The sequence below is a fragment of the Hyperoodon ampullatus genome, assembly GCF_949752795.1.
Source record: "Hyperoodon ampullatus genome assembly, chromosome: 19".
NCBI lineage: Eukaryota > Metazoa > Chordata > Mammalia > Artiodactyla > Ziphiidae > Hyperoodon > Hyperoodon ampullatus.
Genome location: NC_136932.1, coordinates 55,607,771 through 55,678,945, shown reverse-complemented (window position 1 = coordinate 55,678,945; position 71,175 = coordinate 55,607,771). Strand labels below are relative to the sequence as shown.

The window sequence follows — 71,175 nt, the reverse complement described above, 5'->3', positions numbered from 1 at the left end:
GCAGCTGTTAGGTTTAAAGCAGCCATTCATTAAAAAGAAAAAAAAAATTATCATTTTGACAATATGAATAGCCCTTGAGGGCATTGTGCTAAGTGAAATGTCAGACTGAGAAAAACAAATACTTAATGAGCTCACTTAGGTGTGGAATCTAAAAACACTGGACTCATGGAAACAGTGAGTAGGATGAAGTGGCCAGGGGCTTGGGGGGTGGGGGAAATGGGGAGATGTTGGTCAGAGGGTACAAACTTCCAATTATAAGATGAGTACGTTCTGGGGGTCTAAGGTACAGCTTAGTGACTACAGTTGACAACACTGTGTTGTATACTTGGAAGTTGCTATGACGGTAAAGCTTTAATGTTCTCACCATAACAACAACAACAACAAACTTGTAACTATGAGAGGCGGAGGACGTGGTAACTAAACTTACTGTGGTAAAGGTTTCACGTTTTCATAAAACGTGTCAAACCATCACATTGTGCACCTTAAACTCACATAATGTTATGTGTCAATTATATCTCAGTAAAGCTGGGGAAAAAGTGAACAATGAAAACACAAAGTGAAAAATTATTCTAGTGAGTTCTTGTACCCCCATAAACACTCGAGTTAAAAATGCACTGGGGTAGGGGATGAGGAGCAGACTCAGAAGCTCGGGACCTCATCTTTCGGTCTGCCCCTCAGCAGTTGTGTGTACTTGGGCAGACAACCTTGCTGAGCCTCAGTTTCCTCATCTGCAAAACAGAAATAGTAATACATACTCTTCACGGTTCCTATGAGGATTAAAATAAACGAAAGAGTGCCTGTGAAAGTGCTTAACCACTTATCAAGATCAATAGAAATAGCTTACAAACATTATTCTTAGGGGCAGGGCTCAATGTGCTTCGAAGTCACCTTGTGACTTTGCCAGGCCCCTTGTGACAGCCTCAGTTTTTCCATCTGTAAAGTGGGGATAAAAACTATTGCCTTATGGAGTAAGGGATGATGTGGGCAAAAGCACTTCATCTACTAATGCAGCAGATGTTTGGTGAGAACCTGCTTTGTGCCAGGCACATAGTTTTCTTTCTGTTTCTCTCTGGCCTTCATTTTATATCTAGAAATTGTAGTTTTGGACGGAATACTCTCTGGTCCTGCTACAGTAGCTCAGCCTTTGGTTTTCTATCTGCAGTTACAACTCAGTCAATCAATCAGTCAATCAGTCAATCAATACTTACTGATCATCAATCAAATGCCCTATGCTATGAAGGCCACAAAGATGGGGAAATCAAATCAACATTTACTAAGCATCTACTTCTTCCTTTTATCATCTCTGAGCATTAGGGGACCTGGTTTTTAAAAGAAGGGTTGTAAAGTAGCTGGCAAAGTACCTGGCACGTTCCGGTAATATTTAGTTTCTTTCCAGAAAAGTCCCAATTCCCTTCTAATTTCGAATTGTCCTTGGTGCTTGTGATTCGAGTGTTCTGGAAAGGAAGGGACACACCGTTACCCTCTGCACTCGCTCTGTGCCCAGCTCGGTTTGTGCACGTAATAAATGCGGTTGAACGCACACGGAGAAGCAACACCACCTTCTGGCCTAAGGTGGTAGTGCTGCACTAGGGCTGGTGAGGGAGAGCTAGTTCTACGTGCAAGAAACCTTTGGAGAGAGGCTCAATAAGAGGCTCTGCGTGCGCGCGTGCGCGTGTGCGTGTGCGTGTGTGTGTGTGTGTGTGTGTGCATTCCAACTGTGGTAGATACCACTCTGCTTTTCCAACTCTGCCATCCGTCACATCAGAATATTAGCCAAAGTATGACTGAGGCATCCTGGCTTCTGGAATGAGAGGGTTGCTTTGAGGAATCACCTCCTCCCCCTATCACAGGTGGGTGAATCAGGATCAGAGGGGTGAATGCTGGCTCAAGGTCACCTTGAAAGATAGTGGCAGTACCCAGACTGGAACTAGCACTCCTAACTCTTCATTCAGGACTTTCCCCAGGACCCCAGCCAGAGAACACTTTCCTTCTGAAGCCTGGAGTATTTGGGTTTTAAAAGCCATAATTTCTTTGAAGTACATGTGCAGTTTGGGAAAAAACATTTGGTTGCTCGTGGTTGCAGGCAGGGAGTGAGGGTGAGGAGTTAAGAGAAATAGCATTTATTGAACATGCCAGCACTTTATATGTGTTATCTTAGACTTTACCATCTGTACAATGGGGATAAAAACCTATTTGAAAGGGTTTTAATAAATAAAGTAATAGCAATGTAGTAATAGATGTAAAATGTTTACGTATATGTAAAGTTGCTGGAACATAATAAACACTCCTTAAGTTTTAGGTTTCGTATCAGTTAGATTTTCTGAGATGCAGTGAAGTTACTTAGACACAGCCTGATCATTTGAGATCTTGTTTTTATTAGGCAGGTCTGGAGGAGTGTTCTGTTTAGGACTAGTTATCCCCCCACTACTGAAGCATGACCTTCCTGAGTATTCCACCCAATGCCCTGTAGATTGAGTTTTTACAGTCTGGCTGGAGAAGCAGTCCCCATTTCTGGCTCTGGGTGAGTGTGGGGCACTGTTCTCTCATCCTTTCAAATGGGTCTTTCCCTGGCCTCAGGTAGTTTACTGACACGCATGTGCTAAGTGCCCTGCTGAATACTCAAGGCGGGGACTTGCAGGTCTCCAGGGTTCTCTCTGGGAGCAGCTCTCTCGTCTCCAGCACTCTGTCCTGAGAACACCACCCACCTTGGTCTCCCCAGGCTCTCAGCTATGTCTTCTCAGCTCAGACTCCATCTGGGTCCCCTCATCTGCACTGAAGCCTGGACAGTAAGCTGGGCTGATCTTAGGGCTCACATCATTTGTTTTCCTGTCTTTTGGGGATCACCATCCTTCAGTACCCACCCAATGTCCAGAGTCTTGCTTGAGTATTTTGGTTTTTTTCAGGCAGGAAGATAAATCTGATCCCTGTTACTTCATCTTGGGCAGGAGCACAAGTCTATCAATTAGATTTTACTGCATAACAAACCACCCAAGACATAGTGGCTTAAAACAAGCATTTATTTGCTCATGATTTGGCAGCTTGGCAATTTGGGTTGGGCAGTTCTGCTGTCTTGGCTGGGCTAACCCATGGGCCTGCAGTCAGCTGTGAGTCAGCCACATGACTCTCCTTCCTGGGCATTTGCTGGCTGTTGACTGGAGTGATGGGGTCAACTGGGCCTCGTGTCTCATCATCCAGCAGGCTAGCCTGGCCTTCTTCACACGGTCTCTCGGTTCTAAGGGCATGAGAAAGCAAGACTCCATGATTCAAGTCTATTCTAGCGTCACTTTTGCTATTGTCCCTTTGGCCAAAGCAAGTCACGAACTCAGATTCACGGGCTTAAGAAATAGACTCCACCTCTTGTTGAGAGGAGCTACGAGGTCACACTGCAAGGGCATAAATACAGGAGGGCAAGAATGTGTACGATTTTTTAGAATTAGTCTATCAATAGCCATTATTACTTCACTTTAATCCTCACAGCAAGCCAGGAGGTAGATCTTACCATTGTCGTTTTACAGATGAGAAGAAAACTGAGGCCCAGAGACATTTAGAGAGTTGCATACGATCTCACAGCTAGCAAAAGGCAGAGCCAGGACTCGAACCAGGGTCTGCTTGACTCTGAGCTCTGCCTGTAGTCACTGCCTCATATGCTTGGTGTGGCGTATGTGCACGCGTGTGTGATTCTGATTAGGTACGTCTGTGTTCACCACCATCAGTTGTTCATCCCCTACCCTGGTCCCTGCTGCCCTGTGGAGCTGCCCATGCTCTGGATCTTTCCTGATACTCCCACCCTCCCTCCCCAGACAGAAGGCCCTGGCCTGGGACCCTCCTCTCAGGCCCTCTGGGCTGATGGATGCTTGGAAGGGACAGCTGTGTGTCGGTGTCTGTGTGCAGGAGCTCTCAGGTGCTGTTGACCTCTCTTCCCACGCAGCTTGCTTCTCAGTTGGTTGGTCCTTTCTCTCCGTGCTGCTTCAAAAGCATCCTTACCTCCATGGTCTCCTTTGTCCCCATCTTTCCCTCAGGCCAAAGACAGATGGGCCCATGTCTGATCCCATCACTGTACTGTCATCAGACCTTCAGTGTCTTCTGATTTGTTTTCCTAGATGAAAGCTATATTTATTTTCCTGGCATCCAGGCCCTCCATGATCTCATCCTAACCTATTTTCCCAGCCTGTTTCTCACTGCTCATGTTCACTGCCTCCATAATTTAGCCAAGGGCACTGTGGCTTTGCCCCCTCTGGGTCTGGCCCCTGGATTGTCCTCCATGTCTGCATGGCCAACGCCTACTCCCTTGTAACACCTCCTTGCTCTAGTTTATGTGTCATGTCTGATCATTCCATTCAGGCTGTAACTTCCTGAGGGAACAGACCTTGTCTCATTTGTGTTTGACTAGTCGCAGAGCTTTCTGTGGTGCGTGGGACCGAACTGGTGTTCAGTGAAGTGCCCCAGAGAAAGACAATCTGAGAGACACACTGCCTTACTCTCCACCCCTGGGAGGCTCCGCTGTCGAGTTCTGTGAGATGGACCTGTGTCCTTACAGTAAATTTCCCTTCTCTGCCCAAAACAGTTTAGATGAGTTCCTGTTACTGGAAATCGAGAATCTTGGTCAGGATAGGAAGAACGTGTGGTGTTTTAGCTTTCCTGGATAATATTTATTGGAATCTTGCAAGCCTTAAACACAAAGATGCTCTTTAGTGGTGGAAACCTCAGGAAGTGGAGGCAGTTAAGAAGAGAAGATATTGTATTTGGGGATTAGGAGGGTGTGCTTTGCTGTTCCTCAGAGCCTAGTCCTCAGGGGACAGCTTCTCTGACTGTATGTATAGCTGGATCAGGGACAGGAGAGGGGAGGTGTCTCCGAGGGACAGTTGTGACAGAGGCCTCAGGAGACCACCAGTTGGCTCCCCATTTGGTAGGTTCCTGGCTCTTCCTTGAATTACACTCTGAGGGACATTGCTTCTGTGACCACTTGTCTACAGCCTTGGTTTCCAGTTTGGACCTAAGCTCTGCCTTATTGTGATAAAAGCAGCTAGTGCTGCAGGAGAAAGCCCAGGCCCTGGGAGGGGATTGGGAAAATTCTCTGTCTTTGTGTGGTGCTTTCAGCCCAGAGACAGGCACAGAGAGCCTTTCCCAGGAACCCCTGCAATTCCAGCCCAAGACTGAGGCCCTGACAAAGCAAGTGGAGCTCCAGTGGCTGAATAAAATCTTGTGGACTCTAGAGCAAGGTCAAGTGCCCCTCATGGCCTTGGGGGAGGGGAAGAGAGTACAAACAATGCTGTGTGAATGCACCAGTGGGCTGGCAGAGAAGTGGGCAGTCTAGGGGGGCAGTGCCTCTGGCTGGGATACCCACAGTGCTGGCCATCAGACACTTCTCTTCTCCCCTCAGGCACACTTTGAGGTATGTAGACCATGAGACTTGCTGTGGCTAATGAAATATGAGTGAAAGTGACATATGTCCCTTCCAGGTGGCAGCTATTTTTAAAAAATCACATTGAGTATTTATTTATTTATTTTGGGCTGCGTTGGGTCTTGGTTGCTGCGCGCGGGCTTTCTCTAGTTGCGGCAAGTGGGGGTTACTCTTCGTTGTGGTGCGCGGGCTTCTCATTGCGGTGGCTTCTCTTGTTGCGGAGCACGGGCTCTAGGCACTCGGGCTTCAGTAGTTGTGGCTTGCGGGCTCTAGAGCGCAGGCTCAGTAGTTGTGGCGCACAGGCTTAGTTGCTCCAGGGCATGTGGGATCTTCCCGGACCAGGGCTCGAACCAGTGTCCCCTGCATTGACAGGTGGATTCTTAAGCACCGTACCACCAGTTAAGTCCCAAGGTGGAAGCTTTAAAAGCCAGTGTTTGAGTTGCCACATCCGCTTGCCCATGGGCTGTGGTCAAGATGGATGAAGTCTCATTAGCCTGGTTTCCTGAGTAACGATGATGAGCAGATCTGCCCACCCTCCCATGCTGACCATGAGATTTGGGGTTTATTTGTTACAGCAGCATAACCTAAACTGTCCTGAAGATACAACAGAGGAGCGAGGATTTTAGATGTTTAAGGAAGGTGGAGAGACAGCTTCAGTTTGTTTCCTGGCATGTGTGTCAGCCTCAGAGAAGTCCTGCCGGGGAGGGGTCTGAGAAGACAGAGACCACTTTTAGGGGCTCTTCCTCTCTCCAGCTGAGCCTGGTTCCCTGGATTTTGGGGACGGTGACACACTGACTATTCCCCTGCTCTATCTCCACAGACCTGGATTAGAACCTTGGCTCAGGTACTCACTAGCTTTGGCCTTTGGCAACTCACTTTACCTCTTGTGAATTTCAGTTTCTTTATTTGTAAAATGGAGTGAAGAGTACCTACCTTGAGGATTAAGGTAACACACATAAAGCACACCTCTTGTCATGTAGTAGACAGTCATTTAATGGCTGCTGATTTTTTTTTTCTTTTCCTCCATCTTCTATCCCTGGAGGTGGTGGATGGGTAGGGGAGAGGATGGGCCACTACCATTTCAGACTACCCTCCTTATCCACCTCAAAATTCTATTTCGCTTTGCTCAGCTGCCTCTGCTAGTGATGTTGGCCAAATGCAATCATGAAATATGGGCCATCTCAGACAGATGTTGTATTGTAATAAAGATCCCTAGAGCTGCCTGAGTGTGTGTGCGTGTGCATGCATGCATACACATGCATGCGCAGGAAGGAGAGATCAGAGGAAGTGATAACCTGAAATCAGCAAAAAAACAATTGTTTCTAGAAAAACTTGCACCGGCTGCTGGGGAGCCTGAAGGCAAAGGGAGGCACAGGCCAATGCAGAGAACAACAGGCCTAAATCAGGTGATAGTAATGACAGTGATGGTGGTGATGATGGTGATGAGGATGGTGGTGGTGGTGGTGATGATGGTGACAGGGATGGTGATGATGATGATGGGGAGGATGATAACAGCTACATTTTTTTTTTTTTTTTTTTTTTTTTTTTATTTTAGCACCAGCAGATGGATGTAATGGTTCAGAACAGGGCTCTGATGTTAGGAAACCCTGAGTTTGAATCCTGTTGAATCCTGAGTTGAGGGGCATATTGGTTAACCTCTCTGTTATTCTTTCGTAAATGTGGAAACAGTGGCCTCTACCTTTTAGGGTTGATATGAGGATAGAAAGAGATAATATGTGAATTCTTAGCAGAGTGTAGTTCATATTAAGTACTCAATACTTGGTGACTATTGTTAGTATTATTATTCTCTTGGGCCAGGTATTGTGTTAAGCACTTTACATACATTTTCTCCTTTGACCCTTCCCAAAAGGATGTCATGACAGTATTATTATCTTCATTTTGCAGGTGAGGAAAGAGAGGCACAGGGAGCCCAAATAGCTGGCGCAAAGTCACTTAGCCTGTAAATAAAAGCATAATTTAAACCTTGGTTGAACTTGCTCTGAGCCGTGGCCTTATGTCTAGAGGCTGTGATGGTTTTTATTACATCAAAAGATTGAAAATATAAACATCCACTGGTTGGAAATTGGTTAAACAAGTTACAGGACAGCCTCTCAATATATGTAGCCATAAGCAAAGTATTTAGGAAGATTTTCAGATATAAAATTAAGGGAACAGGGCACAGTAAAGAACACCGTATAGCACATTACCGTTTCTGTAACAGGAGGAAATTATTATATGAGTGTATGCATTTACTTATATATGCACAGGATATGCAAGAAACCAATGACATTAGTTTCCTATTAGGAAGGGAACTGAGTGACTGGAGGACATGGATGAGGAAGACTTGGCTGTATATACCTTTTTATACTCTTTGCATTTTTCCATGTGGTTCAGAGCTGGTCTATAAATTAACATGTAACTAATCAACATGGCTTCACTGACTTAATTTCCTAGCATGCTCTTCCACTCTCAGCTGCCACAGCTACACTGAGCTCTTGTTGTTCCTCAAATACTTACTATATGATATCTTGCTCAGGAGAGTCTTCTAAGCCTGACTTGGAAGAAGAGCATGAATTTGACCTGCTTGGAAGAAGAGCATGAATTTGACCTGCTAAGAGCATGAATTTGACCCATTGCCAGCCCTGACTGGTCTCCTTGGAGGAACTTGCAGGGTGAGGGTTGGAAGCTTGTTTGGGCGTCTGTGGCTGCATGTTACTGTCCGTGGTTCTGAATCGTTGCTCTTTAGGATGTGACTGATTCTTCTCACCCAGGGACACTAATGGACACTGATTCTTCTAACCCAGGGACTCCTGTGGAACATCTCTCAGAGATCTGGAAATGGGTAAGGAATAAGAAGGTGGAGGAAAATAGAAGAAGTCGAGGGAGAGAGCAAGATCGAGTGAGAGAAAATATAGAGGCTGTTAGAAAGGCACAGTCCCAAAAGAGTGCCCAAGAGTTTTGGTTTTGAAATATTTGTTTCCACCATGAAAGAAATCACCTTAGACTTGCACAATGTCCAAAATACTGAAAAGCTGAAGACTATGGAGAAATTCATACACCAGCTTAAGCAAATGTGGGTGAGTATGGATGAGATTGGGAGAGCAATATCAAGATGGTTCAAGTGAAATGATATCAGTTATTATACTAAAGAGCCCATAGAGCGCAACTTGTGGGATCTTAGTTCCCCGACCAGGGATTGAACCCGGACCCTTGTCAGTGAAATCATGGAGTCCTAACCACTGGACCACCAGGGAATTCCCATGGACCTTTTAAAAAATTTATTGATTTATGGCTGCGTTGGGTCTCTTGCTGCGCGCGGGCTTCCTCTAGCTGTGGAGAGAGGGGGCTGCTCTTCGTCGCGGTTCGCGGGCTTCTCTCATTGTGGTGGCTTCTCTTGTTGCGGAGCACGGGCTCTAGGCGCATGGGCTTCAGTAGTTGCGGCACATGGGTTCAGTAGTTGTGGCTCACGGGCTCTAGAGCGCAGGCTCAGTAGTTGTGGCACACGGGCTTAGTTGCTCTGCGGCATGTCGGATCTTCCCGGACCAGGGCTTGAACCCACGTCCCCTGCACCGGCAGGCAGACTCTTAACCACTGCGCCACCAGGGAAGTCCCCCAAGTATCATTTTTTGGTACTCCTCTGTATGACAACTTTATTTACAGTAATAATCATGAAACAAAACAAATAATAATAAGGGCTTGAGAAGAAACAGAGTAAAAATTTTCTTTTATTGAACTTTGTATGTATGTATAATGCCAGTAAAAAAAAATTTAAGTACAAAAAAGAAAAAATAATCACTTGAATCTTTTTTTAAAATAAATTTATTTATTTTATTTTTGGTTGTGTTGTGTCTTCGTTGCGCGCAGGCTTTTCTCTGGTTGTGGCGAGCAGGGGCTACTCTTCGTTGGGGTGCACAGGCTTCTCATTGCGGTGGCTTCTCTTGTTGTGGAGCACGGGCTCTAGGCACGCAGGCTTCCATAGTTGTTGCACGTGGGCTCAGTAGTTGTGGCTCGTGGGCTCTAGAGCGCAGGCTCAGTAGTTGTGGCGCACGGGCTTAGTTGCTCCGCAGCATGTGGGATCTTCCTGGTCCAGGGATCGAACCTGTGTCCCCTGCATTGGTAGGCAGATTCTCAACCACTGTGCCACCAGGGAAGCCCCATCACTTGAATCTTGTGTTGTTTCTGGTATAGGTGCTATGGATACACTAACTTGTACTTCTTAAGATTTTTAAAATTAACTTTATGCAATGTTGAAGGTTTATATATTTCAAAATAGACCCATACATTGCTCTTTTATATTTTCCTTATTAAACTCCACTGGATTAACATTGTTTCATGTTAGTATGGGTACCACACTTCAAGTATCTTTATGAAATTAAAAATAATTACAAACTGAATCAGTTGCTGGTTTCACAACAGTACTACAAATGACTGCAAGTTCTTCCAAGTTCCTGCAGGACAAAAAACCACAACTCTTTATCTAAGAGTTTTTATGTCTACCTAATAGAATTCTTCTTGAAATATAGCTGACAATATTATGTTAGTTTCAAGTGTACTACATCATGATTTGATATTTGCATACATTATGAAATGATCACCATGGTAAGTCTAGTAACCATCTGTTCCCATAAAAAGTCGTTACAATTTTATTGACCATATTCCTTATGCTGTGTATTACATCTCTGTACTTATTTCTTATATACCTGGAAATCTGTGCCTTTTGATCCCCTACATCGATGTCACCCCCATGCCCCTCCTTTCTGGCAACCACCCAGTTTTTCCCTGTATCTCTGAATCTGTTTTTGTTCTGTTTTGTTTGTTTGTTTTGTTTTTCAGATTCCACATATAAGTGAGATCATTTGGTATTTGCCTATCTGGCATCTCACTTAGCATAATACCCTCTAGATCCATCCATGTTGTTACGAATGGCAAATTTTTGGTGGCTGAGTAATATTCCATTGTGTATATATACCACATCTTTATCCATTCATCTATATATGGACACTTAGGTTGCTTCCATGTCTTGGCTATTGTAAATAATGCTGCAGTGAATCCTGGAGTGAATATACCTTTTCTAATTGCTATTTTTGTTTTATTTGACTAAATACCCAGAAGTAAAAGTGTTGGATAATATGGCAATTCTATTTTTAATTGTTTGAGGAACCTCTGCCCTGTTTTCCAGAGTGGCTGCATCAATTTACATTCCCACCCACCATGCACGAGGCACAAGTGTTCCCTTTTCTCTACATCCTCCTCAACACTTGGTTTTTATGTTCTTTTTGATAATAGACATTCTGACAGGTGTGAGGTGGTATCTCATCGTGGTTTTGATTTGCATTTACTTGATGGTTAGTGATGTTTAGTATCTTTTCATGTGTCTGTTGACCATATGTATATCTTTTATGGAAAACTGTCTATTAAGGTCCTCCGTCCATTTTTAATTGGATTGTTTGGGTTGTTTTTTTTTTTTTTTTTTGGTGTTGAGTTGTATGAATTCTTTGTATATTTTGGCTCCTTGTCGGATATATCGTTTGAAAATATCTTTCCTATTCAGTAGGCTGCCTTTTCATTTTGTTGATAGCTTCCTTCACTGTACAAAAGCCTTTTAGTTTGAAGTTGTCCCATTTATTTTTTATTTATTTTTGGCTGCTTTGGGTCTTCGTTGCTGCGTGCGGGCTTTCTCTAGTTACGGTGAGCGGGGGCTACTCTTCGTTGTGCTGCGCGGGCTTCTCATTGCGGTGGCTTCTCTTGTTGCGAAACACGGGTTCTAGGCACTCAGACTTCAGTAGTTGTGGCACATGGGCTCAGTAGTTGTGGCTCGCGGGCTCTAGAGAGCAGGCTCAGTAGTTGCAGCACATGGGCTTAATTGCTCCGTGGCATGTGGGATCTTCCCAGACCAGGGATCGAACCTGTGTCCCCTGCATTGGCAGGCGGATCCTTAACCACTGCACCACCAGGGAAGTCCCCCATTTATTTTTGCTTTTGTTTCCCTTGCCTAAAGAGTCAGATGCAAAAAATATTGCTAAGACCAATGTCAAAAAGCATGCTGCCTGTGTTTTCTTCTAGGAGTTTCATGGTTTTAGCTCTTGCATTTAATTATTTAATCCATTTTGAGTTTGTTTTTGTGTATGATGTGAGAAAGTAGTACAGTTCGATTCCTTTGCATGGAGCTGTCCAGATTTCCCATCCTTTTACTGAAGAGGCTGTATTTTCCCCAAGGTATATTCTTGCCTCCTTTGAACATCTACGTGTGGGTTTCTTATGTTCCCTGCATCATTTTTGTTTTCTTCCCATTAATTTTTCTATTTATTTTGTTTTCACTCTTTCATGAAGAGACTTCCCATTAATTTTTCTATTTTTTCCACTCTTTTATCGAAGACTTTCTTAAATGCCAGTTGATCCTTGATTGTCTATATCCATTTAAGAGTAAGGCACTAAAATGTTGATTGGAATCTCTGTGTATAGGCAGGGCTTTTATACTGATAGATTTTACTTTAGGGAATCGGGCGGCCAAATCAGTACTTCACAGGAGGACTTCCAAGTGCCAGCATGTTAAGGCCAATTTTTCTGAGGCTGTTGTTTCTCCAAAGAATAATCTTGGTTTCTTGTCTTTACATTAGTTGCTAAAGTTTTACACTGGGTTAAGGAAGTAGATGAAACTAAGTCCTCTTTTAGTCAGGGAAGTTCCCACCTACATCCTCTCATTTATATTGCCTACATTTGAGTTTGTGACCCCTGATATTATAAGAATTCTTTTGTACAAGACAGACTTCGTGTCATTCTCAAGATTCTCTTGCTTTTGGCCCATCATGTTCATTCTTGTTGCAAGGTGCTTTACAACAACATGGCAGACACTACAAATTGCCTACCCGGCACTTCCATTCCAAATCCCTCTCTCTTGCCTGCCTCCTACCAAAGCACCTAAAAAAGCCAGGTATTTATGTCCCCAAACCACTTGGTAGCTAGGAGTAGTCATGTGATCAATTTAGTATTGGCCAATAAGAGATAGGGGTGTTCACTGGGGAGTTCTGGGGAAAGACTTCTCTGCCATGATTAAAGGCAAGAGATTCATAAAGAGAAAGATCTTGTCCCACTCCCCTTTCCTTACCTCCAGCTTTTGAATGAGATTGGAAACATGTATGATGATTGAAGCTCTGAAGGCCATCTAGGCTCATGAGGGAGAGGCCAAGGGCACCACAGACTCACTGAATCAGGGTCTTGATATCACTGAGCCATGGGTCCCTGTTGGCTCGTCAGCTTTCACACTCTGATTTTTTTAAATTACCTATTTATCCTCCTCCTTCTTTCCTTAGCTCCCATCTCCTTTTCCCTTTCTCCTTTAGCTCTTCACCCGTCTCACATCTTTAAGAGTTTTGAAGCTGGGATGGGCTGAGTCACAGACACAGGAAAAGTTATAGGCCCTCAACTGCTTTCACCAAGTCTTTTCTGAAACAGGATGGGGTATGAATAAACAAAGGAGCTGCACCCACTATGTCCATCCTCTCAACTCTCCCCTCTCTCCTCCTCCCTGCTGCCAGAGAGACCCTCGTCTGTAGGTCATTCTTCTGTATGACGTCCTCCACTGGCTTCTCATGTCCCACAGGATAAAATCTAAACTCATTAACCTGGTCCCTCAAAGCTCTCCAGAGTCTGGCCCCTGCCTCCTCTCTACACACATCTTCTACCACGTCTCCTGTGCTCCAGCCTTGCTGAGACTCAGGGGGTTCCTGGAGTGTATGCTGTGCCATTACGTCTCTGGACCTCTGTTCTCCCTGCCAGAGACACACTTCTGCCTGCATGGATAAACTTCCCCTTTATTTAAATGTCTCCTCCTCTGGGAAGGCTTCCTCTCTCTCCCAGGCATGGTTAGTTGCTCAGCCATTTAGCCTGTGAGTATTCCCCTAGTAGAACTATTTCCTCTCTGAGGTGCATTTATATATTTCTGGATCTGTTTTCCCCATCAGCCTGTGAGTTCCTTGAGAGCAGAATGTATGTCTTATTTTTGTATCCTCAGCATTGAGCATAGAGGTGTACCCAGAACTGCCTCACACTGCTTTTCAACTCTTCAGGAAATTTAATTTCAAATTATTAATACCTAACTTAACAAAAGTTTGCTGAATGCCTAAATAGACCAGGCATGATTATGCCAAAACAATAAATCACATTGTAATCAATTTGTAAAATAGAAAAAGGAAGAGGATAAACCATCCATAACCCCACAACCCTTAACACATTTGTTGTTAAATCTGGGTATTTACTACAGATATTTTAGAACAAAACTTTTAAAGTGGTTCCAGTGAGCCTTATTAGCTGCAGTGGCCGTGGCTCTCTGCCCGCTGTTTCCATTAAAATTTTATGGGCCCCAGGAGGGGTGGACAAGCCAGCTTAGACCTCCCTTGGGTTCTGACCTTCCTCTGGGGTACAGTAGTGAGTCAGTTTCCAGTGGGGATTGTCAATGAAGTTAATAACCTCTCATCTGAATACTATTTTCTGTTTTCCATATTCTTACAGCAGCATTAGCTCATTCGTTCTCATCTGTAATCCTAATCTTGCCCGTCGTGCAGCTGAGGAGTGGAGACACTCAGTAAGGGGTGATGGAGAGTATTTATGTAACAGTACTGTGTGTAAGACCCAGCTATGCCATTAGCCACTCATGTGACTTGGAGTAGGTTATATCATGTTTCTAGGCCTCAGTTTCTGCACATGTGAAAGTAGAAAGTTTAATTAGATGACCTCTTAAGGTTTCATAGAACTTCAAAATTCCATGACTTTATGTCCTGTTCAAGGTTACAAGGCTTGTTTGTGGAAGAACCATGGCAAGAATCCAGGTTTTTTGGCTCCTGGTCCAACACTTATTTGATCACACCACAAAAAATCTGCGTTCTTCCATGAGAATTTCCTCCAGAATGACTGGATGCTGTGGCTTTTACCTCTTTCTTCCCTGTCCATCACTGGGATAGAAGGACTTGGCTGGAGGGGAGGAAAAGGGATGGGCTGGGCGGGATGGGAGGGTGGGTTAAAAAAAAGAACAGAACTGTAACACTTTGCACTTAAATCTGAGCTGTAAGGAAGCATGATCCAGGGTATAAGTGGTGGAAATCTGGGGAAGAAAGTGGTCAAATCACTTTTTGGGGAAAGGAATGAAACTTGGTCATTGAGTAAGGCAGATTTTAAAAGAGTGAGATAAGAGTAAGTCTGATTTCATGAACAGAGACAATCTCTGAAAGATAATGTATGGCAAGGAGACAGGAGAGGCACCTGTCCAAGGGCAGATGCAAAAGTTTTGTGAATCTGTAAAATAGCCTCAAGGTTAAAGCAGGAATGAGCTAAGCCTTTGGGTAAAGAAAACTAATCCAGGGCAATTGCCCAGGGAAGCTGAGAAACCTCAGAGCTCTTGAGCTCCTGTTAACTTCCATTTTTTCCAGCAATGGGTGACGTTTAAAGCAGAAAAGGGAAGGGAACACACACACACACACACACACACACACACACACACACACACACACAGACACACACACACAAGGAAATGAGACCCTGGAGTGGTGGGAAGGTGGTGAGTCTAGATCATCAGGCCCAGATACATCATCTCCAAGGTGAACTCTGACCACGTGTGAGCTCAACCATGACTGTGATCTTTTGTCTCTCTGTTGTCAGACTGGATAATTTGTATTTCTCTGTCTTCAAGTTCACTGACTCTTCTCTCTGTCATCTCCATTAAATGCTTTCAGAGAATTTTTTTTCCATTGTTGTATTTTTTCAGTTCTAATATTTCCATTTGATTCTTTTTACAACTTTCATGTCTTTGCTGAGAGCTGCTATCTTTCCATGTGTTTCAAGGGTTCAATTTTATTGCAGGAAGCATGGTAACAATAGCTACTTTAAAGTCTTTGATAATTTCAACATTGGCTTCATGTTAGAGTTGATGTTTGTTGTCTTTTCCTTGTAAGTTATTGAAGTTGTCCTTTTTTTTCTTTTAAAGTTGAAAATTTTGGATTGCATCCTGGAAATATTATTTTGTAAGACTTTGAGTCCTGCCATCATCCTCTGGAGAACGTTTATTTTGTTTGTTTTTTTGTCTGTTTTAGCTGTCAGTTAACCCTGTAAGTCTTGACCTGTCTGGTGTGAGGTGTGGTTCCAAGGTCAGTGGCTTTTCAAAGCCTTTGCAGTGCTATTCAGTCCACGCCAGGTGGGTGCCACCTAGTGGCCAGTCTGGGACTTGGCTAGTGGTCTACACTCTACTTCAGCTCTCAAAGCCTTTGCTGTGCTGCATCAAGTCAGTTCCACCCATGCACAGACTTAAGGATTTCTTTCTCTCTGTGATTTATGCCTCCTAGGTCCTAGGGGCCCTTTTCCCCAGTGTTCTGACTACAAAGTCAGGGTTTTAGCCTCCCTGTGTTGTCATGAACTTCCCATGACTGTGTTTGCCTTGGGGCAAAGTGGTGAAACTAAAGAGAGAAAAAATACGAGGATTCCCCTCACTCTATTTGGACTCCAGGAGCCTGTTTAGCCAGGTCCTCTGGCAAAAGAGGATTTTTGTTCAGAATTTTAAGTGCTTGTGCAGCAGGTGCAGGATTGTCACTCCATGACCGGGCTTCAGTTGGGATAGGACCAGGAGAAGAGAAAGAAAGGGAAAAAAATGGGTATTTCCCCACATAATCTCAGTCCTGCAGGGGCCCCCCTTCCCAGTCTTCTGGCCACAAAGAGAAGGCTTTTCTTGGACTTTTTTGTCCATGTCAATGTTTACACTTCTGGGGCTCTAGAGTCTAAACAATAGCTATGGAAGGAAAAAATAATCAGGGGGCGAACCACTACGTCGGTTGTTCTTCAAGGTTTGACTTCCCTCCCCAGACTGCCTGCTGCTGTTCTCTTCTCACAGCCCTCAGATTTCAGTTTTTATTTGCAATGAATGGGAATATTTGGATGAGCCTTAGAATTCCTAGGTTATAGTTTTGACTCGTGTGATGGAAATGTCTTTCTGCTGTGATCTCTTTGTTCTTGAGCTATTATTGTACTCTGCAGTCTTTCATTTCTTATAACAACTTTGTATTGGATTTTCCCTTGATATTTTTCGGTGGCTCATTTTTGTGTGAAAGTAGTTTTGCTGAACTTTCAGAAGGGAACACGATTCATCCATTCCCCTCTTCCGTTCTTTTCATGTAGTATTGAAAAAAAATGTGGTTTCTTGCTTTCTGGGTTTAGTAATTCTGTTAGAGCTAGCTCTATCCCCCTCCCCCCTCCACCAGTTTTGTCTGTATTTTCTATGTTCTTTTTCTCTGTTGTTCCATCTGGATCGGCTTTGATCCCACTCCCAACAGTTTCTCTTCCATATGGGATGTGTGCTGGAAGGAGGCTCTGGCTTGTTGGTTCTGACAGTTTCTGTGACTGAGACCATTCCATCCCTTGGCTTGTGACTCTAGGCTTTTTGCATTCACCATCCACTGATCTCAGTTTCAGCTGCTATTTTTGAATTGTTCTGCCATACTTTCCAGAGAATACCTCTTGGCTATTTTTTATTTTCATTCTTTTCAGGTCCATTAGGTACCTCATTGCTTTCCTCTGCTTCCTCCTTCACAGATGCTGATACCGTGCGTGGAGTTTCTTCACTCACTTGTTGGAGTCCATGGGATACCTCGTTATCTAGTTTTACTGTAAATGTTGTCCATGGATGTTTACTTTGCTATCTAATGCTCTGCTGGGTTTTTTTTTTCTAACTCTTTTATTTTAGAGATTTTGGAATAGAAGTTGAGAAAACTTAAGTGACATTCCAAAGAACATACAGTTGATTTGTAGTCGAGCTGACAGTAGTGCACATGCCCTCTGAATCCTGGTCCAGTGTTGTTTTTGTGTTGTTTTGCTTTTTTGTTAATTGAAATTAATGTAGATTGACATGCAGTTGTTGTAAAAAATAATAAAGAGAAATCTCTTTTACATTTTGTACAATTTCCTCCAATGGTAATCTTTTGTAAAATTATAGTGTAAGATCACCCCCATGATATTGTTGCTCTGCTGTTTTAGTATGGGGATTCTGGGAAAATTAAAAACAGTGCCGCTGCCACCACTGCTTTTTCCTCAAAATCATCCCACGGAAATGTGATGCAGGTGGATCAACAATGAAACAAATCCTAGTAAAGTTATAGAAGTTCAAAGGTAATGACAGACTTTTATGATACGTAGGAGAAAGAATCAAACCATCTGTAAGGAAAAAAATCAGATTGGCTTAGGCTTTTCCAGAACAATACTTAATTTCATGAGACAATGAGGCAATGTCTATGTGGTCCTAAGGAAAAGAGAGTCTGATGCTACACTCATATCCAGATACACCATCATTCAAATATAAAGGAAACAGATGTTTTTGTTTTATTGATTGATTGATGGATTTCAGATTTCAGGTATTTTCTTTTTAAAATTTATTTATTTATTGAGGTATCGTTGATGTACAATGTCATATAAGTTTCAGATGTACAACATAGTCATGTTATAGACCACAAAGAAGTGGAAATAGAAGTGGAAGAGAATAATAGGAAGGAATCTAAGCATACTAGTTTCTTTTTTTCATTGTTTAAAGCTGATAAATCAAGTAATGGACATATGAGTTTAATTCACATTTGATAAAGAATGAATAGTAACACTACACCAACTAAGAAAGATAGTATACACAACTAAAATCGAGAAATAACACAGAAGGGGGGAAGGGACCCGGGAGAGGGGGCTATATCAATTTCCTTATATTTTAATATGAACAGTCAATAGATATTGTCTAAAGTTGGTAAGAATTTTATATGTGTGTGTATCTATTTGTATATAAATAGATAACAAAGAAAAAGAAAAACATATATCATAAAAATAAAATACAAAAGAGTCATTAAAAATAGAGAATTTATCATTAAATAAAGTGATATAACCAAATATGGAGGAGTGGCCAAGATGGCAGATTAGGAAGACCCTGAGCTCACCTCCTCCCATGGGCACACCAAAATTACAACTATTTACAGAGCAACTACTGATGAGAAAGACTGGAAGACTAGCAGAAAAGATCTGCAACTAAAGATATAAAGAAGGAACCACAATGAGATGGATAGGAGGGGTGGAGATGCAGTATTGTCAAGATTCATAACCCCGGGTGGGTGAGGATAGTTGCAATTGTAGAAATTCTCCCCAAGGAGTGAGGGGTCCAAGCCCCACAGTGGGATCCCCAGCCCAGGGGTCCTGCACTGGAAAGACAAACCCCCAGAGCATTTGGCTTTGATGGCCAGCAGGGCTTGCTTTCAGGAGCGCCAGAGGGCTGTGGGAAATAAGAGACTCCACTCTTAAAGGACCCACACAAAATCTCACATGCTCCGAGACCCAGGGCAGAAGCAGTGATTTGGAATGAGTCTGGGTCAGAACTACCTGCTGATCTCGGAGAGCCTCCTGGAGAGTCAGGAAGCAAATGGAGCTCACCCTGGGGACATAAACAATGGCAGAAGCCCATTTTGGGGAACTCTTTCTACCATGAGGACACTGGTGCTGGCAAGCACCATTTTGGAATCCTGCCTCTAGCTTATTAAAGCTGGGATAGCCACACCCACCAGCCTCGTGGCACCAGTACTGGGATGCCTCAGGTCAAGCAGCTAGCTGGGTATGGACACAGTCCTACCCAACAGCAGGCTGGCTTAAGACCTCCTGAGTCCACAACCACCCTGGGACCCAGCTCCACACACCAGTGTGCCTGCACTAGCCCGAGGACAACCAGGGCCCTGCAGTCAGCCAACCAGATCCAGACCAGCCCACCAGTGGGCCAGGACAAATCCTGGGACCAGCCTCACCCACCAGCGGGCAGGCACCAGCTCTGGAATCCCCTAGACCTCAGCCCTCCCCCGCCCACAAGCTGGCAAGCACCAGCTCCAGGACCACTACAGCCCCACGGCCTGTATGTCAGGACCCAGCCCACCCACCATCAGGCCAGCACCAGCCCTGGGAATCCCTGGGCCCTGACCCTTCCCACCAGTAGGCCAACATACCAATTCCAGAATCCCCAGTGTCCTGCAGCTAGAGACCTCAGGACCCAGCACCACCCACCACTAAGCCTGCTAGTCCTGGGACCCCCTGGGCCTTGACCCCCCCACCAGTGGGCTAACACTAGCCCTGGGACCCCACCCAACTAGCCCTGCCCACCAGCAGTCTGACACCAGCTCTGAGAAACTTTGGACCCCTCAGCCAGCCACCCTGGGATCCAGCCCCACTCACCAGCAGGCTGACACCAGCTTTGGGACACCCTGGACCCTGCAGCCAGACATGTCAGGAACTGGACCCACTCACCAGGTTGACACTAAATCTGGTACCCCTGGCCCTGCAACCACCCACCCTGGAATTTGACTCTGCCCACCAGTCGGCCAGCTCTAGCCCAGGGACCCCCCCACCACCACCACCAAGGCTCCACAGCCAGCTCCTTTGTGATCTAGTCCCACCCATCAGGGGCTGGCAGCCTCCACACAAAGCATGGCCTGGCAACCAACTGCATGGGGGTCAGCCATGCCTACTAGACCACCCACAATAGTCAGCCCACCATAACAGAAGGACACACATAGCACACAGAGCATATAGTTCTGGTGACCAGAGAGGAATGAGCTGCTGAGACACATAGGACTTCTCCTGCAAAAGCCCACCTCTCCAAGACTGAGAAATTTAACAAACTTACCAAATACATAGAAATAAAAACAGTGAATAGGGCAAGATGAGGCAACAGAGGAATATGTTTCAAACAAAAAAACGAGATAAAACCCCAGAAGAACTAAGGGAAGTGGAGATAACCAGTCTGCCTGATGAAGAGTTCAAGGTAATGATCATAAACATGCTCAAAGAACTCAGGAGAAGAATAGACAAACACCGTGAGAGGTCTAACAGAGAGTTAGAAAATATAAAGAAGAACCTAATAGAGATGAAGCATACAATAACTGATATAAAAAATACACTAGAAGGAATAAACAGTAGATTAGATGATACATAATAATGGATCAGCAAGCGGGAAGACAGAGTACTGGAAATCACTGACGCTGAACAGCAAAAAGAAAAAAAGAATGAAAAGAAATTAGGACAGTTTAAGAGACCTCTGGGACAACATCAAACATACTAACATTTGCATTGTAGGGGTTCCAGAGGGAGAAGAAAGGGGCAGAGAATATATTTGAAGACATAATAACGGAAAATTTCCCAACCATAATAGTTGAAACCTTCCCTAAGACATCTAGGTCCAGAAAGCCCAGAGAGTCCCAAACAGGATCAACCCCAAAAGGGCCACACTAAGACACATTGTAATTAAAATGGCAAAAATTAAACATAAAGAGAGAATATTAAAAGCAGCAACAAGTTATATACAAGGGAACTCTCACAAGGCTATCAGCTGACTTTTCAGCAGAAACTTTGCAGGTCAGAAGTGGGTGGCCCAATATATTTAAAGTGATAAAAGGGGGGGGGATCTATGGCCAAGAATACTCTAATCAGTAAGACTTTCATTCAGATTTGATGGAGATATCAAAAGTTTTACAGACAAGTAAAAGCTAAAAGAGCTCAGCACCACTGCCAGCTTAATAAGAAATGTAAAATTCAACATCCATTTGTTATTGAAAACTCTCAACTGTACCAACCTTATAGAAATGAAAAGGGTTATAATGGAATAATACAAGCAATTACATACCAACAAATTAGATAATCTAGATTAAATGGACAAATTCCTAGAAAACCACAGATTACCAAAGAAATTACTCAAGAAGTAATAGAAAATCTCAACAGACCCATAGCAAGTAAAAATTGTACTTAGAAGCCTCCCGACAAAGAAAAGTCGAGGGAGGACCAAATGGCTTCGCTGGTGAGTTCTATCATTTAAAGGAGAAGTAACACCAATACTACTCAAATGTTCCCAAGAAATAGAAGCAAAGGGAACACTTTCTAACACATTGTACAAGGTCAACATTACCTGATACCGAAGTGAAACAAAGACACCACAAGGAAAGAAAACTATAGACCAATATTCCTTATAAATATAGATGCAAGAATCAATAAAATACTAGCAAACCAAATCCAAAAGCACATTAAAAGGATTATACACCATGACCAAGTAGGATTTATCCCATACATGCAAATATGATTCAACATAAGAAAAAATCATCAATGTAATACAACATATTAATAAAACAAAGGTAAAACTCACATAATCATCTCAATAGATGCAGAAGGAGCATTTGAAAAAATTCAACACAGTTTCATGATAAATACACTCAGCAAATTAGAAATACAAGGGGGACATTTATGAAAAACCCCCAGCTAACATCATACTCAACGGTGAAAAACTGAAAACTTTCCCCCACTAAGATCAAGAAAAAGAAGACTACTTTCCCCACTGCTATTCAATATTATATTGGAAGTTCTGGCCATAGCATTTAGGTAAGAAAAAGAAATAACAGGCATCTACATCAGACAGGAAGAAGTAAAACTATTTCTATCTTCAGATGACATGATTGTATATATACAGAAAATCCCATAGAATCCACAAAAAACTATTAGAGCTAATGAACAAATTTGGCAAAGCAGGGTCCAAGATCAACATACAAATGTAGGTTGTGTTTCTATAAACTTGTAAACAATCAAAAAAAGAAGTTAAGAAAACAATTCCATTTACAATAGCATCCAAAAGAATAAAATGCCTAGGAAAAAGCTAACCAAAAAGATGAAAGACTTATGTACTGAAAACTATAAAACATTGCTGAAAGAAATTAATGAAGACCTGGGCTTCCCTGGCGGCTCAGTGGTTAAGGATCCACCGGCCAGTGCAGGGGACATGATGGGTTTGAGCCCTGGTCCAGGAAGATCTCACATGCCGCGAAGCAACTAAGCCCATGCACCACAACTACTGAGCCTGTGCCCTAGAGCCTGCGAGGCACAACTACTGAGACCATGCACCACAGCTATTGAAGCCCACGCACCTAGAGCCCATGCTCTGAAACAAAGAGAAGCCACCACAATGAGAAGCCCACACACCACACCGAAGAGTAGCCCCCGCTCACTGCAACTAGAGAAAGCCCACGTTTAGCAACGAAGACCCAAAACAGCCCAAAATAAAATAAATAAATTACAAAAAAAGAAATTAATGAAGACCTAAATAAATGAAAGGACATCCTGTGTTCATAGATTGGAAGGCTTAATGTTGTTAAGATGGCAATACTCCCCAAAGTGATCTAGAGATTCAGTACAATCCCTATCAAAATTTCAAATATCTTTTTTGCAGAAATGGAATAGCCAATCCTCAAATTCATATGCAATTACAAGGGGTCCCAAACAGCCAAAACAACTTGGAAAAGGAAAAACAAAGTTGGAGGACTCACACTTCCTAATTTCAAAACTTACTATAAAGCTACAGTTAATCGAAAGTGTTGTGTCAGAATGAGGATAAACTAACAGACCAGTGGAATAGAATTGAGTGTCCAGAAGTTAACCAAAGCATCTATGGTCAATTGATTTGTTTTATAATGGTGCCAAGACCATTCAATAGAGAAAGAGTAGCCTCTTCAAAAAATGGGACAACTGGACAACCACATGCAAAACCGTAAAGTTGGGCCCCTACTTCACTCTCTATATAAAAATGAATTCAACATGAATCAACTACCTAAATATAAGAGCTAAAAAACTATATAACTCTTAGAAGAAGTAAATCTTCCTGACCTCAAATTTGGCAACAGGTTTTTAAAATTTGACACCAAAAGCATGAGCAAAAAATGAAAAAATAAATATATTAGACTTCATAAAAATAAAAAAGCTTTTGTGCATCAAAGCACTTATCAAGAATGTGAAAAGACAGCCTACAGAGTGGGAGAAAATATCTGTAAATCACACATCTTATAAGAGTTTAATATCCAGAATTTGAAAAGAACTCAAAACTCAACAACAAAAAGACAGCTCAATTTAAAAATGGACAAAGGACTTGAATAGACTTTTCTCCCAAGAAGATATACAAATGGCCAACAACGAAAAGACGTTCAATACCACTGATCATTAAGGAAATGCAAATCAAAACCACAATGAGACACCATTTTACTCCCACAAAGGTGGCTAAAATTAAAAGACAGATTATAAGTGTTGAAAATGATATGGAGAAATCATCACTGCTCATACACTACCAGTGGGAATATAAAATGGTGCAGCCACTGGAAAACAAACTGGCAGTTCTTTAAAAGGTTAAACATAGAGTTACCATGAGCCAGTACTTCTACTCCTAGGTATATACCCAAGATAAGTGAAAACATATGTCCATACCAAAACTTGTGTACAGATGTTATAGCAGCATTATTCATAATAGCCAAAAAGGAGAAACAACCCAAATGTCCAAGAACTGATTACTGGGTAAACAAAAGTGGCTTCCATGCAGTAGAATATTATTTAGTCATAAAAGAGAATGAAGTACATGCTACAATATGGATGAAACTTGAAAACGTTGTGCTAAGTGGAAGAAGCAAGACATAAAAGACAACATATCACATGATTCCATTTATATGCAATGTCCAGAGTAGGTAAATCCATAAGAACAAAAAGTAGATTAGTGGTTGCCCGGGACCGAGGAGAGAACAGAATGGGTAGTGACTGCTAAAGCGTATGAAGTTTCTTTCTTTCTTTTTTTTTTGGCCCGTTGCGGAGCACAGGCTCCGGACGCACAGGCTCAGTGGCCATGGCTCATGGGCCCAGCCGCTCTGCGGCATGCGGGATCTTCCCGGACCGGGGCACGAACCTGTGTCCCCTGCATCGGCAGGCGGACTCTCAACCACTGTGTCACCAGGGAAGCCCCGAAGTTTCTTTTTGGAATGATGAAAATATTTTGGAGTCAATGGTGATGGTTACACAAGTTTGTGAATACACTAAAACCCACTGAACTGTGTATTTTAAAATGATGAATTTTATGGTATGTGAATTCTATCCTGAGAGTAAACTTAGTTGATTTATATTGAGAAATTCACTCTGGCTGAAAGGACAGCAGATCAGAGGCTGGGGTGAGAGATACCTAAACAGTTGTACATGTGAAAAATGCTTCAGAGTTTACTCTCTAGAGGGTGTGACCTGGACCAGGTCCTAGGACGTAGCTCACTTTTTCACTGACTGGTGGTTGGAGGGGGTGGAGGCCTTGCACTGCCCATGGTGCTGACCTCAGGGAATTTGGTTCTTGTAAACCTCCTTGGGAATTTATTTCCTTTAAGCACTCTTATCCTTCTTCATCTTGGTCCTATGATCAGAGCCCCTGAAGTATTTTGTCCCAAGACAGTTTCTCAATGATAATGTACAGCTGATGTAAAAGTTCACATACTTTTTAATAACTCCCATTGCTTTTGCCCTCAGCAGCCTGAGCCCAGCTATATTTCATGAATTAAGCTTGAGTTGTGTCCCCCGAGGAATGTCCCTCCCCTTAAGACAAATCTTATATGTGTTCCGGGTCTGAGAGAGGCCAGGAGAAAAATGGAGCTGCAGGAGAAGGCTGGCCTGGATGATGGGAAGCTCTAAGTCCCCTTGGCCTCTTTGGGCTGGAGGTAGGTGATGGCTCCGGGGTCCTTCCCACGGACAGGTCAGCCTTGAAAAGGTTCTTGCCAAAGCCCATTGTAACACAAGCATGGGGTGGAGGGAAGCTATGGGGGAGTCTTTGGGCAGAATGCTGGGGAATGGGATTTGAGGGACAGTTGATTTTATCTGGAGCTAAGACTTTTGTCTGTACTGGTGTACGTGTTGGGTGGAACTTAGGACAGAGAGTGGGAGGGAGAGCAGTATATAGATGTGAAGGTTTCTCCTTCACCTCCCACACATGTACTACAGCTTCTTCCCACACCTAAGAGAAAACAAACCAGGGCTTTCTCTCTCCCTTCCCACCCTCTAATGTTTCCCTTTTAATCCTCTTTTCTCCCTCTTCCTCCTACTTGCTGCCTCTCCCACTCACTTCAGGTTTTTATTCCTTCTCTGTTGCTATTCCTCCATGTTTTCCTTTCTCTTAAATCTTGTGTTTAATAAAAACTCTTAATGTTTCCAAGATGACCACAGAGTAGATTCACCCCCATTTTTGGAACCACTTAGATCTCCTCCCCTCCTCTCTCTTTGTCCTGTGTAAACTAATTTCCTGAGAGCAAGACAGATGGGAGACAGGACTGAGTAATAACAGAAAAGGGTCTGGAATCCTTGCCTTACCCCACACATGTCCATGCCCCTCCTTCATGTCTCTTTATTTTCTTTCCCATCTAGAATCCCTCTAAATCTATTCTCTAGACATGCAGGTGAAACAATCACTTCCAAAGATTATTTATGAGTCTGTAGAAAGAATTCTGGCCGTGCTAAGATGGTGCTTCTAGGATTGTAAACCTGGTGTTGCTGGGAACCAGGATGCCTGGATGCCCTTCAAGGTCCCTCAAACTGAACCCCTCTGTTCAGTGGCTACTCTCTCTCCTCACCTCTCACAGAGGTCTGCCCATCTCTCCACCCACTATCAAGCAATCAAGCATTCTATTGGGGACCATCTATGAGAAAGGTTTTGTGTGCCTAAGAACTGTATGGCACGCAATATGTCAGACTTGCACTGAAATTACAAACACATGTAAGGTGACAGAACCATCCTTATGGAAAAATACCAGTACATGGCAATGTATGGAAGAGCTAATTACTCTCAGGAATTGAAGGAGAGGTAAAATTCAGATAGGTGAACGGGATGCGAAGGCAATCTAGGTGGGGCACTAGCCTGATGAAAGGCACTGAATCCTGAGGAAACAAGGAGGAGATCAGCTTGTTTGAAGCCAAGGATTCTTAGAGGGGAGCAAAATAAGAAGATAATAGTAGGAGTGCAGATTCTGGGGCTAATCAGACCTGGTTCAGAGTCCCAGCTCTGCTACTCATTTTCTGTGTGACCTGGGGCAAATTATTTAACCCTTTTAAGCCTCAGTTTACTTATCTGTAAAGTGGGGATAATTAATAGTACTTACTATACTTTATAAGCATGAGAATAATATATGAGAATTAAACAGGATAATGCTTATAAAATGCTTAACATAGTGCCTAGCACATAATAAACACACAGTAAATGTTAACAATCATTACCACTACTGCTACAATGAATGTTTACTACTTCTACTACTATTAAGTGGCAGGTGGGTCTGGAAAGAAAGGTAGGAGCCAGTTTGTGTGGAAGCCCCTGAAAATCCATCTGAAAACCCTGAATTTTTTCCTGTAGACAATGAAGAACCATGGAAATTTTTTGAAAAAACTTTGAAGGAGAGGGAAAATATCTTTTAGGAAGTTGACTTATGTATAACGTTCCACAGGGTGCATCTCTGGCTGATAAAAGCATATAAAAGCGTGTAATTGTCAACATAACAGGGGTAAAGAAAAAAAGTAGAGATAATCAAGCTATGCCGTCGGCATTTTAGGAATCAATGATCAGGTGGGAGAGTTGAGAATGAAGGGTTAGGTGTCAGGGGCTTTCTCAGAGAGGCCAAACCATGCTATTGAAGCTGCTGCCTACCCAGTCTGACCTTGACACCGTGTGGAGGAGCGAAGACACAAAGCCAGACTAAAGCGTATTACCCTTTGTAGGGGCTGCTCTGACAATGCCCCAGAAGTGCTGTTGTGCTCTTGCCTGTCTCAGGGCTTCCTGCCCTACTGTGCTAGGATAAACCCATTTTAACCCTGTTTCATCACATCATTTCCCTCCAAAAGTCTTGCGGGGGTCTCAGTGGCCCATGGGGATGCTTTTCCAATGGTACTATTCAGAGAGTAGATGCAGCCTGAATAAACAATAAAGGGCATCTTCCCGGAAAACCATTTTTACACAAATATTTGGGGATAAATGTGAGTTTTATTTTTTATTTTATTTTTTTTATTATTATTATTATTTTTGCAGTACACGGGCCTCTCACTGCTGTGGCCTCTCCCGTTGTGGAACACAGGCTCCGGACGCGCAGGCGCAGCGGCCATGGCTCACGGGCCCAGCCGCTCCGCGGCGTGTGGGATCTTCCCGGACCGGGGCACGAACCCGTGTCCCCTGCATCGGCAGGCAGACTCTCAACCACTGCGCCACCAGGGAAGCCCTAAATGTGAGTTTTAGATGAGATAAACATGGTAATATTTTGAGTACTGTAATATCTCACAGACAATTTGAGAGAGAATTGTTTTATATTTGTCTACAGAAGTTGATAGAAATCTTTGTACATATCTTCATTCAGTTCCCTTGTAAAAAGAACTTCAGTGCATTTGCTGCTGCCCGTCCCATATTTCAGGTGGGAATCTTTCTATGTTCTATTATCTTCGCAGGGTGGGGCCTCAGGGCAAAATTTCCTGAACGATTACAGAAAACAATTCTGGAAAAGTGTAATCTGAGGGAATGGATTTTAACACCGAAGAACTCAGTTTATTTTTCAAGTGGATGTCTTCTAGAACTTTCACTTACTGAACTAAAGAAACATGTTTCTTCCTTGTCACATATATTTTCAATATCAATGACCAAACTTTAATGAAATAACATTTACGCTTTACCAGCATTATTTCTAGGTCAATTCAGTGATGATTCAACAAAATGAACAGCTCATTTAAAAGGATGCATAGTATTACTATAGAGGAAAGAAGTATGTAATATTGAAGAACATTCACTTTTTTTTTTTTTTTGCGGTATGCGGGCCTCTCACTGTTGTGGCCTCTCCCGTTGCGGAGCACAGGCTCCGGATGCGCAGGCTCAGTGGCCATGGCTCACATACCCAGCCGCTCCGCGGCATGTGGGATCCTCCCGGACTGGGGCACGAACCCACGTCCCCTGCATCGGCAGGCGGACCCCCAACCACTGCGCCACCAGGGAAGCCCAAAGAACATTCACTTTTTAATCACATGAATACAAACCTTACCACGTGTGAGTTTGGTAATATCCACTATGTCCCTACTCTCTCTGATAGAAATCTCTCAAATACAAAATGTGAAGAGTCCCTACTTCCCTGTGTCATTATAAAGACAAAATAAGATCACATCTGCAAAGCCCTTGACAAAATTGGACATGTTATGAAAACTCAATAAATGGAAACTCTTAATTATTGTAGACTCTTCTATTTCTTCTATTGTTAGATTTTAGATTATTTCCTATTTTTTCTAGAAATGACAGTGAACTATACATCTATTTTCATAAGTGTTTGTTTACATTTTATAGTATATTTACAGGCTCAAGTTTCTGAAGTCACAATATATATTTTTAAAACCCAGACATAGGTTAATAAGTTGCATTCTAGATAAGTTATATTAATTTATACTTTTACCACCAGGGTGTGAGAAGGCCTATCTCAATAATCCTTTACAAGTGGATTTTTTAAAGCTGATTTGAATTTGAATTTCTTTGATTACTAGAGAATATGCATTATTTATTTTTAATGTATCAGTCAATGATACTTCACCTTTTGTTTTTGTCCTTTGTCCTTTTTCTCATAGAGTGTTATTTATAAATATATATTTTTAAATGTTCTTCGCAATTGTGATTTCCAGTTTGTATTTATTAATTGAATATCATTTACTGGTTACATGGAGGTTTTCTTGTCTTTTCGGATGTCTGAGGTCTTCTGTCTTTTTATTCTACACTAGGAGGATTTTCTCAACTCTAACTTCCAATCTCTCTATTAAAGTTTTCATTTCTGTCAACATATTTTAATATCCAAGAACCCATTTTTGTTCTATGATTTTTAATACCATCTTGTTCTTATTTATGGATTCTATGTCTTCTTGTTTCTCTGAAAGGATGTTAATTATATAAACTTTTCTTCTATTTGCTATGTCATTTCTGTTTGCTTCTCATTTATTTTTCTATTTATTTTTTTTCCCTTTTGTATTAGTGGTCTGCCTGTTGATCCTTAGCTATCTACATTTAAGAGTAAGGGAATAAAATATGAATTCGTACCTCTATGTATTAAAGCTTTTAAACTTTACCTTAGGAGTTCAGGTGGAAATCAGCTCTTTACTGGAGGACACCCAAGAACCGAAACATGGAGATCTATTTTTCAGGAGTTGTTGTTTCTGCAAAGAATAATCTTGATTTCCTGTCTTTGGCTTAGATGCTCAAATTTTGTCCTGGGGTGAGGAGAGTGATGATCCTCAGTACCTCTTAGACAGAGAAATTACTGCTGACCTCCTTTTCTTATTTGAGTTTGTGACCTCACATTTGAGTTCATGACCTCTGCTGTTAGAAGAGTTATCCTACATAAGACAGACTTTGCATCCCTGTCAGTATCCTCTTGCCTCTGGTCCATCATGTTCATCCCCGTTTCCAGGTGCTTTATAAGAAGATAGCCTTGTTCTTGGGTGTCTACCCAAAGCCGTTCCGAACCACCTCCCCCTTGCTTGTCCCCTATCATAAGTGTTCACCTTCCCAGAACACTTAGAAGCCAGAAGTACTCATGTGTTCATGTGATCCGGTTCATGTGATCACAACAGTGTGTTAGCCTAGGAGATTCTGGGCAAGATTTCTCCTCCAGAAGTAGAGGCAAGAGATGCAGGAGGAGAAAGAAACTGCCCTCCACCCGTTTCCTCCCCACCAACCTTTGAATGAGTTGTGTGAGGACATACACCATAAGGAAGCATGGAGGCCATCTCGGCTCGTGAGGGAGAGGCCAAGGGCACCACAGACTCACTGACTCAGGGTCTTGATATCACTGAGCCATGGGTCCCTGTTGGCTCGTCGGCTTTCACACTCTGATTTTCCTTAATTACCTATTTATCCTCCTCCTTCTGTTCTTAGCTCCCATCTCCTTTTCCCTTTCTCCTCTAGCTCTTCACCCTCCTCACATCTTCAATGATTTTGAAGCTGGGATGGGCTGGGTCACGAACACAGAACACTTATAAGCCCCTAACTGCCCTCACGAAGTCTCTCCTGAAACAGGGTGGGGTATGAATAAACAGAGGCGCTGCACCGCTATGTCCATCCTCTCAACTCTCCCATCTCTCCTCCCTGCTGCCAGAGAGGCCTGCATGTGTAGGTCATTCTTCTGCATAACGCCCTCCACCGGCTTCTCACCTCCCTCAAGGTAAAACTTAAGTGTATGAGCCTGGTCTGTTAACACTATTCACAGTGGTCCCTGCCTCCTCTCTACCCTAATGTCCCTTCACTTCCCCTGTGCTCCAACCTTGTCAAGGCCCTGCGGGTTCTTGGAGTGTATGCTGTGCCAGTTCATCCCTGGACCTCTGTTCTTCCTGTCAGAAACACACTTTCCCTCCTTTGTCTGCCTAACACATTTGAACTTTACCTTTGTTTAAATGTCATGTCCTCTCCGAAGTCTTCCTTCTCTCCCAGTCATGGTTAGCTGCTCAGCCTTTTAACCATTGGCCATTCCGCTAGTAGAGGTATCTCCTGTCTGAAGTGCCTTTATGTGTTCCTGGGTCTGTTTTTCACATCAACCTGTGAGTTCCTTGAGAGGAGAATGGATTTCTTATTTTTGTATCCGCAGCATTGTGCATTGAGGTGTACCCAACCTGCCTTTTACTGCTCTCCTATTCTTAAAAAAGGATAACTTTCAGTTATGCTAACAAATAGACTGCCAAATATTTCCCAGCAAAGATGGGTTTATTCAGGATCAGCAGAGAATTGCAATTCAGGATCTGCACCCATAGTGAGCCACGTGCAAGTCCCCAGTGGGAAGGGAACTTCTTTCTTTAGAGAGAAAAAAGGAGGTGGCAGGCTGTAGTAAAAAAAGAGCCCATGGCTTTTCTTTGGCTGAGTCCTTGCAAGGAAAGAAGTAGTCTTTCTTTCTCCTGTTGGGCTCTGCTATTGTCACAAGGTTTGAGAGCGCCCCCTTCTGGTCTCTCAACTCTATTTAATTGAAGTTTCTGTTTATTAATTTTTACACATTTATTGAATGTTCACAACGGCCCAAGTACAATAACTCCAAAACAATAAGCCACATTGTAATCAATTTCTAAAACAGATAACTCGTCCACAATCATGCTCTGAGGAATCAACTTTGGGGTTGAAATGTGTTTACAGACATTTATGTGACTTGAGAGGAGAAATATATAAAGTAGAAGATATAATGGCTTTCTTATTGAAAACCAAATCAGAATTATAATTAATTAGTCCAGGTAATTTAATTAGTTATTGTTAATAATGTTACAGTTAGTGACATCTGACAGTCAAGGAGATTTGATAAGACCTAGTCCCTTCCCCAGCATCAACCCAGGCTATTTTAACGAGTGGTTTGTTTTTAAGTGGAATAAAGCTCTAAATATTGGGAAGAATTCATGTTTTTTAAATCTATATCTCTTGTATTTGGACAAAACCAGAGCTTCAGATAGTGTTTTTCTATGTTCTTGCTAAGTATAAATATTTGTAACAAAAGAACTCAGATCATCCTGGAAATCTCATGTAGAAAGGAAAGCTACTGTACACCAAGATTAGAAATTCCAATTCTGGTTCATCATAATAAGAAAATATATGCACTTCCTGTACTAGTCCTTGTATGAAAGGAAGGATCTTACTGAGTAATAATTCATATATAAAGGGTACTAGAATGTTATAGATGGTGCAACAGAATTGGATATGGATGGGAAATCAAACTTGGGATCCGGTTGACAAAATAAAAGGCAGATTTATAGGTTTTGTTTCCAATGTAGTATACAAATATTTTCCCACCTCTAATGTTGTCCAAGTCAAGGTCAATTAATTCTTTTTAAAAAGGTAAACTATTAAACCAGTTGCCTTGATGATGCTGTGAGAAAGAACTGTTCATTCTGCTGACAAGAGCAGTGAAACTCAAAGTGAGTGGTTCTCAAACTGTGGCCCTAGATAAGCAGCATCAGCATCACCTGAAAACTTGTTAGAAATGTAAATTCTCAGGTTCCACCCAAACCTACTAAATCAAAAATTCGGCATGGGAGTGTCTGAGTTTTAACATTCCCTCCAGGTGATTCTAATGCATGTTTATGGTCTATGAAATGGGTCCTTCCAAAAATGGTCTATGAAATGGGTCCTTCCAAAAATCCCAGAAATTTTGAGAGATTCTGGCCTTTCTAATCTTGATCTCCTAATCTTGATCTCCTAATCTTACATGTCATGAATCTCTACAATTTTCATTGTCATTGGTGGGTTTTTGTTTTGTTGTTTTTTGTGGGCTTTTTAAAAATTTTTTGTTTGTTTGCTTGCTCTTTGCCTGGACCTCCATGCCACACACCCATCATTTCTCTCCTCCACTATCACACTGGGGCTTTGGGGTTAAGCAGAGTTGAAGAGAAGAAATAGGCTATGGTTAGAGTTGCAAGGGGCTGCAAACCCAACAAGTTTAAATAAAAAGAGGGTGTTTATTTTAAGGATATAAAGCTCTCCTTGAAGTAAAGTGAAGTCGGGTATCATGGGAATAAGCAACTGTCAGGTCTGACACAGCAGCTGGTCCCTCCTTCCCCCCCACTCCATTCATCAGTCCCTGCCTATGCAGTTGCCTTGTACATGGCTCACATGGGAGCCTCTGCCCCCCAAACCTGACCTTTTCATGCTCCTTCCACCGTCAGCTAGCTGAGTGTCTCTGGATTCAAATTCCAAAGTTCTATGAGAACAGTCTGATTGGCTGCGGTTGGACCACATATCCCATGTGGCTGAGGGATGTGCAGGTCGTGTGGCATACGTGTGGTCATCCAAGCCCACCCCTTCAGCCGGGATTGTGGGTGAGGGCTGTCCCCAGAGGAGGAGAGTGTGGGTGGACAGGCTCCCCCCAGACATGTCTGGCATGAAAGGAACAAGTAACGCACCTCTTAATTGGCACTATCCAAGAAGCTTGTCATTAGTTGTGTCTAGACATTCATGTTTTTATTCATTCATTAAGCATTTATTGTGTCTACAATTTACTCCTTCTGTTCTACTTTGTTCTTTTTACCCCTAGGTTCTTGGAAAAGTTCCTGAATTTGTTTTGTCTGAACCAAAGAAAGAAAGGACAGGAGCCTGAGGAAGCAGGGCATTCTGAGAGGACACAGGTGGCCGTGGCAGTGGCTGACCCAGGAGGAGCCATCAGCAATTTCTGAGGGAGCTGGAATAGAGAGAGAGCTAAAAGCAGGAGGAGAGGCAGCTGGGGCACCCAAGGGCAATGATGCCTGCCTGGATCTCCACCTATGGCCGTGTCTCCTACACTGCATTGACACAGGGACATACCAAGGACAGGGCAGAGGGTGCCTGTACAGGCCATAAGGGTTTTCTTTTTCTCTGTTGAGTTTTAAAACAACAGGAAAACTGACTAAAGGTGCTTTTATAATTGCCATGCTCACTAAATAATGTCAGTGCTAAAATACTCCTCCCTGCCAGGTGGGTTGTTCCCTACTCTTCATAAACCTGGAGCATGTGTGTGTGTGTGTGTGAGAGAGAGAGACAGACAGACAGACAGACAGACAGGATCCCGAGAAAGTGGGAGAATTAGAATTAGAGAGGGAAGAGCAGAGGCCTTACGAGGGAGGAGTGTGAGCAGTTGAAAGAGGGGATCACGTGCTCCCTTCGATTCTGCACAGGTGTCACTAAAGCAGCAAGGCTGTGGGGTGGCCGCTGAGGTGAAGGCTTGGGGGAGGGAGGAGGGTAAGCTGCAGCCTGTCTTCCGTGACAGAGAATGTGCCCCAGGAGTCCCTGTATAGCTCTCCCAAGAACCTGGACACGGGGCCATGGGCCTTAGGCTAACCCCGCAGTGCGAACAGACAGAGGAGCCATGATGGCCAGGAGGCCCGCTGCTTTGCACTGGGAACTCTCATGGGGAAAGGACATATTGTCTCCCCCCTCATCCTCCCCACCTCAATACCAGACGGGAGAGACTGGAAAGAAGAAGGAAGGAGTGTGAGGAGATACACAAGTAACAAATGGACAAATAAATAAATAAGTTCATAGAATAACAGCTGCGAAGGAAATGCAAGGGGTAGTGTGACTGATAGGATGGGTAGCATTGTAAAATGTGGCTGGGGAAGCAATCTCTGAGGAGGGGACAATTCAGCAAACACCTGGACAATGAGAAGGAGACAGTCAAAGATCCAGGTGATGGGCACGCATTCCAGAAAGAAGAAACAGCAAGTGCAAAGGTCCTGGAGGTTAGAATGAACTTTTTGCCCAGAGGAAAAAGAAAAGAGGACAGTGTAACTGGAGTGTTATGACAAAAATGATCTTGGTAGGAGGTGAGGTCTGAGGTGTTATGTTAGTTATCTACTACTGCCTGACAAATCAACCTCAAGCCTAACAGCTTAAAACAGAGCGATCATGTATTATCTGTCACAGGTTCTGTGGGCCAGGAATTCTGACAGGGCATGCGGGAGACACCTCATCCCGGCTTCCAGATGTCTGGAGCCTCAGCTGGAAGACTCAAAGGCCAGGGATGGAATCGTTTGCACTTTCATTCACTTACATGTCTGGCTGTTGATGTTGGTGTCAACTGGATGCCTAGGTGAGGCTACTGACTAGTTTCTCCATGTGGCCTGGGGTTCCTCACAACATGGTAGTTTCCAAGGACAAGTGTCCTAAGAGAGAGAGGGAGGTGGGAGCTGAATTCTTTCTACATCTAGCCTCAGAAGTCCCATAGCATCACTTCTACCACATTCTATTAGACAGAAGTGAGCATTCAAGGGAGGGGAATTAGACTCCATCTTTTAGATGAGGAGAGTCAAAGAATTTGTGGACATACCTTTAAATTACCACCGATGTTGATAGGAGCCAGATCATGAAAGCGTTTGAATTTTATTCTAACTGCAATGAAAGTCTTTGGAAGGTTTGGGTGAAGAAGGGAGTAGTGGCATGATATAATTTTTTTTTTTTCTTTTTTGCGGTACGCGGGCCTCTCACTGTTGTGGCCTCTCCCGTTGCGGAGCACAGGCTCCGGACGCACAGGCTCAGCGGCCATGGCTCACGGGCCCAGCCGCTCCGCGGCATGTGGGATCTTCCCGGACCGGGGCACGAACCCGTGTCCCCTGCATCGGCAGGCGGACTCTCAACCACTGCGCCACCAGGGAAGCCCATAAATGGGTATATATATATTTTTTGGCACGATATAATTTATAATTTAAAAAGGTCGTGTTGGCTGCTAGGCAGAGAATGGTTACAGAGGTCAAACCTGGTGGAGGGGGTTAAGAACTCGACTTGGATTCAAGTTCAATTTCCTGCACTAATCAGCTGTTACCTTGGGCAAGTCTCCTAGCCGTGGAGGGTAGGAGTACGCTTTTACATTTGTATGGATTTACGTAGAGGTTTTTCCTCCCTCAGACCTACAGGGGCATGTTTGTTTCATGCCTCGCGTCTGTTAGATGCCTGTTTTTGTTCACCACCATAGCCCTAGCACCCAGAGCAGGCCCTGGATCGTAAAGTCTCTCTATAAATTTTTGTTGAAAACATAAACAAACAAATAATATTGTAAACCCCGCATTAGTCCTTGAAGACACTACCCACCAACCCAATAAGCCTTTAGTAACTGGGAGAAGTATCGGGGGAGCACCTGGCTCCATCTCTTCTGCGATAATCCTGTACCCATTCTGGATGTGAGACCTGATTCCATTCAGAACCATTATCACTGCCTAGATAGACACAGAGAGAGCCAAGACCTGCCCTTGGCCCAGAGCCCAGCACACGTGGCAGACCCAGGAGAGCCCACTCCGGCATCCAGTCATGGTGCATTCACGGGACGACGTGCCTTCCAGGGACGGGGGGGGGGGAGGGGCAGGGCAGAGCCTTACTCCCTCCCGTGACCATCTCGGAAGACGGCACTGGGGGCGTAGGACCGCAAGAGGGGCGCGAGGGAGGAGCCCTCACTTAGCACAAAGGGCTCTGGCTAGTGGACTTTTGTCCTTGACACGGGATGCTGGCTCCAGCCACCTCCAGTGCTGCCAAAGGGCTGGGACCACAGACCCGCAGACTCATCACCTCACCAGTGAGAAGCTGAAGAGGCTGTGGCTGGCGGGGCGGGGATAAAACCCGCACAATCATTCAAGTCATTGTTTGCATTTTTGAAACTTCTAAATTGTAAGTGCCCCAGGCAAGAGACTATTGCATTCAACAGGGTGTCTAAATTCCTACAGCTTTCAGGCATTCATTCCTTCTGGATGCATTGAGATGCCAGGAGGCAAAAATGGATGCGTGTGGGCTCTTTCTGGTGGAGAAACTGCGCAGCCGTCCCTCTCAGGCTCTGGGACCCTGCCCACCCGCCTTGCTCCAGACTGGCTCCCATCCCCGTGCTGCAGCGGCCACCCTAGAGGTGGGGAGCTGAGGGGGGACAATTGGAGCAGCCAGGGCAGCCTGCTAGCCTCTCCTCCAGTCCCACCCGTGGGGCAACCTTCTCAGGCCTGAGGCACCTTCCAGCCTGTGTGTGGAGGTTTCTCTCATCAGGTCACACCCATGCCCTTGGGAGCCTGGGGGAGAAGGAAGCAGCTTGTAGCGTCAGACCCAGGTTGAGAACCCTTCCTGGCTCCAAGATGGTGACACAGTCTTCCCTCTGTACCCCAACGATAAAACTGAGGTCCCAGGCGGCAGCAGCTGCCTTGTAGGGGTGTTGTGAGAACTCAGATGAGTGTAGTAAAGCACAGAGCACAGGCTGGCGAACAGCAAGGGGGATGGATCACCCCAAGGCAGCCGCAGTCCCCCCCGCCCCTGCTGGAACCCGCACCTCCCAGCCTGTCACCCTACAAGCAGCAGTGCCCGGCGGCTCATATGTCCCACCGAGTCCTCTCAGTCATGACGTTGCTCAGGCAAAACACGGTCTGCCTGGTGTGCAAGCCCACAGTCCTCCTCCCCTAGCCCCGTTCCCTGCCCCTGGGAGTCCCCAGTCTGATGGAGGAGGCAAGGTACAGCTCTCAGGTAAGGCCAAGGCAGGCGGGAGGGGAAGGGCTGGCCCTCGGCTGCCCCCACCCCCAGCCTGGACCTGCACGTCTCAAGCGCTCACCAGGGACCACCCCTGCCTCCTGAACATCCCTGCCCTGTGCTGATTTTACCAGCTGATCAGAGAGGTCAAGCAGCCGGGGTGGCACTGGGCTCCCAGGCCAGCTGGCCAAAGCCCCACGGTGTTTTTCCTGGCTTCGCAAAAACCAGAACACTCTGAGCTGCCTCCCTCTGGGAGCCCTCAGCTCTGGTGCACACCCATACACACAGGACCACACGTGTGTGGCACACACCCTTGGCCTGAGCCAGCCTCTGGCACGGGGTGCAGCCGCTGTCATCTGAGCCAAGCCCCTTAGTCTCCCTGCAGACCTCAGTGTTCCTGTTAGGAGAACAGAGCCAAGCGCCCCATTCCCAGGAACCCCTGGGAACAGGAGCAGGCCCTGAGCCTTGCTCCACTGCAGCTGTCCCCACGGGGGCCGTTGGAGCTGAGCAGATAAAGAGATCCAATCAGGCCTGTGGCCAGCAGCTCCACCGTGGCTGGCAGACGGTTCTTGTGAAAGCGGTTGCAGAATCTTGAGGTTTCAAGATGGCCAGAGGAGGGCAGGAAGGAAGTTTCTTGGGTATTGGCAGCCGAAAGATGCCAGGGTTGGAAGGCTCCCTCGTGGTCCAGGGTCTGGGCGTCAGCCTGGTAGGGCCAGGCCTGCAAAAGAATCCACTGACCCAGGGCTTGCCTGGCCCAGGGACAGCAACAACCCTGACCAGAGGCACAGGTCCTAATAGATGTACAGGCACAAATCCACCCCCTGACCCGAGAGCTGTGACAGGCGAGGCCGTAGATGCATCCATTCCACACATATGTATTAAAGCCCCGCCAGGCGGAGGGTTAGATGCTGAGGCTACAGTGCAACAGAGCAGGCACGTATCTTCTCTGTGTGGCTCTCACAGACCTGCAGGAAGCTGGGGCTTAATAAAATTCAAGCACAGAAATACATGTATAATCACAACGATGCTAAGCTCTAGGAACACAGCTGCAAGAGTAAGGAACAGGAAGACCTGGCCACCCGAGTCATGGCCAATGGGGCCGGGACAGGAAAAGCTCCATGTGGATGGGGCCTGGAGGGTCAGCAGGAGTCACCAGGCACAAAGGAGCGGGGCCTTTGGGGTTGAGGCCCATCGCAGGTGGCGGGAGGCCTGTCTCAGGAGTTGAAGCCAGCGGGGTTAGAGGGCAGAGGAACAGAGAGAGGAGACGGGGCTCTGGAGAAAGGGGGTGTGGCTCACCCAGTCTGGCTCCTTAGGAGACGCTGCTTGGAGGGCCAAGATGAGTCCCAGAAGGGACGGCATGCTGGGACCAGTGTGCCAAGTCCCCCAGGGCCTCATACTCCCGTGGTCATCAGGGAGGGAGCTGGCGGAACACAGTTGAGGAGCTGGCTGCTCAGGGCCCCAGTCCCCAGGTGTTCCCAACCCTTCTTATGGCCCTCTTACTCCTAGTAGCCTCATCTCCTGTCACTCCAAGTGGTCTTTTTTTTTTTTTTTTTTTCCTAGTGGTCTTTTTGATGGGTCTCACTACAAACCTTTTCCTCCTGTGTGGCTCCATCTTGGACCCTTATTTTGCCCATTTCTCTTTCAGAGGAAGAGCTCTCCCACACAACACCCCAGCCGCTGAGGTCCAACCAGGCCCCCAGCCTGTAAGGAGCCTGGTTCATCCCCAGCAGCGGGTTCTTGACTCCACATATAGAGGCAGGAGCTCACGCAGGCCTCGCAGGGAGCTGAGCTTCTCAGACACCCAACCCAAGGGGGCATCCCACTCTGGCCTCCCTGCTCAGTGGGCTGCCCGTTCTCACATCCTTCCTGCAGCACCCACTTCAACCGCCTGCAGCTCCAGCTCCTGCCCTCTTGGCCTTGCACCAGGAATAGTCATGGGGCCCACCTAGTGCCCACCCGAAGGCTCCAATTCACACCATGGTGGCGCTCAACCCCCTGCCCCACTCCACCTACCCGGCCTATCGGGGTCAGGACCCTGGGAGCTCCAAACTATCATCTGGAAAAGAAAGAGGAAATCGCATCCGGTGGGGGAAGGGACGTGTCCTCCTTTGCAGGGTGAAAGAGGGCGTGGGGACTCATGGAGCTAAATCAGGACATGACACGGTTCACTCATGTTCCACAAACGTTTCTGAGCACTGGCCAGGCCCGTGCGTTGGGTCCACAGCTGCAAACAAGATCAGGCCTGGGGTCCCCGTGGTCAGTCCAGGAGGGGGACATGGTGACAGCATGCCTTCAGTACAGCCCATTTTGTGCTGACAGAGCATCAGCATAGGTTGCTCTGCAGACAGAACACAGACCATGTTGAGGGGTGAACGGGAAAGGGATGAGGGAAGGCTTCCTGGACGAAGTGGTGTCTCAGCTGGGTTGTGAAGATGAGTAGGGGTGAGTCAGGCAAAGAGAAAGTGTAGGAGGACCCAGAGGCGAGGGAGAACATGGTGCATTCAGAAAGCTTCTGGGGGGCCTTCCCTGGTGGCACAGTGGTTGAGAGTCCACCTGCCGATGCAGGGGACACGGGTTCGTGCCCCGGTCTGGAAAGGTCCCACATGCCGCGTAGCGGCTGGGCCCGTGAGCCATGGCCGCTGAGCCTGTGCGTCCGGAGCCTGTGCTCCGCAAGTGGAGAAGCCACAACAGTGAGAGGCCTGCGTACCGCAAAAAAAAAGAAAGCTTCTGGGAAGTCAAAGCTGGAGTGTGGTGGGCAGTGGGGAGGGGTGAGTGGAGGCTGGAGAGGTCCTACGGGGCCTGGGACCGTGGAAGGATTGGGGGGTCCCTGGGCTGCTGCTGAAGAGACACTGTGCATAGGCCCTGCGGACCATGACTGTGCACACTGGGATCCCGGAAGGGCCCGGGCTCATCCCCGGTTCAGCGCATGAGCAGCCCCTTCCCCACCCCCAGGCACTCAGAGGCCGGTGCTCCTCATCGACCCCCTCCCCAGGGACCCAAACTTGGGGTGTGCGTGGAAGGAATTGCAAGCTTCCTGACTTGTCATTTAGTGAGGGCAAGAGGAAGGGGCAAAATGCCAGTACCAAGGCCAGGGCAGAGGACGAGCAGGAGATAGGGGGGCATCGTCTGTAGGGAGTTTAAAAGTACCAACAGCACGGATGGGGTGCTGGACTGCTTCCTATGCTCGTCACGCCTCAGCAATTCTGAGCAATGTCAGTGACGAAACGCTTCTCCCCAAAGACATCTTTCGTTGGGCTAGATTCTAAACAATTGTTGCAATTACGGGTGCTTTAACAATTCTACGTGTAAGCTTCAAATGAATGCATTTTTATGGCGTATCCTTTAATATGTACTGTGCTCCACGCGGAAGTCAATCTGGAGAATTCCCAATTATACGGTGGCTCCCTCAGTTACCTGCATTTGCTTCGAGGGTAAGTTCTAAGGGTTCAGGATCATCCGAGCTGGCTCTCTCGCTACGTCAGCCCCTGCAGCATCACATATTCTGGTTGGCTTAACATAAACACTGTTAACTACTGTGACTGCAAAGAATGAAGAGACGGAACTTGACTTTCTTCCATTCTGTCACTCTCTGTGACCATTTGGAAGGAGAATTTGTGTTTAAGATTTAAAACAGTGAAACAGAGTGCACATTGTGAAGTATAATATTTTTAAAGTGCAAATTTAAATTAGTATGTGAATATTTTACTGAGTTTGAATATCGTTAACGTTGAGATTTGTTCTTTAACATTTTTTTGTTTATTTTAAAACTAAAAAGATGCATCAGGAACACAGAAACTGTAATGATACATTAAGTATTAAAACCACCAATATGTAGGTAGTTTTTTCCCTTTATTTAAACACATTCATATAATTAAAGAGTATTAATCCACTACTCTTTTCCTTTTTTTTAATTTATTTATTTTTTGCGGTATGTGGGCCTCTCACTGTTGTGGCCTCTCCCGTTGCGGAGCACAGACTCCGGACGCGCAGGCCCAGCGGCCATGGCTCACGGGCCCAGCCGCTCCGCGGCATGTGGGATCTTCCCAGACCGGGGCACAAACCCGTGTCCCCTGCATCGGCAGGCGGACTCTCAACCACTGCGCCACCAGGGAAGCCCTTTTCCTTTTTATACTGCAGCATTTTATTTTTATTTCAGTACTGGGATGATTATGTCCAAATTTAGTAAGTGAGAATTTCCACACATTTCCTTTCTAGCCATTATTATTACTTTGTTTCATTTAATGAGTGTTACTGAAACTAATTTTGGGGTGGAAAGGAGGAGGTGTCAAAAACCAGTCTGCTCCCGTATCAGATGCTCCAGGCCGCCACTGGGCACCACTTAGCCCCGAGGAAAGTCTCTCCAGTGAGGTCCCAGTGGGCATCGTGAAAAGCCCATGGGGGCATCTGAGGGACCTGTGGCCCTGGCCCGCACTCCTCTCCTGTCGTCTCTGTGTGGCTGACCCTGACCACAGAAAAAACGCAGATGACACAGCTGACCACTGTGAGGTCTGGCGAGGGCCGCGCATGTCCAGGCCTGCCCCCCAGGGAAGGTCAAAGCGGGAGAGGGGGCAGACCCCCAAACTGGAGACCCCCAGGAGGGCTTCTCCCTCCATCACTGTCGCTCCACTCAGTTTCCAGTGGCCTGGCTTGGGCAGCCGGCACGCCCACTCCGACGGGAGGGTGCTCGGAGACCAGGATCTGAACAGCCCTGACTTTGGAGGCCTCCCTTCCTTCCTTCCTGCCCTCCTTCTTCCCAGGCACCGGGGCCTGGATGCTCTGCAAAGCTCTTGCACTCACTGCCCCCCACCCTTCCACCTCATGGTAACTGCTGGCGTGGGCTCAGCAAAGGAAGCAGCAATAGGGTGGAACGACAAGGCTTGTCAGACAAACACCGTCCAGCACCAGCTACATGCCTGGCCCTGGTAGCGTTTCACCTTTATTCCATAACAGCTCTGCAAGGTGAACAGAGAAAGGCCTGCTGTTAGACAGTGAGGAGGCAGGCTCTGAGGCTGAGCCGCTGAGCCAGGTGAATGGCGGTGCTGGGACGTGGACCCAGGCCAGGTCTCTATCGCCTCTCTATACTGCTCTCAACGAGCTCCTGGGTGCTAAGTGCTGTGGCTCCCAGAGGGAGCCTTCCTGCAGCATCAGCAGAAGCCTGGGAGCAGACAAGAGGGTCAAGGTGGTTGCAGCGGAGGGGCAGGGTCCCTTGCCCGAACACTGCCTGCCTGTCCAGCCCTGCAGCCCCGGGAACCCGCCCTCCATAGACTGGTTGTGCAGGGTTTCTTGGCGGCTCCTTCCTATCTGCTTTCCTCTCATCACCACCTGGAGCGGTCAGCACGCCAAAATCCCCCAGAGATGGGCCAACATGGCAGGGATGGGCCTAGGGCCCGGGTTCTGTCTCAAGCTTGTCCCAGGGACCATGGCAGCCCGCAGCTGCGGCAAAACCCGCGCATGCCTCACTACTGCTGAAGAATGAGAGTCCTCTCGGGGGGAGAGCAGACCTCAGTCTGAGTCCTCTCGGGGGGTGGGGGCGACCCTGGAAGGAGAGCGACCTCGGTTCCATACGCCCTGCCCCAGCTTCCAATCTCCTGGGCGCATCTGGGCTCCTGACGGCAGGGGAGGTGAGCACATCTGGGGAGCACTCCACATTTTTGCAATCTCTCTCCCTCCTGAGGATCACTGTCCCACGCTCACAGGCCTGGAAGCTGAGGTCCAGGGAGCGGTGTGGTCTACCCCGGTCACACGGGGATTCAGCAGCAAGGAACTCGGTGGGCTTGCTGCAACTGCACGGTGACGGTCCCTCCTGACCCTGTGCCGGAGAGGGGCCCCCGCTGAAGACAAGGAGATAAGATCAGCAGGCCCAGGCCCTCAACTGGGGCTTGTGAAAGGGGTTGCTGAAGGGGCTGCTGAAGGGGCTGTTTCGAGAGCAACCGGCGGCGGGCCGATGCGGCTGCTGTGGCAAGAGGCTGCGGAGGGCGTGGCGGCTGCGTTAGGCGGGGCGGGGCTCGGAGGGCAGGAGGCGGGGACACCCAGCAGGCACCGGGGCTGCTCCGAGGAAGGGATGGACACGTCCACCTGAGAAAGGGGCGAGCACAGGCAGGCTGCAGGGTGCAGCGGGGGTGACTGTGGGGCTGCGCGCTGAGGCGGGGGTGAGCGCTCTCCGGGCAGACCAGGATGGGGTCGGAGCAAAGGATGCGCTTGGCTCATCCAGTGGCGGAAACCAGGAGGGAAGGCCAAGCGGGGGTGCAGGCCTGGGCCCTGGGGGGAGCGCCGACTGGGGGCGTCCTACCCTTCAGATGCAGAAATGGAGGCCCAGCCACGGTGGTGCAGGCCGTGGCAGGGTGGGGTCCAAACCCAGGTGGGTCGGAGCCCACCGCCTCCCCTAAGGAAGCCACTGCTGACCAAGCCCATAGAAAGTCAGAATTTACACCCAGCACGTGGTGCAAACCTGCTACTGACACGCACTGAGGAAGCACGCAGAAGAGCGCTAAGCCCGAGGCAGGTCCTCAGCTCGCACGGAAGCCCGCTGCCCTCACGCCGTGGGCTGCTTCCCGGTGACATCGCACTGTGTCCCCCAGATGGCCCATGAGGCAGCACCTTAATTTTCACTGCTAGGCCCTGCTTCCACCATCACCTCACCTTCCCCTGCATCTTGGAGAGAGCTGGAGCAAGGGCGGGGGGACCGAATCATTGACCCCACATCATTCATCCCCTTGATCAACTTACTGAGCACCTACTGAATACTAGGCCTTGTGCTGGGGGCTGGGGAGATACGACAGTAAGGCAGACCCGGCTTCTGCCCTGTTGGAGGAGGAGAGGGGCCTTTCCTATGATGTAGCCCAAGTCCCATTTTAGGAATGTGGAAACTGAGGCTCAGAGAGGGGAAGTGACTCGCCCAAGACCATACAAATAGTTAGGGGCAGGACCAGGCGCAGCGCTCTTCTGAGGCACACCCAGCAAATATTCACTGAGCAACATCTGTGTTCTAGGCACTGCTCTGGGCCCTGGGAGAAATATATCAGTGAACTCGATAGCAAAGAGGATGGGGATGCAGTGAGCAGAAGAAAGAACGTCTCCATGTTGGTGAGGGGTAAAGTGGGGTGCTTCAGTGTCACAACTCCCCCCAAAACGAGAGGGAAGTCCCAGAGCTCCGCCTCAAGAGGCTGGGCTTCTGAGGCCCAGAGTTCCCCTCCCTCCCCCAGGACAGGCTATAAAAGTCCCTTCCCAGCTACTTCCACAGAAGAGCAGGAGGAGGTGAGAGGTCAGCTCAGCATCCTCTCTGGGTGAGAAGGCATTAGGGGACACCCACCCGTGTCATCGCTTACCCCCCTGTGGCTGGCGTCTCACTGCAGACATGAAGTTGCTCCTGGCCCTGGCTGGGATCCTAGCCACCCTCCTCCTGGCCCGGCTCTCTGAGGGCACCACCCCAGGTAATAGCCCCTTGGACAGCCAAGGAGGAGGGCAATGGAGGGGGAAGCGCTTGGGTCTGAGGGACCTGTGGCTGCCCTGGACCCTAAGCCTCCTTCCCTCTGAACAGCCTCCCCTAGGGTAGTGGAGACCTCGGTCCTCCAGAGCTGCATAAAAGAGGCCAAGTTGCTAGTGGATGCTGCCTACAATCAGACTGAGAGGAGGTGGGCCTGGGCCTGGGTCTGGGGACTGCATGGGCCTGGAAGGGTTGATGATGGGGGAGGGATGGACTCCAGCCAAGGTCATCTCACCCATCACCTGCCCCTGGGCACCTTGGGGCAGTGCCATGTCGGTAGAGAGCCTCCCTTCTATCCCTCCTTCTGTTTACACTGTGCTGACTGTCCTCTCCTCTTCTGGGCAGCATCAAGCAGCGCCTTCACAGTGGCTTGGCCAGCCCCATGGACCTCCTGTCCTACTTCAAACGACCGGCAGCGGCCACCAGGACTGTCGTTCAGGCTGCCGATTATATGCATGTGGCCTTGGGACTGCTGGAAGAGAAGTTACAACTCCAGGGGTCCAGATCCTTCAATGTCACTGGTACTGTGGAGTGGAAGGAAGCCAGGAGGGGCTTGCAGGGTGCACGCCTTGGGGTGTTGGGAGGGGAGAGGGGAAAGGGATGGGAGGCACAGGACAGACCGGCTCTAGAAGCAGCTAGAACCCTGCCCACTGTCCCACCCCCAGATGTGCTAACGGAATCCCAAATGCGGCTGCTGTCCCAGGCCAGTGGCTGTGCACCCCAGGATGAAGCCGAGAAGTGCAGTCAAAAAAGACACAAGTACCGAACCATCACTGGGAGATGCAACAACAGGTGGGTGCTGGGGCGGCACGTGACCTGGGGGGGGCGGTTCCCTCCTCTCCTCCCCAACCCTGCTGACCCCAGCCCACCCACCACTGCAGGAGGAGACCATGGCTGGGGGCCTCCAACCGGGCCCTGGCGCGCTGGCTGCCAGCCGAGTATGAGGACAGGCTGTCCCTCCCCTTCGGCTGGACCCCCGGCAAGAGGCGCAATGGCTTCCTCCTCCCCCTTGTGAGTCAGGGCTGAGGGGCTGGAGGACGTTCCATCTCTTCTAAACGTGGGGAGTAAAAGCACAGCCCGGAGTCGGACAGGGCTCGAACCTGGCTGTCCCACAGGCTGGCTGATGACTCTGGGCAAGGACTCCAGCTGAATCAGTTTCCTCAGCTGTAAAATGGCAGCAAAACCCACTTACTATTGCTGTTGTGACTATTAAATAAAGTCTGATAGAAACATCCATGTAGGATGCGATATATTAATGCTAGCCATTACAATATTGTTTTTTCCAAAAGAATTCATGTCAAAGTACCTTGCTAAATATAAGAAGCAATACATCTTAATGTAGTTCTATCTATTGACCTCAACTATTTCACATTTAACAATTTATCAGTCTTCTATTCATATGCCAAAATAACAATCTGTCATCTACCCATCTATCAACATCTATTTATCAATTTTTCTTCTGTTGATCTTTCCATCTATCCAATTCTCTATTTATTATCCGTCACCTAGCAACCAATCCTTGCATCTATCAATCAGTTCTACCATCTAATTATCCATTAGTCTATAAATTGATCTATCAGTTTCATCTATTTATCTCTCTGGAGAAGCTGGTGGGGTCTGAGCCAGCCAACCTGGCCCGTCCCCTTCCTGGAATTACTCCTGGAGTCCTCAGGAGCTGGGCTGGAGAGCATCCTTGTAGGAATGACAGCCACATAGGAAGTGGGACAAAGCAGGGGAGGGGAGGGGAGGGCAGGGGAGGAGGAGGGACTGTGTTAACGCCAGCAGGGGCAACCTGCCACCCCCTGAGTCCTGGGTTGGCTCTGACACCCTGCAGAGTCAGCGCCCTACACTGATCTGTCTCCCCACCAGGTCCGAGCTGTCTCCAACCAGATCGTGCGCTTCCCCAGCGAGAGGCTAACCACCGACCGGGGCCGGTCCCTCATGTTCATGCAGTGGGGCCAGTTCATTGACCACGACCTGGACTTCGTCCCTGAGTCCCCAGCCAGAGTGGCCTTCACTGAGGGCGTCGACTGTGAGAGGACCTGTGCCCAGCTGCCCCCCTGCTTCCCCATCAAGGTACTTACCCCCGACTCCCAGGCTCCTGATGTGGCCTCCACCTCTGGCCGAGAGCTGGGGCTGGGCATCTGGCACCTAGTACACCTGCCTTAAGGAGCTGCTTGTGACGCTGGAGTATCAGACAGAGACAAGATGCACAGTCCGGCACAGACGCCTGGTTCTGTGTGTGTTTGGGGGGGGGGCGGGCAACCTGCCAGGAGGTCCCGGTGCTGGCCTCACGGAAGGGGAAGAAGTTGAGACTAGCCTTGACCCCTGGGTCCCTTTCCAACAGGGGAAGCCTTTAGGGTCTCTTAGCTCTTGCCCTTCTCTCCCTCCTGGGGTGGTCTGAGGGCCCTGCAGTTCTCACCATTTCCTGGGATCGGGTTGTGAGCACGGTGCTCTCCTTCAGCTGAGAGGCAAGGATGGTGAGGGACACTAGGGAAGAAAAGATGGGCTCCAGGGAGCACAGCCTCTGCTGGGGACAGAGGGGACCCTCTGTGCACACACACACACACACACACACACACACACACACACATTCACTGGCCCCTACTGGGTAGGGCAGTGTTCTTGCGACATGACATGTGAGGGCCTCTGGCTGGCTCCTTCCTCAAGTTCCTCTGGGGAACTGTCCCCTATCTTCCTATTATACCTTTAGCTCTTGACTTTTATTTATTTATTTAATTTTTAACATCTTTATTGGCGTATAATTGCTTTACAATGGTGTGTTAGTTTCTGCTGTATAACAAAGTGAATCAGCTATACATATACATATATCCCCATATCTCCTCCCTCTTGCATCTCCCTCCCACCCTCCCTATCCCACCCCTCTAGGTGGTCACAAAGCACCGAGCTGATCTCCCTGTGCTATGCGGCTGCTTCCCACTACCTATCTATTTTACGTTTGGTAGTGTATATATGTCCATGCCACTCTCTCACTTCATCCCAGCTTACCCTTCCCCCTCCCTGTGTCCTCAAGTTCATTCTCTACATCTGCTTCTTTATTCCTGCCCTGCCGCTAGGTTCCTCAGAACCTTTTTTTTTTTTAAGATTCCATATATATGTGTTAGCATACGGTATTTGTTTTTCTCTTTCTGACTTACTTCACTCTGTATGACAGACTCTAGGTCCATCCACCTCACTACAAATAACTCAGTTTCATTTCTTTTCATGGCTGAGTAATATTCCATTGTATATATGTGTCACATCTTTATCCATTCATCTGTCGATGGACACTTATGTTGCTTCCCTGTCCCGGCTATTGTAAATAGAGCTGCAATGAACATTGTGGTACATGACTCCTTTTGAATTATGGTTTTCTCAGGGTATATGCCCCGTAGTGGGATTGTTGGGTTAGATGGTTCTGTTTTTAGTTTTTTAAGGAAACTCCATACTGTTCTCCATAGTGGCTGTATCAATTTACATTCCCACCAACAGTGCAAGAGGGTTCCCTTTTCTCCACACCCTCTCCAGCATTTATTGTTTGTAGATTTTTTGATGATGGCCATTTTGACTATTTCCTTACCCATATTAGGGAAGTTTTCAACTGTAATCTCTTCAAATACTTTCTCAGTCCCTTTTTTTTCCTCTTCTTCTTCTGGGACCCCTATAATTCGAATGTTGGTGCATTTAATGTTGTCCCAGAGCTCTCTGAGATTGTCCTCAATTCTTTTCATTCTTTTTTCTTTATTCTGCTCTGTGGTAGTTATTTCCACTATTTTATCTTCTAGGTTACTTATCCATTCTTCTGCTTCAGTTATTCTGCTATTGATCCCTTCTGGAGAATTTTTAATTTCATTTATTGTGTTGTTCATCACTGTTTGCTCTTTAGTTCTTCTAGGTCCTTGTTAAACGTTTCTTGTATTTGCTCCATTCTATTTCCAAGATTTTGCATCATCTTTACTATCATTACTCTGAATTCTTTTTCAGGTAGACTGCCTATTTCCTCTTCATTGTTTGGTCTGGTTTTTGCCTTGCTCCCTCATCTGCTGTGTGTTTCTCTGTCTTCTCGTTTTGCTTAATTTACAGTGTTTGGGGTCTCCTTTTCGCAGGCTGCAGGTTCATAGTTCCCATTGTTTTTGGTGTCTGTCCCCAGTGGCTAAGGTTGGTTCAGTGGGTTGTGTAGGCTTCCTGGTGGAGGGGACTATTGCCTGTGTTCTGGTGGATGAGGCTGGATCTTGTCTTTCTGGTGGGCAGGTCCACATCTGGTGGTGTGTTTTGGAGTGTCTGTGACCTTATTAAGATTTTAGGCAGCCTCTCTGCTAATGGGTGGGGTTGTGTTCCTGTCTTGCTAGCTGTTTGGCATAGGGTGTCCAGCACTGTAGCTTGCCTGTCATTGAGTGGAGCTGGGTCTTAGCATTGAGATGAGATCTCTGGGAGAGGTTTCACCGTTTGATATTATGTGGAGCCGGGAGGTCTCTGGTGGACCACTGTCCTGAACTCAGCTCTCCCACCTCAGAGGCACAGGCCTGACACCCAGCCAGAGCACCAAGACCCTGTCAGCCACATGGATCAGAAGAAAAGGGAGAAAAAAAGAAAGAAAAAGAAAGAAAGAAAGAGAGAAAGAAAATAAAGTTATTAAAATAAAAAAAATTATTAAAAATTAAAAAGATTCTTAAGTAATAAAAAAAAGAAAGAAGAGAGCAACAAACCAAAAAACAAATCTACCAATGATAACAAGCGCTTAAAACTATAGTAAAAACAACAACAGGGCTTCCCTGGTGGTGCAGTGGTTGAGAGTCCACCCGCCGATGCAGGGGACACGGGTTCGTGCCCCGGTCCGGGAAGATCCCACATGCCGCAGAGCGGCTGGGTCCGTGAGCCATGGCCGCTGGGCCTGCGCGTCCAGAGCCTGTGCTCCGCAACGGGAGAGGCCACAGCGGTGAGAGGCCCGCATACCGCAAAAAAAAAAAAACCAACAACAACAATAACTACCAAAAAAAAAAAAATAATAGAACCCTAGGACAAATGGTAAAAGCAAAGCTATACAGACAAACTCACACAAAGAAGCATACACATATACACTCACAAATAGAGAAAAAGGAAAAAAAATATATCTATATACATAAAAAAATGGAAGAGAGCAACTAAATCAATAAACAAATCTACCAATGATAATAAACTCTAAATACTAAAGTAAGATAAACATAAAACCAGAAATAGATTAGATGCAAAAAGCAAACCCCAAGTCTACAGTTGCTCCCAAAGTCCACCTCCTCAATTTGGGATGATTCGTTGTCTCTTCAGGTGTTCCACAGACGCAGGGTCCATCAAGTTGATTGCGGAGCTTTAATCCGCTGCTCCTGAGGCTGCTGGGAGAGATTCCCCTTTCTCTTCTTTGTTCGCACAGCTCCGGGGCTCAGCTTTGGAGTTGGCCCCACCTCTGCGTGCAGGTCTCCTGAGGGCATCTGTTCCCACTCAGACAGGATGGGGTTAAAGGAGCCGCTGATTCGGGGGCTCTGGCTCACTCAGGCCGGGGGGGGAGGGAGGGGCGTGGAGGCGGGCGAGCGTGCGTCGGCAGAGGCCGGCGTGACGTTGCACCAGCCTGAGGCGCGCCGTGCGTTCTCCCAGGGAAGTTGTCCCTGGATCCCGGGACCCTAGCAGTGGTGGGCTTCACAGGCTCCCCGTAAGGGAGGTGTGGGTAGTGACCTGCGCTCGCACACAGGCTTCTTGGTGGCGGCAGCAGCAGCCCCAGCGTCCCACGCCCGTCTCTGGGGTCCACGCCTTTAGCCGCGGCTCGCGCCCGTCTCTGGAGCTCCTTGAAGCAGCGCCCTGAATCCCCTCTCCTCACGCACCAGGAAACAAAGAGGGAAGGAAAAGCCTCTTGCCTCTTCGGCAGCTCCAGACTTTTCCCCGGACTCCCTCCCGGCCAGCCGTGGCGCACTAACTCCCTTCAGGCTGTGTTCACGCCGCCAGCGCGCTCTGACTGAAGCCCGAGCCTCAGCTCCCAGCCCCGCCCGCCCCGGCGGGTGAGGAGACGAGCCTCTCGGGCTGGTGAGTGGCGGTCGGCACCGGTCCTCTGTGCGGGAATCTCTCTGCTTTGCCCTCCGTACCCCTGTGGCTGCGGTCTCCTCCGCGGCTCCGAAGCTTTCCCCCTCCGCCACCCGCAGTCTCCGCCCGCGAAGGGGCTCCTAGTGTGTGGAAACCTTTCCTCCGTCACGGCTCCCTCCCACTGGTGCAGGTCCCGGCCCTATCCTTTTGTCTCTGTTTTTTCTTTTTTCTTTTGCCCTACCCAGGTACGTGGGGAGGTTCTTGCATTTTGGGAGGTCTGCGGTCTTCTGCCAGCGTTCAGTAGGTGTTCTGTAGGGGTTGTTCCGCGTGTAGAGGTATTTCTGGTGTATTTGTGGGGAGGAAGGTGATCTCCGCGTCTTACTCCTCCGCCATCTTGAAGGTCTCCCTAGCTCTTTTAAACCAAGCATAGGAAATGCCACCTCAATTTAGAGTTACATTACTCTATGTGCAGGTCTGTTTTCACTGAATTGCCGGCTTCCTGCAACCTGTCCTGGGTTTCCTCGACCATCACAGTCTCCGAGGCACCCGGCACAGAAAGGGGCTTAGGAAATGTCTGTTGAATTGAATGGAATGAAAGGAGCACAAGCCTCATGTCAGGAGAACTAGGTTCTAATCCCTCCTCTCCCGCTAACGAGTTGTCACTTCCCCTCTCTGAGCCTCCGTTTCCCCACCTGTAAAATGAGGATCTAAGGCCTCGTCCATTTCTAACCTTTCATGCCTCTATGACACAACGTGCTAAGGATGCTCAGATGACCTGGTGAGCAGCGTGAGTCTGGATGAGTCAAGGAGGGCTTCCTGGAAAAAGAGAGTTTTAAGAGCAAGGTTTTGAAGCAGGTGGGGGATGACCAGGAGGAGTGAGCTTGCTCGGGAGGGGCCCCAGGGTCACTGGCTCCTCTTCCACCTCAGATTCCGCCCAATGACCCCCGCATCACGAACCAGCGTGACTGCATCCCTTTCTTCCGCTCGGCACCCTCGTGCCCCCAAAACAAGAACAAAGTCCGCAACCAGATCAACGCGCTCACCTCCTTCGTGGACGCCAGCGTGGTGTACGGCAGCGAGGACCCCTTGGCCATGAAGCTGCGCAACCTGACCAACCAGCTGGGGCTGCTGGCCGTCAACACCCGCTTCCATGACAACGGCCGGGCCCTGCTGCCCTTTGACAACCTGCACGATGACCCCTGCCTGCTCACCAACCGCACCGCGAACATCCCCTGCTTTTTGGCAGGTCAGACTGGGAGGACGGAGGGAGGAAACAGCCAGTCCCTGGGTTCCGGGTTGGGAAAGCCCCGTGGGACTCGATGGGGGTGCACGGCTTCAGACCTCAATATTAGGCACACAGATCTGTGCATCGTCATCCCAGAATCAGTAAGTTGGCAGGAGTCCCTTTGTGAACCCGGTGTGTGGCTGGAGATCACCACTTGACTCTCTTTGGTGATTAGGGGCTCTCACCCCCTCTGCTGTTCATCTGGTGCCCCGCTGACTGCAGAAAGCCCCTCCCCCCCATTTTGATCCACTGCCCATCTGTTGCTCTTCATCATGCTTCTAGAACCTCGGAGAAAAAGCTCTATCTTTCACACAGTAATAGCCTCTTTAATAACCTGAAAGTCGCTTTCACTGCCGCCTAACTGTTTTTTCTTCTCTGGGCTAAATCCTCTTAGAATCTTCCGTTTCCCCCCCTGCTCTTGCTAGAGACGGTCACCTGGTACCTTCTTCTGGATGCATAACCTGAACTCTCCTGGGGGTCTTTGCCCCTGCCCCCCATGCTGGTTATCATAATGATGGTCATCGCTTCTGCTTATTTAATATGTTTAAATGTGCCATGTCTAATCCTTACAGCAGCCCTGAAAGGGGAGCATTATTAGCACCCTCGTTTTGCAGATGAGACACTCAGGGAAGAGAACTAACGCGCTCCAGAGCAGAGTGTCAGATGGCAGAGTCCGCAGTGAGGACTTAAGTCAGTGTAGTGGCCAGGTCTGGGCTCTTTCCACGCTGCTCCACCACCTCCTTTGCAGGGCGTCAGCTGCAGCCCCTTTTCTAAGAATTGTGTTTCTTGGCTCCTGGCAAGAGCGGCATGTGCCTTCACCAGAGGTTTACTTAAGAGTAGATTGAATAAGACCACACACAAGGGCTTAGTTCAGAGCCAGCAGATGACTGTGTGTAAGGCCACCTTCAGGAGCGTACCTTCCTTCCCGGCCTCTAGGAGAAGGTCTGGCTACAGGAACAGGCTCTGCCCAAACTTCCTTCTTTCTCCTTCCATGGGGCTCCCTGGGGAGAGCAGCATGGCACCAAGCCCAAAGCTGGGGAGAGGTCCAGCCCCCGGAAGAGAAGGATGCAACCCACAGGACAGGTTCCTAGGGTCACCCAGGACCCTCCACCAGCTGTGGATCTGGTAATCCTGCAGAGCAGAATCATTAGGCAAAAGGGTTCCCGCCCAAGACCAGCAGCTGCCCTGTGTCACCTCACGCGAACTCATTCCAGTAACTTAGGGACCCGAGACGCCATTGTCCTCCCACTCCTGGCCCATTGTGTTTGTCAGTGGAGCCTCACAGCACAGCTGAGGAGATGGAGGCCCAGTGAGGGCCAGGAATTGGGCCCAGGTCATAGAATCCCACCACCTCTTTCTAGTCCCCAGAGCTCTGTCTGCCTTAGCAGAAAGACATTGCTCTGGGAAGGACTATGGTGACTCTGAACCTGGGGTTTTCAAGGTGACAGCCGGTCAACCGAAACCCCGAAACTGGCAGCCATGCACACCCTCTTTATGCGAGAGCACAACCGGCTGGCAACTGAGCTGAGACACCTGAATCCTCAGTGGACCGGATACAAGCTGTACCAGGAGGCTCGGAAGATCGTGGGGGCCCTGGTCCAGGTAGGGGGCCCTGGGTCCCAGCATCCCTTAGAAGGCAATCTGGCATGAGAAGCCATCCTGGGGGATGTGCCCCAAGTCAGCTAGGTCTGGGTGATCGGAAGTGTTCTTGAGATCTGACCTGTATCCCCAACACTGCCGCTAACTCTCTCTGTGACCCCGTTCATGTCACCCAGCCTCTCCGGGCCTCAGTATCTCCATCAGACAATGGGAGATGAACATCGCCACATTTGACATACTGCCAATAAAGAATCAGTATGTCTGAGCAGCACTTGGAAAAGCAGAAGGTCTGTCCAAAGGCAGGGGAGTGGGGTGGGTGGCCACTAAGGTAACGTTCCTCCTCCATCTTTTCTTCCAGATCATCACCTACCGGGACTTTCTGCCCTTGGTTCTGGGAAAGGCCAGGGCCAGGAAAACCCTGGGGCCCTACCAGGGGTACTGCTCCAATGTAGACCCCCGTGTGGCCAACGTCTTCACGCTGGCCTTCCGCTTCGGCCACACCATGATCCAGCCCTTCATGTTCCGCCTGGACAGCCAGTACCGGGCCTCAGCACCCTACTCACGGGTCCCACTCAGCTCCGCCTTCTTCGCCAGCTGGCGAATCGTGCACGAAGGTGACCAGGTTTTCCAGAGGCGGACAGGGTGAGGGGGTAGGGCCCAGCTTAGTGCCGGAGGCCAGGCTACTGCTGATCATCTCCCCAAGCGAGTGAAAACAAGGCAGGTGCCGCCAAGACCTTCAGTCACGGGCCTCCCATCCCCTCCAGGATTAGAGGATTTCTAAAAGGGGAGGAGACTGGTGGTTGTGGCCCTGAAAGGAGCTTGCCTTCCACTCCTTCTCGGAGAAGTGGGGGTGATTGCTTTTCTTGCCGGCTCCAGCTCCCTTCATGCCCACCCAGGCCACCGTTTCCTGATACAAACATTATAGAATGTAAGCGACTGGCTTGTCCAGCTCTCAGCTAGCTTGGCATCATGTGATGACCCTAGGGGCTTCCAAAAGGCTGCTCCAATCTGTGTTGCTCATGTTCCCCGCCACCAGGTGGCATCGACCCCATCCTCCGAGGCCTCATGGCCACCCCTGCCAAGCTGAACCGTCAAGATTCCATGATCGTGGATGAGCTCCGAGACCGGCTGTTTCAGCAAGTGAGAAGGATCGGGCTGGACCTGGCAGCTCTCAACATGCAGCGCAGCCGGGACCATGGCCTCCCAGGTGAGGGGGCTGCCCGCCCCTTCCCAGGCTTCCCCAGAGCAGGGTTGCTGGTGATGGCTGGTTGGGGGGAGGGTTCAGAGAAGACCCTTGGCGCCTCCTTTCTGACTGGGACTGTCTACAGGATGCGCCGAGGCTGATGCAACAAAGCATCCCTGAGACCTCCTTGTTGCTGTTCTGCCACATCTTCTCCATCCTCCATAGGGTCTCTAGCTTTAGGGTCACAACAGGACCAGGACTTGGACACAGGAGCTGAACAGAGGAGATCAGGACTTTCCAAATAGAGAAAAACAATGGCTTTAAAAGGCAGGGAAGCGCTGCTCCATGCCCCATCACCCTGGCAAGATCCAGGGAGGCAGTTCCAGGGATACAGAAACTGGCTCTTGGCTCTAATTGGGCAAAGAGCCTGAGAGGCAGGGAACAGGCGGAGTAAAAGACAGACTCTGCCTTGGTTGCTGGCGAGGCCACAGAAAGGCTTCATCTCAGGAAATAAGACAACGTAGGCACTTTGCTAGGATCTTTAATGGATGTTAACTCTTTTAGTCCTCCCAATGACCTTGAAAAGCAGCTGTGACAGACATTTTTATAAATGAGAAAATAAACTCAGAGACATCTAGTAATTGGCCCAAGCCCACATAACTAGGAAGTAGTTTCAAAATTTCTCCTTTCGCCCCCCTGTTCAATCCACGATGTTAGGGGAAGGCTTTGGCCACAGCCTCACTCATCTCTCCCTCTCCCCATCTCCTACTTCCCTGTCTAAACACAACCCGAAGCCGCATCTGCCTCTGCTCATTTTTGGCCATGAATAATAAATGGTGGGCAATTTCTACTGCACCTAACACAGCCCCTGGCTGGCACACAGCAGGCACTCAAGAACCTGAGTTTCTTTCCTTCCCTACGCTTGGGTGGTCCTGACAGCTAGTGTGGTGGGTGCCCCCTGCTGGAGATCTGATATCGCTAGCTGCCCAAGCTGCCACACAGTGAGTTTCTGTACCCTCTAACTGTCCCAGAAATAGTGTCCTAATCCCAGCTCTTGCAGTCTCCTCCAATCGCTTCCCAAATTTGGAATTGGAAGGCCTGGTCTGAACTCCACTTAATGGTGGGGTGACCTTGGAAAAGTCACAGTTGCTCAAGCTCAGCGAATGTCCATTGATAACATTGGGATTACAAAGTACCTCACAAAAACGTGAGGATCCTGAGAGATATCCACACAGCAGTGCTCAGTAATGGTGAAACATTATATGGTTTTCCTTTGTTCAGCTTGGGGGATGGTGTTTGGGAGTTGTAGTTCAATGGACAACGTTGGGCTGGTGTTTCTTTGAGTCCTGGCAAAGCTATCTTCCTCCTATCTTAATGGTCCCCATCATATCACGTGACTTGTCCTGGTGTGGGATCCTGATGGCTGAGAAATCAGTATGGTCTTTGTTAGTTTCTGAGTAGGTGAAAAAATTTTTTTAATTTTAGTTAAAATTTTTAATTTTAAATTATAGAGATATAATTAACATATCACAAAATTTACCAATGTAAAGTATATAATTCAATGATTTTAGTATATTTAGAGTTGTGCATCATATCTAATACCAGAACATTTTCATTACTCACAAAAGAAACCTAGTAATAATAGTCACTCCCCATCCCCACTCCAGCCCGACAACTACTAATCTTCTATCTCTACATATTTGCCTATTCTGGACCTTTCATATAAATGGAATCATATAGCATGTGGTCCTCTTCTGAGTGGATTAATTTTATCCATGTTCTTCATTTCTTGGTTCATTCGCTCATTTATTCATTCGGGCATTCTACAAATCTGAGTCTTTTCTGTTCTAGGTAATGTCTTACTTGTGCCTGATTAATGCCACGATAATATCACTGTGATTGTGAGCGTTGGGTTACGACAGCTTCTTACATGAGGACACACTCCTCAGTGTGTGCACAAAGCATGGTTGTCTGCTCGCACTGAAAGTTAAGAGGGCAGTGGTGTGGTCTTTGGAAGGTTCAAGGCCGCTTCTGCCAGCAGGGATTTTGTTCTGCCCAGTATTGCCTGACCACAGAGCTCCCTCAGGAGAAATCGCAGCAAGCAGAAGCTAATGGGAATCCGCAGGAGTAAGACTAAACCGCTCCTGTCCCCTTTCCCTACAGGGTACAATGCTTGGAGGCGCTTCTGCAGGCTCTCCCAGCCCCGGAATCTGGCACAGCTTAGCCAGGTTCTGAAAAACCAGGGTTTGGCGAGGAAGTTCCTGAATCTCTACGGAACACCTGCCAACATTGACATCTGGATTGGGGCCATCGCAGAGCCTCTTTTGCCAGGGGCCCGAGTGGGGCCTCTTCTGGCTTGTCTTTTTGAGAACCAGTTCAGAAGAGCCCGGAATGGAGACAGGTAAGTGCCCCTACCCTAAAGGGACCAGCCCCAGAGGCAGGGCAGAAAAGCATTAGAATTTCAAGGCTCAGCAATGAGAGAAAGTACTCTTTTTAGCTTCCTCTCTTCCAAGTACACAGGATCTGAGACCAGGAGCTCCTCCCTGGAGAGCGTGGTAAGAGGCAGAGAGCGCACTTGCCTGAGTCGGAGGCGCCTTTAGCTCAGGAGAGAGACTTCGCAGCCTCACTGTTCCAGGCTTAAGGATCCCAGAAAACATGGGCACAAAGGCTAAATCTGGTTTCCCTCCAATAAGCTTGTGGTTTAAGACTTATTTGGATTTGGCATTTACCTGGGTTCAAATCCAGTCCTGGCTACTTAAATTACTGTGCAATTAATACTGGGCAATTTACTAGACTGCTGAACTTGTTTCTTCCTTTATAAAATGGGAATCATACCTATTTTGCAGGGATTTTGGAGAATTGAATGAAATAGCGTATGTAAAGTACCTCACACACAGCAGGTGCTCATTCCTGTTCATCCCTGCCAAACTTCACCCACATCTCTCCACTGTCTTGGTAGGTTCTGGTGGGAGAAACAGGGTGTTTTCACCAAGAGACAGCGCAAGGCCCTGAGGCACATTTCCTTGTCTCGAATTGTGTGTGACAACACTGGTATCACCACCGTTCCGAGGGACATCTTCAGGGCCAACGTCTACCCCCAGGACTTTGTGTCCTGCACCTGCATCCCCCGCCTGAACCTGTCAGCCTGGAAAGGCAGATGAGGCTTCTGCAAGTAAGGGGGACCTCCTGCAACATCCCTGGGCTGGGCCAGGCCCTCACATCCTTCCCTGGACAGGACAGCTGAGTCCTCTCAGGCCCCTAAGCAGAAACAACAGAACTTGTCTCTAGCAACAGATCACGCTTTCACAGTGGCTTCCCCGTATGCTAGCCTCTGGGCTGATAGTTAATCCCAGGGCCCAGGACTTTGAGGGGGCAATTAAGAAGTATCCAACTAGCCTCAGCTCGGTCATCAACACCCTAAGAACAGCTCAATCTCTGGACAACCAGCAAGTTCCTCACTTGCCCACTTGTGCTGCTTCCACAGGAGTCCATCCCAAGCCTCCGACCTTGGAGACAAGGAAACCTGGGGAGGACCACAAGGCTACCTCCTCCCCTGGAGCAACTGCTTCCTGCTGATGCTTTTGCTGGCTATAGCTCAGAGCTGGTTCTCTGGCTGGGAGTGACGGCCAGGGCCCCCAGCAGCAATGAACCCCCCTGCCATGCGAGCCTCTTATGTATCAGGTCACATGTCAGCTCCAGGTGCAAGCGCTCGTGAGCTAAGCAAGGGGGTCCTGAGGCCCAGGCAAGAAGAGTCATCTTCATCTCCAGCCACTTTCATCTGTTTCCCACCCTGTCCCTGACCCCTGCCTATGGCTGGGAGGCCACAGAGTCCCAGCCTCCAGCCACCCCATGGTCTTTCTCTGGAGCCTGCAGGCTGCACAGCACACTCTGCTTCTACCAATAAAGCACCCCTGAGGGCAGAAGTTGGTTTCTGCACTGGGCTCGGGGTGGTGCTGGGGGCAGGGGCTGGACCTCAGTCCCATGCTTTGCTCCAGATGTTTAAGAGGAGTGCTGCTAAGACACAGCTGGCACTAACCTTAAAGCCTCTCCTGGGGGCTGAGTTTAGAGCATCGAAAGAAACACTGTGGAGTAGGATAGGGCAGGGAAGGGCACCAGCGTTAGGGGCCCCGACGTCAAGGAGGAAACCTTGGCCATGAAAGCGACCTGAGCGGAAAACCAGCCGACAGAACGTCAGTCAGTATAAAAAGGTTTTATGTACAAAAAACACAGTAACAGACGACAGCTAGCTAGCAGCAAGGACTGGGCACTGCCTTCAGCCTTCATTTACTACAGAGACAAGCCCCCAGCAGGAAGCGGGGGCTCCCCTGGGAAGAGCAGGCTGGGTTCCCGGGCCAGGAGTATACTATCTCTCTCGCCTGCCTTCTTTCTCGGGCCTCCACGTGTAAAGCAGGCGTGGAGCAGGTGGCACTGCTGTCCTCTGCCACTGAGACCGTGAGACAGGCCGGAGAGGAGGCTGTGTCGGGGACAGAGCGAGCTTTGGGCTTTTCCACCCGAAACTGGCCTCAAACCAAAAAGCCCGTCTTGTTGCGATGGTCACTTGCAGTGTCTGACATAGGAAGACGGGGACCATATGGGGGCCACAGGGTCTTTGGCTTTGTTGCCACCCAGCAGCTAAAGACCAGGCAGGGTGGCCAGCCCAGGATTCTCAGCTCTTCCGGTTCTCAGCAGGTCAGCGGGGTCTCTAATCAGAAAGACGAAGAGGGCCCAGGCCTTGGCTATCACTCGTCTTGTCCTCGTGCGCGGCGGGCCAGGACTGCAGGGAGCTAGGAGACCATGGTTCCCGAGGGGCTCACGAGGTCCTGGGGAAGGCTTTCTCGGGCCTCCTGCATGCGGCGCCGGGCTCGACGGAAGGCTTCTGTGAGGGAAGCAGACACAGGAGTCAGCCGCCACGGCGTGGGGGAAATGGGGCCCACGTGGATGCTGGAGGCGGGTGTGGCTGGAACTGGGTGGGGGGAAGCCTACCTAGCACACTGTGAATGGAACTTTGCTGGCTGAATCCCTCCAGACGGTCCAACACGCTCCTCATCCTCTTCCGGAGAGAGCTTGACTCCATGAAGGCCCTGCGGGGGAGCCCACCACATGGCCATGGCTGCTCTTGCAGCCCTCGGGATCAGGAGCCCCAAGGCGGAGGGCCAAGGCCACTCACCTGGACTGCTGCAGACAGTGCAGGCGGAAGGTGACGCTGCCCGTGGTCTCTGTGCGGAGTCCAAAGCGGCTCAGACGCTCCCCCTGTGGCATTCAGTTAACGTCAGGTTTCTGTTGGTTCCTAGATCCCAGGCACCACAGTGGCCTCACTCCCATTCTTACTCCCATTCTTGGGGAGAACAGTTCTGTTGGGGAAACTTCATCCCAACATCCAGATTCCTGAGGACTCAGGGATGGGCTGGAAGGAGAGGCCAGTTACTCCGACAGGGACCAGGGGAAACCTCTAAGTGTACTATTTTCCAGAGCTCTCCTAGGATAGCAGTGATGTTTGTACCTGGTGCAAGATGTGGCCAAGACTTCCCGCTTAAGCCACAGGAAGGAAGGGACTAAGCAATAATGAAGCAATGAACCATTAAGAGTCCTTAACCCAGATTCCACCTACTCCAGAAGAAACACGGACATAAGTTCCCAGCATGAAGTCTCCCCAAAGACAAAAGTCACCTTGAAGGTTCCGGGTATCCGCACGTAGGAGAGGTCCTCCAGTTCCAGAGAGCCACCAATGAAAAACCTCCTGAGCTCAGCCACCGGGCCCAGCTCCAGGGGCCTCCATGTAGGGACTGTCAGCGTGTGTGAGCCTGTGCAGCAAGAGGAGAACGGGGCCGGAAACGGCACATGGTCCCTTGCTGCCTTCCTGGCAATGACACGGGCCTCGCCACCACCAAAACACCTGGTCTGGTGATGGCCTGACCTCTGGTGAAGGTCATCAGCGTGGTTTAGGGTACCCACTTGAAAATCAATCAGAGGGAAATTCAGATCTCAGCTCTGCCAGTTGTAACCCGGGCACCAGGACAAGCTTCTCAACCTCTCTGAGCCCCATTCCCCTCATCTAATAACACCTACGCCTCACAGAGCGATGGGGAGAGTTGACCGAGAAGCACTTAGCACACTGCCTGGCGCACAACAGAAGACAGCAGCTATTATCTCAAAAGGAATGCTGATCCACTCAATACACACCCACTGAGCGCCCATCTGCCATGCGGCTGCTCCCTCAAGGCCACGAGTCAGATCAGAGGAGCCGGAAGCAGAGCCCCGAGCTGCTCAACTTCCCAGTTAGCTGTCATTTCACCCAGCTGTCCCTAACAGAGGGGGAAATTTCCCTCAAAAGGAGCAAGGAAATCTTGCAAGTGAAGTGCTTCTAACTCCCAATCATCCCTACTCCTCACAGGAAGTGGTCGAAGCTTCTGGAGTGTTAGTCTTGTTTCTAGGAGCTAGGGCACATGGGCCACGTGCAGGGCAGGGATGAGAGGTCACCTGGGGTGGCAGGCAGCACCACAGCCCCGTAGCCTTCCACGCGGTACCTCTGCCAGAAGTCCAGCGAGAGGACCTCGCAGTAGAGCACAGGCCATGCCGGGAGAGCACCTGCAGCAAGGGGGAGAAGCGGCCAGGTCACGGGAGGCCTTCACCAGGAGAGGGCCTGTCTGAGGGGCCCCAAGGCCGAGCACCTGCCGGGCCACTCACCGGCAGATTCATCCTCGTGGAGGAAGGAGGCCTCAAACGTGAACGGGTAGGAGAAGTAAGCCACATTATGCTAAAAAAGAGGAATGTTATTTTATACTCGGTGTCATGGGGTGGACAAGGGCTCACCTGGAATTTGTTTTCCCTGTAGCCAATGACAAGGTCACCGTCCCAAGGGAAAAAGAAAAACTATCACCCCAGGTAGGAAATAAAAGGCTGAGAGGTGAAGGGACACCCAAACCCGAGCTGCTACCACTCTCTCAAAAAGGCAGAGGGAACCCCTGGACCAGGCATCCCCGCAGAGCCCACAGAGAAGGGCCGGACCAGCTCTGGAATCTCCCCCAGGCCGTTAGCCTGATAATCTCCAGAGGCCTCCCCCGGGCAGTCCTGTTCCCTTCTAGGTGCCCCCTCTCGTTGCCCTACCATTCCCAGGGACTTGGTGGCACAGGTCTGTGTTATTCCTGAGAGCTGCTGGAACGCTGGGCTTGACCAGCCTGAAAACCAAAGACCACATAGAGTAAGTCAACGGGGAGGAAAGCAAGCAGTTGAGTAGAAGACAAAGTTCCTTTCTCCATTCACTCCCTCATTCATGCAATCATTCATTCATTTCACATTCACTGTGTGTCTGCTATGTGCTATGACCGATCACTGGGGACATCTTGGTGACCAGATAGAAAAGCTTCCTGTCTCTCATGGGGCTACCATTCCAGTTGGGGGTGGGAGGGGGGCATAGACAACAAACCAACCAACAAAAGACTATCAAGTCGTAATAAATGCTAAAGTAAAAATAAAACAGGGTGAAGGGACTGAGTGGCTTGGAGGCTCATTTAGACGGGGTGGTGAGGGAACACCAGTCAGAGGTGACACTTAGGCTGAGACCTAAACTAAAGCAGGACCAGTCGTGCAAAGATAGGACACAAAAGCTTTCAGACAAAGGAAATGGCCCTGAAAAGGCCCTAAGGTGGGAATGAACTTGGCCTGCTCAAGAACAGAAATTACAACTGCAATGTTGTAAGGGAGGGATAGGCAGGGGCCAGCTCGTTCAGGGAATGGAGTCTGGATTTCGCTCTAAGTGGGAAGGGAAGCTGTTGGGGCTTTAAGTTCAAAAGAGACACAACTGGTTGACATTTTAAAGGCTCGGTTAGGCTGTGGTGTACGTGGCAAATGAAACGTAAGAGGGAGCAAGACAGGAAGCGAGAGGATAAATCAGAAACCTAATGCTTTGGCCTAAGCAAGAGATGATGGTGGCTTGACCCAGGGTCCTTGAGAGAACAGAGGATTCAAGACATCTTTTGGAGACAGAACGGACAAGAACTGCTGATAGAATGAATGGCGGTAGGGAGCTAGAGAAAGCGAGGAATCAAGGGTGTCTCTTAGGTTTCTGGTATCAGAAACTAAGCAGATGACATTGCCATTCGGCTAAGATGGGCAAGACCATGAGGGCAGGTGTGAGGCAAGAGGGGGAATCAAGAAGCTTTTGGTCACGTTCAACGGGAACGACAAAGGGGTAGGTGGACATGGGTCTGGAGTTCAGGGGAGAGGCTAAGGCTAGAGAGGGAAATCTGGGAGTCTGAGACATACAAACAGTACTGAAGCCACAGGATGTATGAGGCCACCTGGAAAGACCGTGGAGAGAGAGTAACAGAAGGCCAGGCCCAGCCTTGGATACTCTAATAGTTTTAGATCAACAGAAGATGAGGAAACAGCCAGGAAGGCCGCTGAGCCACCAACGAGAGAGAAGAGAGGAGCACAGAGCCAGAAGCCAAGAGGAGAGTTTCAGTGAGGAACGTGAGCTGTGGCGAATGCTTCTGAGAGGCCAAGTAGGGTGAAGGCAGACATGTCACCACAGGATTTCCCAACTTGGAAGTGATCTATGACCTTGAAAAGAATAGTAACAATTTCAGTGGAGGAGTGAGGAAGGAAGTCTGACCGAATGCCTCTGGAAAACTGTCAGAACGGGTAAAAAGAGAGACTTATGCATATTACTTACTAGTAGTTGGCAATTCCACGAAGAAGTGGACGTAAAGATTGTCAAACTCGTAGCCTTGAGCTGAAACTAAGAAAACAGGAAACTGTTTCAGCTTATCCTCCTATCACCCTTAACACCCGCCCCAGTCCTAAAGGGCCTACCCACGTGTGGAAGCGAGTCCCTCAAGGGCCAGGAACTCTCTGTGTTTCCAGGAAAGACACATGCCCGAGTCTCCCGAGTGCTGCGGACAACCCAAGGGCTCTACTAGGGCGGGGAGGATTACTCCACAGCTAAATCTGGCACTTGCCAAGCATCAAGGGACTTCTGTCTGGTAAGACACTTACCTACCTCTCCATTTACAAAGAGCCGGAGGGCACCTGGTACCGTCTGAGGTAGAGAGAAGTGGGGACAGATCAGGAGGTCTGAGGGAAGCGACACCTCTCCTCCAGCCTGCCCGTAAATCCCCAGAGGACCTGACGCTGGACGTCAGATCCAGGTGTGTGACTAATCCCGCTTCCTCCCCACCTGCCACTTCTCCACAAATCTGCTTCCTTCATTTCTAAAAGTGTGTAATGTAAGGGGAAAAGCACCTCATTTAAATGGTGGGGAAGGCAACAAAGTGTGGGGAATTTACAAGAATGGCCGAGAGAAGCATCCACAGCTGCCTGCCGCCGTACAGCGAGAGGCTTGAGACCCCTGCCCCCTCTAGAGGGAGGTCAAGAAACTAGCAAGTTTCCTTTTTAAATTATTTGTGTATCTACCTTATCTAACGTTTTAACACCGAAAATCTGTTGCTAATACAACACAAAAATAGTGAAAGTTAATTTTTTAGAGAGAGAGAGGGAGGCTACCAGGTAACTCTCTCCTTGTTTCCAGGTCTAGAAATGGAACTCCTGGAAGAAGAGAAGATAAAGAATAGGACCACAGAACTACAGACTTAAACTCCTTTGTTTTAAGAGCCAACTATTTGACAAACAGAAATGACACCCCTCCCTCTCTATGGGGCATTAGGAAAAATATCTACATGAAGAGTAAGGAAGACACTTTTCATCTTTATATTTATTTATAAAATTAATTACAAAGTAATACATGAATGCACTCCCACTGATAAAAGTTCAAAACCACCTAAGTTTAGAGAATAAAAAGTAAACATTCCTGACATGTCCCTCTCAGCACCCAATAGCCATCTACCATTTCCCAATCCCACCCCCTCCCCAGAGAAAGCCACCCATAGGGTGTGTGCCCTTTGAGACCTTTTCCTATGCATTAACAGTTCTATATCAATACGCAATGCTTCTAAAACATAACAAGGACTATACTCTAAATGTTACTTTTTACTTTTTTCCACTGAAGAGTATGTCTTTGGGACCTTGAGGAGAGAACTGTCACTCGGCTGCAGTCAGAATGCTCTGGCTACAGAAACCCAGCTGGCGGAGCTGCAGGAAACCCAACTACTCACCGTCTCAAAGTCAGTGCCCACAAGGCTGTTGAGATACTCCTTGCGCCGGCCATAGAGCTGAGGAAAAAAACCACACTGAAACTCAAGGTGCGACCCCAGCCAGATCAGGGTTCAGATCTGCATGGGAGGGAGAAAAGCAGCAGTAGTGGGAAATGCCACAGAAAGCTGGAGGCCTAAGCATCCCAGACACTGACATCTGACAGTGAAGCACAGAGGCTCTGGAGTCCACTGGTCTGGGACCAACCTGACTCTAGCACTTACATGACCTTGGGCAGACTGCTTAGCTTCTTGATCTCCATTTCCTCATTTATAAAGTGGCAATAATAAAAATATTCACCTCAAAGGCTTGTGGTACAGTCTAAATGAAATAAAGTATGTGAAGGGCCTAGCACAGAGCATGGTAAATGCTCAAATAAATGGCCATTATTATTATGATCTTATAATAGGATTGAAACCTTATATCTGATATGTCAGCAGTGCTTCCCAAGTCAGGGGAGGCCACTAAGAGCAAGACCTTGCACCTGCTGACCCAACCTCGACCGCGGCCTCAGCTCCCAGCTCTCTGGTTCTCGGAATGAACCAGCACTTACGTCCTTGAACACACGCTGTTCCCGCTCCTCCTCCTCAGGCTGTGCAAGGGAGGACACGTTGTCTATCGTATACTTCCACAGCTCCTGCTTCTCCCCGTCTGTCTCGATTCTGTAAGGTCAAAGCCACAAAGGGACTAACTCAGAAAACAGGAGGTGGGGCCCTCCAGACCCAGCCCAGGGATGAGCCGATTTACAGTTCTGTTATTCTAAGACGTAAGATGAGGAACAGTCAGCCCAGAGGAGAAGACCTGGCTAGTTCATCTCTCCCAGTTTTGATTAGTCCCTACATGCAGCAGCACAGAGAATTATTTTCACTTAACTACACTGACGAAGGTATCACTTTCAAATCAGGGTAGGTGCATATTTTCTGAGAACAGGATGCCCAGCGTCCTAAGGGTCTATGACCTGGAACAGAATATGGACCACTGGCTGGGAATTTACAAGTTAGAACACATGAAGGGCTTTCAGAGAATCTCCTCAACTTGGGGCAAGAAGTGAAGCCAAGGAAAGGAATGCCAGTCTCCACCATCCCTTTCTTCCTCTTCTCACCTGTAGGGTCCTCTGGAGCCAGTGAAGTCAGGTTTTACTGTGATCACACCATTACTGTCCACCTTCAGAGTACAGAGGACATGTTCATACTTCTTATAGCCAAGCCTAGAAACCAGGGAATTAACACCAGGGTTCAAGACTGCTGCCCCACCCCCAGGGAAAGAGGAAGAGGTGTTCGGGACACATCAGGGGAGAGGACACAGGCTGGAGTGAGAACTGTCGTGGTGAAGTGCTCCCTTCCAAAGAAAAAGAAGGAAAAACATCCCTCCCTCCCACATACCTGGGATGACTGTAACAGGAGAGAGATGGTTAGTGACAGGAGAAGAGAATGAAGGTCTGAGCTGGGCAGTAAGAAGCTTCACTCACTTTCCATAGGGACCCAGGTCTGCCATGATGTACATTGTCTGAAGAGGGGTGTTGATGACATGGCTGTTCCGGATGAACTCTTCTGAGGGTTCCCAGGTGACGATTCGTGACTTAAGGATGCCACCCTCCCTGGGAGACACCACAGGAAGGGTCACTTCCCTGGCACTCCCCGAACAGCCTGAAGGAGGAGCTCAGGGGAGCACACGAAGGTGGAGGCCCGCTGCGGGATGGGACGCTCGAGTTTGTGGGCATACCGACGGACCACAGAGGCCGCCACGGCCCTGTACACACTTGCACTCACATCCCTCGCCTGTCCTGCCGTCGCCGCCTGACATTTGCCATTCGCTCGACCAAGAATGAGGGTATTTCGCTGGCCGCGGTGGTCATTTTCTGACAGTGCTGGGAAAACAGAGCAGCCCAGTGTAAGCCTGCTCAGGGCCGTGCAGGACCAAGGACCTGGAGGGAAGTCTTCCTTCTGAAACTGCACACAGAACCTGAACCTCAGAGCATGGCCACCTCACAGCCATGCTAACGGCGGGCACAGTGGCACAAACAGCCCAAGGAAGAGCCCAACCAAGCCTTGGTTTGCCTGAAGGTTGCAGCAGCACACTATCCTTGAGAAATGAGTTTATTTATGCTAATCTTAAAAGGAGCCTGCAATCTCTACACACACCCCAACAAAAAGTATGGTGAGTCTGCCTGGTAGATGTTGATGTCACTAGGTGGCTGGAAGATGTGAAGTGTAACACAAGTATTCTGTGGAAAACCCTCCCAAGGGTAACAGAACACTATCTGTAATTTTCTTTTGTTTACCAAAACAGACAACCCAAATTTTATATGCTACCAACCCGCAGCTTTCCTGATATAAGCATCCACCTTTCAAAAACATTCACTTAACACCTGGCTCCTTGCAGAGATCTACAAGGTCATAGACAAACATCAGATAATATAGGCACTCCCCTCCCTCAAGGAGTTTAAAATCTAAGAAGACAATGTAAACCAAGTCCCTGAGGGTATGCTGTCACAGGCAAACTGAGGATATAAGCCATTCCCCACGCAGTACTGAATTCTTCTTCAAACCCATATATTCAGTTTTGCCTGAATCCATGATGAATTTTATCTAGATGGTTCTAGGCTCCATCCACCTGTCTGATCTCATGATGCACGGAGGAAGTCAAACGCAGTGGCTGCTTCTCCCAGTTTGTAGGCTGCAAGCCTATCATTAGAGACACTGCCGGCTCCCCCAGGCCCTCCAGCAGATGCAGCAGGGAGCAGCAGCCACACCACCCGCAGACTGTGCCCACCAACTCCAGCTTGGGTGCCAGAAGCTCTGTATCCCCTTAACAGGCTTCTGAGTTAACACACAGAGAGGCCGGAAAGCTAGGGGAGACAAAGGTGAAGGGAGCTACGGTGCTTGGGAAAGAATGCTACCTCCTCCAAATTGGTGTATCTATCAGAGTCAGTGTAGGTAAAGATTCGTCGGTTCTTCCTGCCATCCAGATCCTCCAGCTTCAGAATCTCTTGGCGGTACTGATGATCCAAAGGGCTCTGACAGGCTGCTTCATTTTGGTACAGATCTACTTCAAACTGAGGTCACAAGGAAACAAAGTTCTACTGAGAATATGTCAAATTTTGTTCCTGTAACAGTTTGGTCAAATTAGTTCTATAGAGCTGATGCAATGTGACATGTTCTCATAGCCAACTGTCGTTTATCTAAACTAATGGAGGACAGGAGACCCAACGAATGTTAGAGCTAAAAGGAACCACAGTGATAGTCTAATTCAATTCTGCTGTTACAGAATTGACATACCAAAACAGTAATTCTGCTATTTTGGTATGTGGCCCAGAGATGAGAAGTGTCTTACCCAGGATTATAAAACTGGGTAGTGGCAGGCACTATATTCCATTGACCCCATAAGCACAACAGTGGAAAGTATAAACTGTTATAAGCTTTCTGGAAATCAGTTTAGCAAAATATGTATCAAGAATCCTTCCCTGTGACTAGTCAGGTGGAGGTGGACCAGGGCGAGGCAGGCTGAGCAGACGAGGGACACTGGCTCACCTGGCTGAAGAGCTTCTCTTGCCACCCAATCACGACCTCCTCCTCTTCATCTACCTCTGGGCGGTGTCCACCTCCAAAGACAACAGAGTGAGTCAAATGTTTGAGCCAAACTAGCACCACTTCTTGCTCTGTGGTTGATTACAAGCAAAGTCCCTGCTCTTATATTTGCCACAAAACCAGTTGGAGTTCACTGATCTATGAAGCACTCACTCTAGACTTACTCTATAGAGGCTGTGGATATGTGTAGAAGCCAAGATTAGGACCCAAGAAGTCTTAATCACTACTCTGATTTGAATAAAAGGAAGTCATGCCTTCCAGGAATTATTTGATCTAATTCAGTGTCAAGAGCTGAAATTTATTAGATATAGGCTGAATAGCTCTTCCTCAATCCCAACTGCCTACATTTGCTAGACAGGAACTGTGGCATTTTTATCTTCACTATTCCTGAAGCCATATTTCTAGAATCACAAACACTATAACCTTAAGAGACCAAGTATCAGGAGAGAAAAGGAAAGACGTATAACTGATTTTTTTTGAAAGAACCAAATCTAATACACACACTCCTAGCTGAGTATGCCTTTTTCAAAGACACGTGCTTCACAACCTGCCAGCTCACACTCTTGCCCAGGAATATATATATATATATATATATATATATATATATATATATATATTTTGCGGTATGCGGGCCTCTCACTGTTGTGGCCTCTCCCGTTGCGGAGCACAGGCTCCGGACGCGCAGGCCCAGCGGCCATGGCTCACAGGCCCAGCCACTCCACGGCACGTGGGATCCTCCCAGACCGGGGCACGAACTCGTGTCCCCTGCATCGGCAGGCGGACTCTCAACCACTGCGCCACCAGGGAAGCCCCCCAGGAATATTTTTGAACAGAAACAACAAAAGCAGGGAGACCAGTGACCTAACACAAACACACTGTCTTCTCTTCCTCACTTTTCTGGCTTCCCAGAGAAGGAAAACTGCTAGAACACAGATGGTGTTAATATGTACATTTTCCAAGCAGACCCCAATTTTTAAGCTGTTTTAAAAAGTGTTTAGTTGTATGTTTCAAGCTTGGAGTGATATTTTCTCTTAGAAAAAAAATGCCACAAATGGTATTTAGGTTGACAGGCAAATTTATAACATATCTAAAGTATGGTATTTGCTATTTCCCTACATTTGACCACAATTCGGATCAGCATCTTGACGGCAGGAATCAAGCCTTATTCAATTTTACACAACATAATGTAGTAGTTAAAATTGCCTGGGATCAAATCCTGGCTTCAACATTTACCAGTCCTATGACCTTGGACAATAAACCCAACCTCTCTATACTTTTCTCAGACTGTAGACCTGGGTACTCTGTCTTAAGAGGTAACCTCCGCCCTAGGCCCTTCCCCAGATCCCCAAGCGGCCACATCACCACCATTCACCCACTGGTGGATGGGTGAGGCCTAAAAGTGGCCAAGTCTATGAGGTCCTTCCCGGGCTGGGCAGCAGGCTGGTAATGGAGGTAGCTGCTTGATGTGATTCTTTGCAGGTGGACTCTGCCAGGAAAAGAGAAGCCCAAAATACTCGTTACAATACACTCAACCAGGAGATGAACGCAGAGCAAAGATGGGGAAACAAAACTCAGAAGAGGGTACGGCTACCAAGGATGTGGCGGGGTGTAAGCAACCGAGGGGATGTGAGTGGGGCACGGGGACCTAAGGAGAAGACGATGGGAGGGTGTACTGGAGACACAGGGCCTCGAGAAGCTTGGGAGGGGCAGGGTCCTGAAAGGGTGGGTCTGGAAGTTGTGAGTGAAGAGGGTGCCGGGTAGTGAGGGAGACGCGGGGAGACGAGGTGACAGCGGTCAGGACTGCAAACGCAAGGGAGGGTCCCAGCAAACAAGAAGTGAAGTTCAGGCTCTAATTATCTGACAGCATAAAAGCAAGGGGCTCTGGGGTGATGCGACTACCGGAGGCGGAGGTTGCGCACAGGGTCCCAAGAGCGATACACGGCCTCTCCGGTGTCGGTGCTCCAGACGGTCTCCGCCATGACAGCTACGCTGCGCGCGACTGCGCCGGAAAGCGCGCCGCCCCAGTTCCCCTGGCAACGGAAACGCTGGGTTAGGGAGGCGGGAACCCGGTTCCCTACGCGGCGCGGCAGAGCCCCGCCCGCTGCAGGCGCAGGTCCGTAGGTACCGGCGCACGCTTCGTCTGGGGCACGTGCGGGCTTGCCGCTGATCCTGAGTGGGAACAAAGCTCACTCACACCCAAGACCAGACTTGATGCACTTTACAAATGAGGAAACTAAAGCAGCGCTATACTTTTATACAGATTCAGAGAGAAATGGTGAGGGACACCAAACCCAAGCGTCCTGAGTTCTCAACTACTACTTTTTCCACCACACGACACAGCCTCCCACTGAATCCTGGGAAACTTTGGCCTCCTAATCGGTGGAGGTGACTCACAGAATGCACCCATTCTTCCCAAAGGAGTCAGGGGAGGTGATGACGGTTACCCAGACATGAAAATATATTCTTGGAAGAAGACAAAAAAAATGTCAAGATTTATTAATCCTTGTGCTGGCATTCACTGAACCAGAGAAAGAAGAAACAAGGAAGCTAACAGTAAGGAAGGAAAAGATGTCATTATTGCACTGGGTTTTCCCCTGCGTGTGTTATTTCCGGATTTTTAAGCCACCTTAGATACC

The 71,175-nt window shown here is 48.0% G+C and overlaps 2 protein-coding genes across 3 annotated transcripts; one reads left to right on the top strand and one right to left on the bottom strand.

Moving 5' to 3' along the window:
* Positions 1-44,550: 44,550 nt before the first annotated feature.
* Positions 44,551-57,967, top strand: EPX (eosinophil peroxidase; the record flags this gene model as incomplete). The annotated part of the gene is made up of 12 exons (XM_079725796.1): positions 44,551-44,641; positions 44,749-44,842; positions 45,040-45,215; positions 45,360-45,486; positions 45,576-45,705; positions 46,564-46,770; positions 51,667-51,985; positions 53,466-53,626; positions 53,982-54,237; positions 54,660-54,830; positions 56,970-57,207; positions 57,766-57,967. Exons 1-12 carry the CDS (start codon positions 44,566-44,568, stop codon positions 57,965-57,967), a joined length of 2,157 nt encoding a protein of 718 aa, XP_079581922.1. The 5' UTR covers positions 44,551-44,565.
* A 1,030-nt stretch (positions 57,968-58,997) lies between these two features.
* MKS1 (MKS transition zone complex subunit 1) lies at positions 58,998-70,533 on the bottom strand (the record flags this gene model as incomplete). 2 transcript variants are annotated; one of them, XM_079725696.1, is made up of 18 exons in its annotated part: positions 59,577-59,682; positions 59,790-59,887; positions 59,974-60,056; positions 60,474-60,607; positions 61,284-61,391; positions 61,491-61,560; positions 61,911-61,981; positions 63,478-63,543; positions 63,801-63,843; positions 64,916-64,972; positions 65,506-65,614; positions 66,055-66,159; positions 66,421-66,549; positions 66,722-66,819; positions 67,852-68,007; positions 68,483-68,553; positions 69,916-70,025; positions 70,439-70,533. In XM_079725696.1, 18 exons carry the CDS (start codon positions 70,516-70,518, stop codon positions 59,591-59,593), a joined length of 1,680 nt encoding a protein of 559 aa, XP_079581822.1. In that variant the 3' UTR covers positions 59,577-59,590. The 2 variants fall into 2 exon arrangements, with proteins under 2 accessions (XP_079581821.1, XP_079581822.1); XM_079725695.1 differs by lacking the exon at positions 59,974-60,056 and having other exon boundaries at positions 58,998-59,682; positions 70,439-70,518.
* Between the last annotated feature and the right edge of the window lie 642 nt (positions 70,534-71,175).